Source organism: Durio zibethinus, chromosome 2, assembly GCF_047325235.1.
Source record: "Durio zibethinus cultivar Kanyao isolate XHJ-2024 chromosome 2, ASM4732523v1, whole genome shotgun sequence".
NCBI classification, from domain to species: domain Eukaryota; kingdom Viridiplantae; phylum Streptophyta; class Magnoliopsida; order Malvales; family Malvaceae; genus Durio; species Durio zibethinus.
The window spans coordinates 12,126,751-12,198,839 of record NC_143163.1 but is presented as its reverse complement, the minus strand read 5'-3'; the positions used below and the strand labels follow the sequence as shown (position 1 = coordinate 12,198,839).

The 72,089-nt window shown below is 30.4% G+C and overlaps 3 protein-coding genes and 1 pseudogene across 12 annotated transcripts; 1 reads left to right on the top strand and 3 right to left on the bottom strand.

Annotated features, from left to right (window-relative positions):
* Positions 1–227: 227 nt before the first annotated feature.
* On the bottom strand, positions 228–1,275 carry LOC111308453 (uncharacterized). Its single transcript, XM_022906774.2, has one exon. The coding sequence runs from the start codon at positions 1,071–1,073 to the stop codon at positions 387–389; it is 687 nt and encodes a 228-aa protein (XP_022762509.2). The 5' UTR covers positions 1,074–1,275; the 3' UTR covers positions 228–386.
* A 24,738-nt stretch (positions 1,276–26,013) lies between these two features.
* LOC111309289 (putative ubiquitin-conjugating enzyme E2 38) lies at positions 26,014–30,384 on the top strand. 8 transcript variants are annotated; one of them, XM_089750350.1, is made up of 8 exons: positions 26,014–26,155; positions 26,784–26,894; positions 27,500–27,637; positions 27,737–28,321; positions 28,402–28,465; positions 28,839–28,978; positions 29,089–29,400; positions 29,941–30,384. In XM_089750350.1, the coding sequence occupies exons 2-8, from the start codon at positions 26,817–26,819 to the stop codon at positions 29,986–29,988; spliced, it is 1,365 nt and encodes a 454-aa protein (XP_089606476.1). In that variant the 5' UTR covers positions 26,014–26,155; positions 26,784–26,816; the 3' UTR covers positions 29,989–30,384. The 8 variants fall into 8 exon arrangements, with proteins under 8 accessions (XP_089606476.1, XP_089606459.1, XP_089606467.1 ...); XM_089750333.1 differs by having other exon boundaries at positions 29,898–30,384; XM_089750341.1 differs by having other exon boundaries at positions 26,784–26,979; positions 29,898–30,384.
* Positions 30,385–32,793: 2,409 nt separating this feature from the next.
* On the bottom strand, positions 32,794–33,975 carry LOC111308451 (MLP-like protein 423; annotated as a pseudogene). Its single transcript, XR_016327115.1, has 2 exons — positions 33,763–33,975; positions 32,794–33,197 (listed from the first exon to the last, which is right to left on the bottom strand). The product of XR_016327115.1 is annotated as an MLP-like protein 423 (transcript).
* Positions 33,976–45,748: 11,773 nt separating this feature from the next.
* On the bottom strand, positions 45,749–70,106 carry TPC1 (two-pore channel 1). 2 transcript variants are annotated; one of them, XM_089750332.1, is made up of 24 exons: positions 69,787–70,106; positions 68,983–69,126; positions 68,720–68,827; positions 68,123–68,218; positions 67,255–67,385; positions 65,966–66,026; positions 65,637–65,803; positions 64,441–64,546; positions 58,252–58,329; positions 57,078–57,139; positions 56,457–56,529; positions 55,057–55,122; positions 54,828–54,968; positions 53,086–53,143; positions 52,783–52,890; positions 51,432–51,495; positions 51,059–51,227; positions 50,790–50,854; positions 50,473–50,563; positions 49,341–49,427; positions 48,433–48,510; positions 47,776–47,813; positions 47,544–47,662; positions 45,749–46,170 (listed from the first exon to the last, which is right to left on the bottom strand). In XM_089750332.1, the coding sequence occupies exons 1-23, from the start codon at positions 69,910–69,912 to the stop codon at positions 47,566–47,568; spliced, it is 2,214 nt and encodes a 737-aa protein (XP_089606458.1). In that variant the 5' UTR covers positions 69,913–70,106; the 3' UTR covers positions 45,749–46,170; positions 47,544–47,565. The 2 variants fall into 2 exon arrangements, with proteins under 2 accessions (XP_089606458.1, XP_022764062.1); XM_022908327.2 differs by lacking the exon at positions 45,749–46,170 and adding an exon at positions 47,061–47,469.
* Positions 70,107–72,089: the final 1,983 nt, after the last annotated feature.

The window sequence follows — 72,089 nt, the reverse complement described above, 5'->3', positions numbered from 1 at the left end:
TTTCAGGGGTTGAATGAATCCGGTAAATCTTTTTGACTGCCTTTGACCAAATTCAACCAAATGCTTAGCCTGTTGGTTGCTTCGTTTTGTCAAGTAGATGAAATTATTAACAATGCATCATTGAGCCCCAACTCCGAAGCTTATAAATTAACGACTAATCACATGAATGTTGATTCAATTCAAGTTGTAAATATGAAGGTTAGGATTTCAATCTTCATGGTCATTGATGAACTAATAAAGCAAGTAATGTCAACTTGATTACTTCACCAATTCTTAGGTATTCATGGAAAACAAAGCTGCATTCACTGTAAATTAGATGAACCTTACTCATAACAGAGAACACCAAACAATACAACCATAAAAGAATCTCAGATCTATCTATCTATCTATCTAGAAGTAAAACCACGCTTTGCCAATCTTGGAGAAGTCCTTGCCCCATTGTGCACCTCACCCTTACCCTTCTTCATGCCCTTTCCAACCCTCTTCTTCTGATCTCTTTTAATTTCCGACTCAGCATTAACCTCTTGTACTATCTTCATCACATCACCGCCTATCCCAACGTTAAAACTCCCATCCCTTTTGCTCACCACGCCGATATCCTTCGCCACTCTCTCAAAATCATCCCCCAATTTCCTCACCGCACGTTTCCTCAGCACCCTCCCCTCTTCTCTCTTCAGCAACATTTCCTCGCCTTCATTTTCACTCTCCACCTCCTCGTCATCATCGTCGTCATTGAGATCCAAGAATCTCCTTTTTAACGCCACGGCAGCAAGAGGGGGTGATACGGAAGCATCCCTCTTGTTTTTAGGATCCTTATCTGGGCTATCCTTGAGGAGCTTCTTGCGCTGGGCTGCGAGTCTTTTGACGTTGCCTTCGATGCGACCTTGGAGACGGAGGCGCTTGAAACTGAGACCACCCATTGTCCAATGGGCTTCATTGGCCCATGCGAGCAGCGGATCAAGGACTGAAACCGGAGGGTCTACGCGTTCGAGGTTGAACTTGGTGTCTGTGTAAATACGGGGCCGTGGAAGAATGCTACCATAGAACTTGCCCGGGGCGAGAGGAACCACCATGCTTTGGCGTGTAGTAGTCGCCGTTGTTCGGAATTTTGACGAACAATTTAGTTTTGAGAAAACCTTGAGAGGAAACTGGATGATTTGAGATTCTTTTTGGGGCGTTTTAATTGTTGTTTTAGGTAGGAGAGTTACTATATAAAAATGAAAAAAAGGTAAGCGTGGCGGTGAATTTCGCGGAAGGTATGATTTGGCGCCCTAAGTTAGCGCCATCGCGAGGTAGCAAGTTTTCGGTGAATTTAAGATTAATTTGAAAATTTAAAGTACGATGAATAAATAAAATATAAAAATAATATGATTTAAAATTATAATAACAATTATATATAAATTTAATAAAATAAAAAAAATTATATTTTATATTTTTATATTAACATAAAATATATTTTATAATTTTCATAAAATATAATACAAATAAATTAATTTTAATATACAAATATATGAATCGATAAATTTAATTCAAGATTTTGGCTTTTTGAGCCTTTTGGCAGGGATGTTCAATGTTGATTTGCGATGAGCGGGAGGATTAGTGGGTTGGGCCAACATTAAGCCTAATATCATCAAACATGCATTGGGAGAGGGCTTTAGGGCTCATAGACGGATGAGATGCGTACTTCCTTCAAACATGATAAACGTAAGCAATCCAAGTCGAAAGCTGTAAGATAGAAAGGAATAATTTCCCTCTAAAAGTCGTAGTGGCCCGATCCAATTTAGCATTGTGTAAATACTTAATTTGGTCATAATATAATTTTATTGTTAATTTATGATTATCTATCTACAAATAATTTTATATTTCATTAGCCTAATTTTAGTAATCTTATAATAGCCGTTGACTTAAGTGAGATAATCAATAATATATATTAAAACACATTTAATTACTATAATGCTCTTTTGTTTATTTGATATAATATTGACACGTTTTTAAATTTACTACAAATAATCAAAGTTTGGTATTATTAAAGATTAAGATGAATCTTGAGTATACAATAAGTTAGTGAAAGTATAATCATTTTGATAAAGATTTATGTGAATGATATATAGTTCATTAGAAACCAAGTGCCTATGCAACAATACGTAGTAAATTTAACTATCTAATAGGGATTTCTATAATGGATATAAGAGGGACAATGCACATAATGGGAAAAATATCTATAAAGATAAATCCAAAGAGTTGCATAACTTTTATAATCCATAAATATAGCCAAGTTGCTAAAAGAGTTTAGCATAATGGAATATAAAAGTAGATCATTGCCTATGTTACATAGCATACACATGATAAGATGCTAAAAGAGTTTAGCAAAAGGAATACTTCATAGTTAACTAGCCTCTCAAAGAAAATAGATGCCTTACAAACCCCCTCCCAAATTGCCCCTATCCATGCTATACAAAACCCATTTGTTTCTTCTGAAATTTGTGATAAACCACCTAGTATTAAAATATGTCAATTTAGAATAGAAACGGTCTAGTTTGCATAACAATCCATGCCTAACTACAACACTTACAACCCAGGTTGGAGAAGCCACCAAACCACCACTTAAAATACAAACTTTCGCCCATCACCATACAACCAACCCCAAGAAAAAAATTAAGTTTTGAAGAGATGTTAACCCAATTGATGCAATCCAATAACGCAACCATTTAAAGCCAAGCCATATCAATTGAAATCCTTAAAAACCAAATAGGTCAACTAGCTTAAGTCATAATCAACCAACCCTTAAGAACCTTACCTAGTAATACCAAGTCCAAACCTTAGAAATAAAGCAAGGAAGTTGTAATGTCATATATTCCTACAAATGTTTTTATGTAGTTGAGATGTGGCACATTAAAACCTCCGACATTTAGCATCAAAATTATTGATAGATATACTAAGAACCATGAGGAATGTTAGAGAATATTTTGGTGAAAGTTAATGAATATACCTTTATTATGGATTTAATTTTTTTAGATATGAAAGATAATGAAACCTTTTTACTTTTAGGTAGACTTGTCCTTATGATATCTAAAACTTTAATTGATGTATACAACAATGACCTAACTTTAAAATTTAAGGGCAAAATGATAAAATTTATAACTAAAGGATATGGTGTCCTTAGAGATGATGCGAACATGCAAGCTGTGTCCAAGGTTAATGAGAAACCTAATGTTAGGAGTCAAATTTAATCTTTCAACTGCATTCAACTAGCCCAATATGTCATATCCCTTGCAAGCCTAAAACCAATCCTATTAGCCATATGCTCAACATCCCCATAGTGAATCGAAATCCAACATATGTTATCCTTGCAAAGACAGTTAGTACACCTCTTAGAACTAATTCAATTTATATGATACCTCAAAAGCAAATGCAATAAGGAAAACTCCCTTTTGAGAGTATGAGGTAACTTTAGATTTTAAGTATAGTCAAGCTTAACCAAAACTAATGCTGCTTTGGAGGCAACCTAAGTTTTACATTTTCAAGTTTTACATTTCCTTGGTTTTTGTTTTTAGGATAGGTATGCTTTGATTTTTTATTTTTGAAGTGTTTTTGTATGGATGAAGATATGCAAAGAGATGTTCCATGAAGAATTCAAGTTTCAACCTAAAAAAAAAGCAAAGATAAAAGAGTGTTTCTTTTACCCTAGCTTTTTAAAGTTTGTTTTAAAATATTGTCCAATTTAAGTGAGGGGGAAGGGAAATTCTTTTTAGGCTAAAAGTATGTTTTTCAAAATTTTTCGTAAGTGCTTTGTTTTCAAACTGAATTGAGTTACTATAATCATGATAAAGCTAGCTTGGTTAATGTTTCATGAATTGTTCAAGATTGACTTGAGTATGGTATAAAGAGAATGATAAATGTAGTGAAACATGAGATGATTTCTTTAGTATATTTTTTTGTAAAGTATGATTTTTATGTTTGTGTTTTTAGTCTTGATCTTGGATATGCATCAATTTTTATGAGAAACATGTAAGACATAAAGTTGCATAAAAATTTTAAGGTATGAATATGACTTCAAAATTTACTTACTCAACCCTTAAGGCAAAATTCTAAATTGTATTTGATTCAAGAACTTATTTAAGCATTCTTTAGACAAGTTAAGCATTTTTAAGCCTAGCTTTATTAATTTAGACACCAGTTTTGTCCGGGTCTACTGTTTTCATTTTCAGTATAATAACAATAATAATTTTAATAATGATAATAATAAAATATATTTAAAAAATATTATTAATAATATAATAATAAAAAAAAAACAAAAAATAGAGGGCCAATACGATGTCGTTACCGCCCCTATCAACCCCCGACCAGCCCCTTATCCAGCCACCTTGCCATTCTTACAACCACCATTCGTCCCTTTCTTTGAAGCTCTTTAAAAGCCCCAGCTCATTTTTTTCAAGAAAAAAAAAAAAAGAAGAAAAAACCCTCTAAGACAGAAGCTAAAAACACAAACACCCAGAAACCTGATCTTTTTCACTCTCACCAAATCCCTCACCAAAAAACCGCAAACAACCCCCAACACCTAAATAGAAAAACCAAAAAAACAACACAGTCTTCCCCATAGGAAGGAACCTCAACGCCAAGTTTTTTCGCAACAAAGAAAAGAGACTATCAGTGCGGGTTTTCAAAAAAAAAAAAAAAAGGAAACAGAAAACTCAAAAACTTTGAGCCTCGATCTACGACAATCGAAGCTGTTTCTGATGAAAAGAAACCAGATCTGAAAAGAGAACGTTGAAAAGAGCTTTCAGAAGAATTGTGACGTTTTTCAGCGATCGAAAACTACTGGCAGCGATGGTCGGCGATGACCTAGGCGATGGTCCGACGACCGAACGACGAAAGCTCTGGAGCTCTCCCCTATAGCTCTAACATTTTTTTTTTTCTGAAACAGAAAAGAATGAACAAAAAAATTTTTTAGTTATATATAGAGGCCTAAAGGCCAAAACGACGCTGTTTTAGTAAATGAAAATCTGCGCATTGACCCGGACTCGACCTGGGATCCACGCAACATACCCTACAACCTGGCTCCTCAGTAGCTCTGAATCGGTTTGACTAGACCAGACTGAACCATTCCTTAGCTGGCTCAACTGAGCCGTACGTCGAACCGAACTCTTTTCGATCCAATCGAATCGCCATTGACTAGTCCGATTCAGGTAAAAAAATTTTTTTTTGATTTTTTTTATATATATTATTATTTTTGTTATTTTGAGTATTTTTTTTATATTTATGCATGATGAATTTTTAAGTTTGTTAGGATAAATATTTAATTATTTTAATAATAATAAAAATGAAAATAAGTAAGAAAATAATTAAAAATGCTTTAAAAAATAATAATATATAATAATAATAATAATAAAATAAAATTTTATTATTTTTCCTACCTAGATGTTGGAGGGAATAAAACATATTCCTAAAAATAATTTCGCCTAGATGTTGAGAAATTATTATTAATAAATTTTCATAAAAAAAATATATATAAGAAATTTTTAATTAATTTTCAAAAATCACTAAAATCGAACTTGCTCCGAAAATCAGCCTAGATGTTGGGGATTTTTAGAGATGTTTGCTTTTTCTTAACAAAATGAAACTTTAAACGCTAATTCTTAAATTTCAAAATCCTAAAACTTCCTAACCTTTAAATCCAAACCCCAAAACCCAAAATTCCCAAAATCCAAACCCTTAAATCAAAAGCCCAAACCTCAAATTTTAAAACCAAAATCTTAAAATCTCCAAACTCTAAAATCAAAATCCTAAACCTTCCATACCCTAAAATCCAAGCCTTAAGACCCTCTAAACCTTAAAACCAAACCCTAAAACCCTCAAAACTTAACCCAAAATCCTAAAATCCGAATCTTCAAAATCTTGAAACCTTAACCTTTAAAACCTCTACTCAAGCCTTACTCAAAACATTCTGAAAATCTTAAGAACACGTGTGAAAATCTCATTTGAAGTAATTTATTCTCAAATGCCGCCTAAATGATAGGGTGTTTAGAAAACTTTACTTCGTTAAGTTTTTTCACACGAGTTCTTAATTCACATTAATAATAAGATTAATAAATAAAAAGTATAATAATAAATTGGGATCTTAAATATAAACAGTCGCACCTAAGCTTTGCTTAGATGTTAGAGAGTCGATGTGGTCTCATTATACCTAAGAACCCAACTTTAAAATTGCATCTCATCCTACATAACATTCACTGGCATACATACATTAGTGTCTTATCATTGGTAATTGTTTGCATTATTCTGTCTTTAATTTTTATTTACTACTTGGAATAATACATTTTTCAAAAAAAAATTTATGATACTATAAAATAAAATAAAAATAATATTCTGAAGGAAATGATTCTTGGTGTTCTGCCTAGATGTTGGAGAGTCGCTAACAATTATTTTCTATAAAGATTGTTATTTTATTTTAAGAATTATCATATTAAATGTTAAGCAAAAAGAGTTATTTTAAATTCTGCCTAGATATTGAAGAATTTTAAAATAATTTTCTAACTTTAAGATTATCTCAATATTCCTAAATAAAGAGCTTTAGCAAAATTTTATTTTTCCAAATGAAGGAAATTAGTGTTAAATTTCAAATTGAAACTATTTTTATCCAACACCAAAAATAGCGCGTAGTTAAATGGTACCAATTTATGGGCGTTGTAGGGGTACTAATCATTCTCTATACGTAACCGACTTCCGGACCCAACTTGGTTTTTCGTAGATCAAAATTTATCTTTTTCATAAACTTTAAATTCGCTTTTATAGTTTTATTAAAAAAATAAATTTTTGGGTGGCCAATCACACCCTAATAAAGATTGGTGGTAACTTTCTCATTTTTTTGATTTAAAAATCTTTTACGTCTGACGGTTCCAAAATCGTTACAATAACTTGGCGACTCCACTGGGGGCATTTGAGAGTCAGGCCAAAACTTTAATTATGCGCTATTAACAATGATTGGATTTAATTGGTTTTATTCGATATTTAATTTAATTTCTTTTATTTTAATTTTTCATAAAATATATATATACAAGTTAATAAATAAAATAAATTGCATGATGGTCATTACTTTATTTTTATGATTTATTTATGTTATTTTGATTAATACATTACTTTGCATATTCACTCACATGCATGAGCTCTATACTTGGGCTCTATCCCTTTTAAGAGAAAATGAAGTAGCTACGCTCTCGTGAGGCGATAATCTTCGCATTTCCTAGCGAAACACTTCCACTTAAATTGAACCATTTTCGTTCGTAGCCTATAATGGGTGAGAATCGAGGTGCCTTACTAGTCCAGTATGGATGCCATTGAGGAACAATTTGGAAACCTTTAGATGAACAAATCCTCACTCAACATATAGTGAACCTTAGGGGACTAGCCTTCGATAGAGCATTACCCTTTTCTAGAAATAAGAGAATAACATTTTTCTTTTGAAGATTTTTTTTTCTTTCGACATGTATTTCATTCTTTTGGTGGTTATTCAAAATTTACATTTTCATAAAATATTTTAGAATATAATGAATAATTTTTAGCGTTATCCAACAAGTAAAAAATAAATTAAAAAAACATTTTCAAAGATTAAAGGATTTTCTCAAAAAAAATTTTATTTATTGGCCAAATAAAATTTAATTTTCAAGTCCTAGTTATTTTTGTAAAAAAATAATTTTTTTTTTGTATTTTTGTTTCATTTTTCACATTTCATGCATCATGATGAAATAATACATGTATCCCATCCCATGCGCATCATGATAAAATGATATAAGCATTTCATCCCATCCATATCAATGGATAGTACATACATCTCATGTTATGCACATATTGATAAATGATACATGCCTACCATACACGTCTTAATAAGTAGTGAGCACATTCCATCTCATTACATGTTTAAAGGTAGTGTTAGTTTCACTAGGTTGGCATAACACAAGCATTACATTCAATGTAAAAATCTAACATGCATTTGATAGGTTCATGCATTCTATACAAGTATGCTGCATTAGTCATAAGAATACATTTCATCATTCATGTAAATATGCCATTGCATTTCATGCATATAGATTCATGAATAATAGGGTCGTATGAAACATACATTGCATTTCATATCCCACTATCCCTGTAATATAACACTATATTCCTTGCATACACATTCATGGTTGACAAAAATTTTTATTTGGGTCCTTGTACATATAAAAATCCATTGTCATAAGCATATATACATTTCATGACATTCTTTAGCCATCATATTCATGTGTTCATAAACATACTTTGTGTGTCATTGTTTTTGTGACATTCATTCAATAAGGGTAGTAATCTAGAATTTTTTGTCTAAGTCCCAGAATAAAATGTCTGTCTTGGTAGAAATTAGAATAGCAAAAATAGAGGATTAATCGAAAGTAAGGATTAGTGCTTTGGAGTTGAATCAAGAGAAATTATGGCTCGAGCTTCAAAAGATAAAACAACAGATGGCTCAATTGATAGAAATGGTTAAAGGTAATGATGGAGTTGAGTTTGTTCCTCCTCAAGGATCATTGTCATTTTCGATTCCATCAAGTCAAGATCAATCGGCTCCTATTAGTCTTAGCATTTTTTCAAAACAAACTAAGGCATTAGGTGATTTGAACAGTGATCGAAGTTTGGGTGAACTAGCCACGCAAATGACTGAGCTCAAAAGTTTGATTTCCAAGAAGGAGTCACTTAGCTTCAACCAACCATCACCAACTATTTCGAATCCTAACGCATGCCTAAATCTTCCTTATGACTACTTCTAACCTTCTTTTCAAGCACCTAGAATTAAGCCCCCAAGTGTCATCAACCTTCAAAAATTTCACACCTGAATCCGCATCCCCCACCTTACACTTCACAATCACTTGTTAGCATGCTGTCCAATCACCATTTTATCAGCCCAATTTTAACCCAGAGTTTCTCAATTCACTTCAAAACCAACTATACCACCATCTTTTTAACAAAGTAAACCAACCATAGGATAGAAAAACTCTAGCAACGCCAAAGGAAAAGCTTCTATTGATCCAATACCTATGTCTTACACAGAGTTATACTCGTTGCTCGTAAAAAACTATCTCATTGCCCCTATCCCTGTTGAACCTCGTAAACCATTTTTTCTCAAATGGTACGATCCTAATGCTCGATGTGAATACCATTTGACATTATAGGCTATTCTCTTAAAGACTGCAGAGCTTTGAAACATAGGGTACATGGACTAATAAAGGTCGAATATCTAGGTTTTGACACCAAAATGAAGCCATTTATTCATAAGAACCCTTCATTGATCTATGTCGCTATAGTAGACAATGTTATAGGTAACAGTAAGGTTGGCCATGATGATGAATAAAAGGGTTATCCTCCACAGCAATCATAGTTAACTATTTTTGGGTTTCTTAGGTGAGATAAAAGGGAGTGAAGTAGGTCTAGCACTTTTTGGCCATAGCCCTATAATGGTTCATCATGTGTAAACTTAATACTTTTAGGAATGAATGAAAACTTCTTTTGACCTGAATTTTTATGAATTGATGCCTCTGTCCACTTTTAATAATTGCTTGTCTAAAGGACCCTGTGAAAAAAAAAGGATGGTTGTGTTATGGTTTCACCAAACTTTTGAGGAGAAAGAAATGTCTTTAGATAACCTAGCCAAAATATAAAATGAAACTCAAGTTTTTTTCCTCTTTAATAATAAAAAATTTGACTTGCACATCATGCATCATCTGTTTGAATTCATTATTCTTCATGCTAGTTAAGCACAGAAGATGATGATTGTGAATATGCTTTTGTTAAACTTTCAAAGTCAAAAGATATTTTATAATAAAATTCATGTCATGCATTTTTTACTTTTCATAATTAATAAAAGGTTCAAGGATAGCTATCCTAGGAACGAGACTAGTTAAGACTACACACTTATAGCATTCGAGTTAGTACCAGAATCATGAAAAATAAAGATACAAGTCGAACGAACAAAGTAGAAAAAGCCCAAGGAGAGATCAGTGAAACAGTTACGGGAATGCAAAAGAATGTGAACAGATAGTTAGCAGAATTAAAACAGATATTAGTAAAGTTGACAAAAGGAAAAAGAGTTGTTGAAACACATAGGACAAATGAAGAAATAGTTGTTAAGACACCATTGTATCCATCTAGGTTCACATATGTTCAAGACCCCTATATGCCACAAGCACCTTCAACTACTCATCAACCTTTTACTAACATTTCTGTTGAATTACCCTCAGTTCAGACAAATGTCAACCCCAGGCATACCCTTTATGACTCCACTACTGTGCCTAATATAGATGATTTTAAAGAATAAAAAAAATAAAAAAAGTACCAATCCATCAAGAGATACAGTGATGAAAGATAAATTTGATCTATTAGAAGATAGATTGAAAGTAATTAAAAGTCATGATGTGTACAAGAATGTTGATGCCAATAAGCTTAGTCTAGTGCTGATCTTGTTATTTCATCAAAATTTAAAACCCTAAATTTTGAGAAGTATGATGAAACAAAATGCCTTTTAACACACATCACCATGTACTATCAGAAAATGATAGGTTACACTCATGATGATAAGTTGTTGATCCATTACTTTCAACATAGTCTCACTGGGCTTGTAGCAAGATAGTATGCTCAACTAGACCAAAATAAGATTTGCTCTTAGAATGACTTGGCTAGGGCCTTCCTAGTACAATACAAGTATGTTAAAAATATGGTGCCAGATAGGTTGTCCTTGTAGAACATGAAGAAAAGATCAACTGAAACTTTCAAAGAATATGCATATAGATGGAGAGACATAACAGCCCAAGTATAACCACCCTTGTCTGAGAAAAAAATTACTGTTCTGTTTGACAATTCCTTGAACACTCCCTATTATGAAATAATGATTGGGAATGTCTCCAAAAACTTTTTAAACATGGTGATTTCTGGTGAAATTATAAAAAATACAATCAATAGTGGCAGGATTAAGCTAAAAGAGGTGACAAATGTTAAAGAGAAAAGTACATCAAAAAAGAATAAAAGAGAGGTGCAAGTTGTCACAATGGAGGGGCATCTACCTAATAGTTTTATCTCGTACAATCCTTATCCTGTTTATCAACCTCATTACCTTGTCATAAGCTATATCTCTCAAAACCTATATCTTTGCCAACCAAGCCAGCATTTGAGCTTTTCAATAAATTCCTATCCTCAAATGGCCATTCATGATCTTGTTCCTATATTTGAACCCACCACCTGACCCACAAAGAATCAAAAGAGACTAAGGAATGATAAAAAAAAATTACCCATCTCTATTTTTTACCTTTACCTTTACTAATAGAAGGTCGATATCTCACTCTTGTTCCTCTAAAAATAATACCAAATCCATTAGCAAGGAGTTATGATCCCAATGGCAAGTGTGATTACCATATAAGGGTAATTGGCCACTAAACTGAAAAATACAGACAGTTGAAAAAAAAGGTTGAAGATCTTATCAAGAATGGTATTCTGACTCTGGAGGTAATAGAACAATGAAAGTTGTTGACTCCATGCAATTGTCAAATGTGAGAAGTTGAGATGAAGAGGGAGGTGTCAAGTTTTGAAAATCAAGATAGGATGATTTCTTTTTTATTTTTATTTTTACTATGATGTATGACATGTGCATTGTGTCTCTAGGAGTTATCTAAATTATTTTGAAAGAATTGAATGTTTTGGGTCTTTTTTTATGAAATTTCTCTTTATGCATTTGTTTGAATAAAAAGTCCCACATAAGTAACTTTCAAGATTTCAAAAAAATAATAATAAAATCAAAAAAAAAGTTTTCTTTTGCAATAAAGATGGAAGGATTCTTAAGGAAAATAGTGATTACTATTAGGAAAAAGCTAATCAAATATCTCCACACCTTTTTAAATACTTTCATGCCCTTAATCACTCAAATGATTAGACTTATAACCATAACCTTTCAGGGAATGTGAGTTTGAGTTCATACCTTAAAAGACCGATAATCTCTTCTTAAGAAAAAAATAAAAGAGATTAATTTTGAAAGTTTGTTTTGAATTTCAAAAATCAGATACTCTTTCAAATTTTCAATTGGTAATTTAATGTGTGTCAAAATTTTGCCATGATCATAGACAAAAAAATACCTAAATTTTTTTTCTCTCTTAAATAACCTTTGTTTCATGTCTTAAGGCATATTGAGGAAAGGAAAAATAATCCATTTTTGCCTAAGACAATTTGTTTCATACCTTTATACATTTTCTCTTTCTTTTACAAAAAAAAAAAAAATGCCATAAAGATTTTGAAGCCCATAGAGCCTTTTTGAACTATGCGATCGATCCTATTCAACTTGATCGTCATTAGAACCTTGAGTAAAAAAAAGAAGATAGGGCATCGTAAAAAAAAAAAAAACAAAAAGATAAAAAAGATAAAAACAAATAAAAATAAAATAAAAAAGACATCTTCGATGATTTGCTTTTCTAATCAAGTGATCATATTTGTAATGATGAATGGCCATCTTTCTCTATCATTCTCATATATAAAATTATTTATTTATTACCCATTTGAGCCTATTAAAATTTTCGTTCCAAAATGAACCTTGGCTAAGGATCATTTTTTATTGGGAGTAAAATGAGTATGCCTTTAAGAGATTAACTTCAATACAAGTGTTGAAAGCATTTAACATACCCTTCGAAGATAAAAGTTCAGGGTAAAAAGTGAATAAAGCTTCAATTGGAATCCTAAGAATTCAATGGAGTGAATAGCTAAAGATGAAGTTAGGCATTTCCAAGGAAGAGTAAAGAAACCTTGGAGATAAGAATTTAAAGCTTCAATTAGAATTCAAAAAAAAAAAAAGAGAAAATATGTACCTTGAAATGAGAATTAAAAAAAATGAATAAAGTTGCTAAAATTAAAGTTAAATGTTTCAAAAAAAAAGTAAAAGAAGAAAGTCAGAGAATGCTTTTCAGGATCATTGGCCTAATTTTTGAATAATATATTTTGAGCCTATTTATCCATTCTTTCAGAAGCCCTAATCTCAGCCTACATTACACATCTTGAAAAGTCCATTTTGATCAAATGTGGACACTTGAATTAAAGAGCAATGTCCTTGAATTTGTATATACTTGTTGAATCCTTCATTGACAAAAAATATAACTCCAAGGTGAAAACCTCAAGAGATTAATTTAAAGCTAAAGTCATTTTTGAGGCCCCAAAATGAATTTTAAAGTTCCAAGTTTTTATCCAAAATAAAAAATCTCGATGCAAAGCCTTTTGAAATATCAGTACCCATTAAAGACCTTTTTAAAAAAAATATATAGCCTTGTCCTCTTTCCAAATCTTGTTTAGAAAGTAATGACTAGTTTTGACTCACATTGAAGTATCACATTTTCAATAAAAGAAATGTGTTTTAAAAAAAATTATCTCTTTTGTAAGCCCAAGAGAAATCTTTCAACCTTCGTCGAGCCTTTTCATGTGATATGCCCACCAGTAAAATGAGTTAAATTATCAATTACCTACCCATCCATAACCTTTCCAAATAGTAGTCATTGACTTCCAAGAGATTCGAAAGTCTTGAGTTCTAAATTTTTCATTAATTGAGAATATACTTTATGTAGGGTAATTTTTTATCACTTTTAAAAATTTTCAAGATTATTTGAGCATTTTGTACATAATACTGAGATCATTTTTTGGGTGAAAATGAGACAATGACAATTTAAACAAAAATTTTTCAAAAAAAAAAAAGGCAAGAAGAGTCTTTGCATTTGCATCGCATACATCTGCATCACAAGAAAAAAATTCGTATTTGCATCATTTGCATTGACACTTGTATAAGACATTTGCATTCACACCATAAGAAGAATTTGCATTTGCATCTTGGCATCTGCATCCTAAGAAAAGGTAGTTGTAGGGGCATTTACATGAAAATAACATTATCAATTGCATTGTGAAAAAGTCAAATGTATTTGCACCAAACATTCGTATTATTGCGTTGTCATTTGGATCGACATTTCCATTAGCATCATTTGATGAGAATGGACATTTGTATCATGATTGCACATTAATAGCAAAATATATATATATATAAAAGAAAAAAGAGAGAGAAAAGAAAACAGGATTTTAAAATTTCAACACCTCTATTTAAGGGGAACCTTTTTCAAAAAAAATTTTGAAGCCTCTATTTAGGAGGAGCCTTCTTCAAACAAGACCTTTAAAGTCTCAAAAATCTCTGATCATGCGAAAGTCATTTTTAAAGTGTCATTGCCTTTGATTAAGAGGAATGTTCAAAGATTTTGAGATTTGCAAAACCTCCAGGCATAATCTCTAATACTTTCAGGCATAACTTTCGAGACCCCTGGGCAAAAGATTATCAAATTTTTAAAAAGTTTCATTGCCTCTAATTAGGAGAAGTATTCAAAGATTTTGAGATTTGTAAGACCTCCGGACATAATCTCTAAAGCCTTTGGGCACAACTTTCAAGATTTCTAGGCAAAAGATTTTTAAATTTTCAAAGTTCACAGACCTCTTATTAGAGGAGCATCCAAAGATGTTGATTTCTAAGACTTCCGGGCATAAATTCGATTCACGGTATAATCCTGATCAATTCATTATTTTTTAACTTGCGGTGTTGTCCCGTCGATTCTGTAAGACCTCCAGACATGATTTTTAAGACCTTCTAGCATAAATTTAATTTACGGTGTTATCTCGATCAATTCATTATTTTTTGACTTACGGTATTGTCCCATTGATTCTGTAAGACCTTCAGGCATGATTCCTAAGACTTTCAAGCATAAATTCAATTCATGGTGTTATTCCGATCGATTCTTAATTTTTTGACTTGTGGTGTTGTCCAAGTCAATTTTGTAAGACCTCCAGACATGATTCCTAAGACCTTCGGGCATAAATTTGATTCACGATGTTCTCGATTGATTCTTGATTTTTTGACTTACGATTTAATCCCAATCGTTTTTATTTTTTTTACTCGCGATTTAATCCCAGTCTCTTTATTCTCTAATTCGTGATTCAATCCCGATCTTTTTAATTCAAAATCATAGTTTTAATCTCGATTGTTGTTATCCCCTGACTTATGATTTAATCTCGGTCTTTTTATTTTTTGACTTGTGATTCAATCCAAGTTAACATTATTTTTTTGACTCACAGTTTAATTTTAGTCTCTTTATTCTTTGATTTGTGGTTGAATCCCGATCTCTTTAATTCAAAATCGCAGTTTAATCTCAGTTGTTATTATCCCCTGACTCATGGTTTAATCATGGTTTTCTTATTTTCTGACTTGTGATTCAATCCAAGTTAACATTATTTTCTAACTCACAATTTAATCTCGGTCTCTTTATTCTCTAATTCACGGTTCAATCTCGATCTCTTTAATTCAAAATCGTAGTTTAATCTCGATTGTTGTTATCTCTTGACTCGTGGTTTAATCCTGATCTTTTTATTTTTTTACTTGTGATTCAATCCAAGTTAACATCATTTTTTGACTCGCGATTTAATCCTGGTCTCTTTATTCTTCAATTCGTGATTCAATCCCGATCTCTTTAATTCAAAATCACAGTTTAATCTCGATTGTTATTATCCCCTGACTCGTGGTTTAATCTCAATTTTTTTATTTTTTGACTTGTGATTCAATCTAAGTTAACATCATTTTCTGACTCTCGGTTTAATCCTGGTTTCTTTATTCTTCGATTCATGATTCAATCCCGATCTCTTTAATTTAAAATCATAGTTTAATCTCAGTTGTTGTTATCCCCTGACTCATGGTTTAATCCCGGTCTTCTTATTTTTTGACTTGTGATTCAATCCAAGTTAACGTCATTTTCTAACTCACAATTTAATCCCTGTCTCTTTATTCTTTTATTTACGATTCAATCCCGATCTCTTTAATTCAAAATCATAGTTTAATCTCAGTTGTTGTTATCCTCTGACTCGTGGTTTATTCTCGATCTCCTTATTTTCTGACTTGTGATTCAATCCAAGTTTAATCCTAATCTTGTTATTCCTTGACTCGCAGTGTCGTCCCGATCATTTTCTTTACTATTCGACTTTTGGTCTTCCCTTAATCGATTTTTTTTTCAGCTCACGATGTCGTCTCGATCATTTTTTTTATCACCTGGCCTGTGGTTAAAAAAAATCCATGATTTGCTTTCAAACAAAATCATTATTTTTTTCTTTGCCTTATTCTTGATTCTTAATAATGTGCAAAGAGGGGCAGTTGTAGACATCGATTTTATCCGAGTCTACTGTTTTTATTTTCAATATAATAACAATAATAATTTTAATAATAATAATAATAAAATATATTTAAAAATATTATTAATAATATAATAATAATAAAAGAGATAAAAAAACAGAAGGCCGGTACGATGTCGTTGCCACCCCTGTCCAAACACCAGACCAGACAGCCACCCTGCCCCTGCCACTCCTACAACCACTATCCGTCCCTCCTTTAAAGCTCTTTAAAAACACCAGCTCATTTTTTTCAAGAAAAAAAAAAGAAAAAATCCTTTCAAACAGAAGCTAAAAACATAAACACCCAAAAACCCAAGATCTTTTTCACTTTCACCAAACTCCCCCATCAGAAAACTACAAACACCCCCCAACACCCAAACAGAAAAACCAAAAAAATAACACAATCCTCCTCGTATGGAGGAACCTTAGCGTCAAGTGTTCTTGCAACAAAGAAAAGAGACTGTCAATGTGAGTTTTCAAAAAAAAAAAGAGGAAAACAAAAAACTCAAAAAACTTTGAGCTCCAATCTACGATGATAAGGGCTATTTCTGACAAAAAGAAAGCCATATCTAAAAAAAAGATGTTGAAAAGAGCTTCTAGAAGAATTGTGACGTTTTTCGATGATCGAAAACCACCGACAGCGATCGCTTGCGGTGACCCAAGCGACGGCCAGCGCGACGGTCCAGCTACCGGACAACAAAAGCTCTGGAGCTCTCTCCTAGAGCTCTAACCTTTTTTTTTCTAAAACAGAAAAGAATGAACAAAAAAAAATTTAGTTATATACAGAGGACTAAAGGTCAAAACAATGCCGTTTTAGTAAATCAAGATCCGCGCGTGGACCCGAACCTGACCCGAGATCCATGCAACCGACCTGATAATCTGGCTCCTCAGCAGCTCTGAATCGATTTTATCAGACCAGATCGAACCGTTTCCTAGATCGATCCGAACCGCTCCTCAACCTGCTCAACCGAACCGCACATCGAATCGAACCCTTTTTGATCCAACCGAATCGCTGTTGACCGATCCAGTTCAGGTAAAAAAAATTTTTTTATTTTTTTATATATATATATTTTTTGTTATTTTGAGTATTTTTCTTATATTTATGCATGATGAATTTTTAAGTTTGTTAGGATAAATATTTAATTGTTTTAATAATAATAAAAATGAAAACAAATAAGAAAATAATTAAAAATGCTTTAAATAATAATAATAATCTATAATAATAATAATAATAATAATAATAAATAAATAAATAAATTTTTATTATTTTTCCTGCCTAGATGTTGGAGGGAATAAAACATAATCCTAAAAATAATTTCGCCTAGATGTTGGAAAATTATTATTAATAAATTTTCATAAAAAAAAATATATAAGAAATTTTTAATTAATTTTAAAAAATCACTAAAATTGAACTTGCTCCGAAAATCCGCCTAGATATTGGGGATTTTTAGAGATGTTCACTTTTTCTTAACAAAATGAAACTTTAAACGCTAATTCTTAAATTTCAAAACCCTAAAACCTCATAATCTTTAAATCCAAACCCCAAAACACAAAATTCCTAAAATCCAAACCCTTAAATCAAAACCCCAAACATCAAATTTTAAAACCAAAATCCTAAAATCTCTAAACTCTAAAATCAAAATCCTAAACCTTCCATACCTTAAATCCAAGCCTTAAGACCCTCTAAACCTTAAAACCAAACCCTAAAACCCTCAAAACTCAACCCAAAATCCTAAAATCCGAATCTTCAAAATCTTGAAACCCTAACCTTTAAAACCTCTACTCAAGCCCTTACTCAAAATATTCTAAAAATCCTAAGGACACATATGAAAATCTCATTTGAAGTAATTTATTCCCGAATGCCGCATAGATGATGAGGTGTTTAGGAAACTTTACTTCGTTAAGTTTTTTCACATGAGTTCTTAATTCGTATTAATAATAAGATTAATAAATAAAAAGTATAATAGTAAATTAAGATCTTAAATATAAACAGTCACACCTAAGCTCTGCCTAAATGTTGGAGAGTCGGGGTGGTCTCATTATACCTAAAACTCAACTTTAAAATTGCATCTCATCCTACATAACATTCACTGGCATACATATGTTAGCGTCTTATCATTGGTAATTGTTTGCATTATTCTGTCTTTAATTTTTATTTACTACTTGGAATAATACATTTTTCAAAAAAAAATTTATGATACTATAAAATAAAATAAAAATAACATTTCGAAAGAAATGATTCTTAGTAATCTGTCTAGATGTAGGAGAGTTACTAACAATTATCTTTTATAAAGATTGTTATTTCATTTTAAGGATTATCGTATTAAATTTTAAGTGAAAAGAGTTATTTTAAATTCTGCCTAGATGTTGGAGAATTTTAAAATAATTTTTTAACTTTAAGATTATCTCAATATTTCTAAATAAAGAGCTTTGGCAAAATTTTATTTTTCTAAATGAAGGAAATTAGTGTTAAATTTCAAATTGAAACCATTTTTATCCAACACCGAAAATAGCGCGTAGTTAAATGGTACCAATTTATGGACGTTGTGGGGGTGCTATCCTTCCCTACACGTAACCGACTCTCGGACCCAACCTGATTTTTCGTATATCGAAATTTATCTTTTTGATAAACTTTAAATTCACTTTTATAGTTTTATTAAAAAGATAAACTTTTGGGTGACCAATCCCACCCTAACAAAGATTGGTGGTGACTCTTTCATTTTTTTGATTTAAAAATCTTTTACATCTGACAGTCCTAAAATCATTACGACATTAATGCATCCCTAGTACCTTTATTTTGAGCCTTTAAATATTATCTTTTTTTTTGTTATTATTTAGCAACAGTAATAAACCTATGCATTTTCTTTGAATTTATCTTTCTTTTTATTGTTACCCAACCTGATATTACTTATGCATATTTGGACAATTCAAGGAAATAAATTTAGAAAGAAGAGAGGCATAATAAAGTAAAAAAAAAAAAAGAAAAGCTCGACAAAAAAAAAAGAACAATAAAACCCAAAATGGCAGTATGAAAAAAAAATTGTCGAAATAAAGATACCTTGAAGTCTTGAAAAGTTTTCAAGTTCTCAAAGTTAAATCAAAAGTCCAAAAAAGTAAGGAAAAAAGGGTTATGAGCCAACGTTACATTACAAACATAAAAGATCTTTTGATTTTGGGTCAAGTATGTAAGTCTAACATTAGTGGAGATGGAATAAGGAAAGTAAACATATAAAGTGTGTTATATCTTTAAATTGATATGTGATGGCATGTTTTGTAGTCTTTTTTGCTTAAATTGACTGCATAGATTAGAGATGAATTAACTTTACATGCATAAAGAGTTGTATGATATTGAAAGCTTACTTTTGAATGAGTTTGTTGTTAACTATGTTTGTAACTATCTTTATATTATGCTAGAGTACATCATGTATGATTTATGAGAAATTGACATTGTGTACATTTATTTTATTATTAATATAGTTAATTTGAGAGTTTACTTAAGGACAAGCAAAAAGCTAAGTGTGAGGGTGTGATAGCACTAAAATATATAGTGATTTACAAGTTCTTTTTTGTTGAAATTTTTTTAAAATTTGATTGAATTTGGTGCTTTTAATATGTTTTTTTTTTTTTTTATCTTTAGGTTTTTATGTTTGGAACTAATTTTCATGCAAGATTAGGACAAGCCTAATCATTGTAATATTTGGCCACATAATAACCAATATAACCGAATCCCATTTGATGTTGGTTTACTAAATTCAATTGTATTAAGGAATTTTAGTGGCATTCAAACTCAAACATGTATTTGGTTTTTCCATTTCTAAGCGGACTTCTACATCAATAGTAATTAAAGAAATATATTTGAAGATGGACTCATTAATGCATTCGGTTAAAAAGAATTATGCTTAAATAATGACTCTTTGATCTTTGTTCTTAAGAGTTTGAATTAGACACAACCACAAGGTCTTGATAAACCATTTTTAGCCAAACCTATCTTGAAGAATTCAAAATCAATCATACAAATCAAATGAATGGACAAGAACACTCCAACGAAGATCTAATTGACCAAGACTATCTAAGATTGAAGACACCAAATTCAGTCATACACTAAAAGATTAAGATAACCATATCATTTAGAGTTTAGATAGGAAAAAAACTCTTGTAATCGAATCCCTCCCCATAGCTGAACCTTCTATTATAAATAGAAAGGCTCTCTCTTATATTCAAGACCTCTTTTACATCTTTTCTCTTTTTTTTACGTTTTTTTTTTTAGTTTTCTTTTAATTTTCTTTATAATTTGGCTAAGATGATAAATTACCCATAAATAAAATTGTTTTTTTTATTAAATCTTTCTTCAATACAAGTATTCTTTCTTTAAAGCTTCATTTTTTTTACTTTCAGTTTACAAGTTCTTTTATTGTGCTTAAGCTTTGGCCATAGTTCTTTTACCATTACAAGCTTTCAGTTTCCATACACTTTTGTTTCTATTCTTTCTTTTATGTTCTTTAATGTTTTTGGCCTTCACAAATCTTTCTTATTTCAAAGTTTTCAATCCTTGTTTCTTTAGATATAGTATTCAACCACATCTAAGATTCCAAATGACAATTGAATATTGAGATCTAAGCCTACATAAGTGTTCTTTATATGTTCTTGACTTTTTTATAATCAACCCAATCATTTCATTAGTTTAGATATAAGATAATAGCTTATCATCATGGTACTTCATTTTCACATAACAATTTCAATTCTATAATCTTCAAGGGAAAAATATTCTACTCATTCATTCTATTACTTGATTACAATGCATGCACTTGAAGATATTATAAAAAGTAGCAATCAGATACCAAGGTGATTGGTATTAGTGCAAATGGGAGATTATAGGTAATATGCCTTAAGACCAATCGGATTGGCTATAGGATAATGTCATATTATGCATTTCTATTATTATCCAAGAAATTCTTTATCAATGAAATTGTATAACATGATTAACACTGCTTACTTCTTATAGATAAAATCCTTGAAATAAATATGCTTTGTAAGAGAATTACAATAAGATTATAATTGTGAGATCAAAATTGCATTAAAGCATTATTCTTAAATTTTTCATAGTAAATACTTTGTCAAAAAAGGGTATTGATAAAAGCTATTGAAACTGACACATGGTTATACTCTTACTTATGAAGCAAGCAACCAATCTTATATGTTGAAGTTTAGGTAAACTTGAGCTAACATGTAAGTGCTTGTTACAAAAATAAGTTCACTGAATATAATCCGAGATGAGAATACTATATGATAGTTCACATACTGTTTATAGTTACATTCTCATATGATAGTTGTATAAATGATCTTTTGACTTTAGATTACTTACGATTTTATATGATGAATATTATATTTTGATTTTACTTATGATTCTAACCAAGAATGCTACAGTCAAGTATTGTTGGGTATAACTTGATGCATATGAAGATGCATGAAGTAATTAAGGTAAGATTCATCACCTTGTGTGATTAAAAGAATATCTCAACTAGTCTTGATTAAATTAACTTAAGAAAATCTTTGGCCAAAGTGAAATAAAAGTTTAAAAATTTTTTAAAACTTATTTATGAGTTAATGTCAAGGACAAAACTTAACATAGTTAAATATGATTGAGTAAACACTAAACTATACATAATGTTCAAACCGAGATACTATATGATGAAAGAAAATTAATTATATACTAAGATCATTCACGGATAAGTTGTTAAGCTATATTACTCTTCTTTAACAATTGGGGATCATGGCAATATAGCTAACACTAATCACGATCTATAAACATAAGATTGACTAATTAGAGAATTAGTGATGAAGTTAAAAAGTTTGATTCATCTAAGTTCAAATATAAGGACTACAATGCTTATTTTTATTGTTAACGTGCTAAAGAACCTAATAGCTCACACATAGTAGGATATGTTGTGAAAGATTAAAATCAAGATAAAATAAGTCAGACCTAATTTATTGGGTTAAAATCGAATATAGAAAAACATACAAAAGTTTAATACTAAATAGGACACGGCATGACCGGCCGAGTAAGTAATCCTACTGAGAATAAGACTTGATTAGGGGTTATTCTATTAAAAATAGAATTAAGCATAACAAAACTTTAACACCCTAGGGTTTTGACTTACTCATTGTTTCTATATAAAGAACTTAAGCCGGCCTTTCTCTTATAACATTATAAGAGAATAGATATCTCATATGTTGAGAACAATTGAAAGAAAAAAATATAAAGAGGGCAAATGACAAATCTTACTAGCTAAAGATTTCGTTTTTGAGTTCTTCCTATCCCTTGGAAAAGGTCATTTCACCTTGTTCATATAAATCACTATTAGAGGCTGAACACTTAACAGTTTTTTAGCTTGAAAAAAATATTTGGAAGGTTACCAACTTAAACAAAAAAAGTTTCAGCATTCAAGGTAGCAATCATAGTCGAAACCCATATAGTTTGTATATATTGTGTGTTTGTATGATCTTATTGATTGATCTTGCTTTAGGGAATTAAAAAATTAAAAAAATTTTGTTGTTTTAACTTTGATTATTGATGTTTAATTCCTTTTATTGGCCTTCTTCCTCATAAAAAATCATGCCTTAAAACTCACTTATTAAGGTTTGTGATTTTTTTTTTTAAGTACTATTATTGTTCCCTTTAGGGATCTAGTTTTTTTTTTTTATTGTGTATTTTTTTTATTTTTTGGTGACTTTCGATTGCTAGACAAAAGAAAAAGAAAAAAAAATCGATGTTTGATTTTTTCTGGTAAGGCTAATTGTAGTGGGGACCAATTAGGCTTTTGGTTGAAATAGGTAATTTTGTTGGTTTCATAAAGTGAAAGTAAAAGTGAAATAAATTTTGCATTCGGCCATAAATATAAGAAAACATAACAAAGATAAGGGTTTTTTATTTTGAGTTATCTTATCTCTTCTTGACATTGTTGGTAATCTTAAAAACCTTTAAGAAATCATATTATGTAAACCAAACTTGTGAATCACATTACAAAAAATTATATTTCTTAGGGGATTCTTAGAGTCCGTTAATCAAACATCTTCTAATAGTAAAATTTTTAGACTTCATGATTTTAATAAAATAATATATACCCTAAAATAAATTTAAAAATAAAATATTAATTAAAAATATAGTATATATTAATTTTTTAATACTAATAATATATCAAATAATTTTTCATAAATAAATCCAACCATTATGCTTTTGGTTAACTAAAAAAAAAGCAACCAGAATTTGACAAAACCTAAAGCCAACCATTAAAATATATGGGGATTATTTATTCAACTACATGAGATAGTATAAGTCATTGTCGCATCCAAACTAGGGATAGTAATTTTATCCGTATTTGACAAATTATTTATTTTTTGTCTCGAATAAGTATATAAATATGAAAAAAATTTTATATCTAATTAGAGTAATCAGATTGGATATATTAGATTTGAGAATGGGATGAAAGAGGTGATACTTATTTTACAGCTCACCATATACTTGATAAATATAAATATGCCTATCTTATTTTTTTTAACTTTTTATAATTAAAATAATACATAGTTTACAAAAAAATGTTTTACAAACCAGTTTATCAAATGATATTTTACATACCATTGATCAGAATTTGATATGACAACTAGTAGATTGACACGTTCAAAATTAAGATGGTTACGGCCGCATAGTGGCATGTCTCATGCCTGCCTTTATTCATGCATGCGATGGAAGTGTAACCCAGTAGGGCGCTCAATTAGCTGCTCTTATTCCCTCCCTCAATATCAATATAAATAAAAATAAAAAACAAAACATGATCCTGCCAGCTTCCAAACCCTTTTTTTTTTGTCCTCTCTATAAAAAGGCCATTAATTGGAAAAGAGGAAACTAAAGAAATCTGAGGTTTCAAATTTTCGATTTAATCCAAAAAACTATTTTTATTATTTTTATTTTTGAATTAATTTGTGATCCTTACGGTGCATAAATTTTTTAATTTTGTATAAATTTATTTTAATTAATTAAATTTAATGTGATAATATTATATTTCTTTTAACTAAATTTATATATTGTTATTGTATTTATTTTAATTTAAAATTAAAATATCAAAAAATTTTCCATACAAAATTTCATTTAAAATTTGAAAGTATATTTTATTTTTATTTTTATTTTTTTTGAACAACCTATATTTTAGGTTTGATAACTTAGAATTAAAAGAAGAGATTTGGATTTTAGTATAAAATGTGTGTAAAGCACATAAAAAATGTATCATTAATTCATGATTGGACAATCATTCATTTTAAAATAAATTATTTTAATTTTTATGAATTTATCAATCAAACAAAAACATTAAGAGAATTTATAAGTTAAAAAATATATGTTAAAAAAATTTAATAATTTGATTGCAGTCAATCCATTGGTATTTATCTTTGTTAATTAACCATTAAATAATAAAATTAAAAACTTTTATTAGCGAGCACATTTATTCTATACTTATACATACCACTTTTTCCCCTTGATATGTATATATATTTTAACATATATATTAAGATTATATTTGAGATTAGATTATAAATATAAAATATCAGATCATATAAAAATTCAAATCAAGAATATGTAGTACTAATTTAATGTAGGATAAAATTTATCTAAATAAGGTAATGAAAATTAAAAATTTGTTATAAAAAGTATATAGTTATTAACTTAATGACAATATAGTTTTCAAATTTTGTAAGTTTTTGTTCAAATGTCAAATAGTTGATAGATAATAGTTTTTTAAAATATGTTTTTTATATGAATTAATTAATTGGAAGTAACACAAATTCTTTTATTATGAGATAGAATAGAAATCTTTCATTTAATATAGTATTTTAATATTCAAAAGACAATATATAAAATTAAAATTTGGTATTCAAATAATAGCTTAAATTTAAACTTTTTTCAGTATTAATTATTAAATGATAATACATCAAAGCAAACTCTTATTCTTATGTAGTGTCAATATTGAATTTTAAAAGTTAAGAATGGAATTTAATTTTAAGCAATTTAAGGTAAACAATAATGAAAAATTAAATTTTAAACTTAAATTGTAACTTATTTATAAAAGGCAAAAACATTGGTTATTTATAAAGAAATGATTATAATATTATATTTACTATATAAATAATTAAGATAAATCAATTCTTAACTCTTAATCTTTTGAAAGGTTTAAATCAAGTTTCTAGATAGTATTAGTTAAAAATGTATTAGTTAAATAATGTTAAAAATGTATACTATCCACATTAGATAATTTTTTTTTTTTATTAGAGGTTTTAACTTTTATATAGTTATATAAGATGAAAATAAGATATTTTAAACTAAATTTATTTTACCATTAAATTTTAAATTTTAAATTTTAAATACAGAATTAATTTTGAACACATATTAATTTTATAAATTGTCTACATATAAAAAATGTAGATTATCTACATCATATTTTTTTTGTTAGAAATTTTGATTTATATATATCTATATAAAATTACATGCTATATAATAATAATAGGAATTTTCATTAAGTAAGGTTTTAGTTTTGAGTCTTATGAATAAAAAAAAATATGTTTAAGAGAGTTTTTTTTTTATAAAATCTAATCCAATTCAATTCCAAATTAATTAAAATCAAAATGCCTATAAGATCAAATAATAATAATAATAATAATAATAATTATTATTATTATTATTATTATTTAAAAATATATATTATCCTCCGCCTAATCCTATGCAGAATCACGTACAGCATCTGGCTCTAACTTTTTACTAGGATTTTCTCTCTCTAGAAAATTGGTGCCCTCTTTTATGAGTTGGATCTGTCTTTTTATGGATCTTCGTGTAGACAACAATTCGATCCCCAAGCGACTCAAAATAACCCAGGTTTTTCTTTTTCCATTTTTTATTAAACAAAATTATGATTTTTTTTATCGCGCTTGCTTTTATCGATTGATTAAGAGTGCTTCAGTGGATGGAATTTGGTTTAGTTGTCTTTTGCTGGATGATCTTTTGACTGATTTTCGGTTTCGATCGGAATTCTGTTTTTTACTATTATTTTTTTGTTTTCTCTGTCTCTTTTACTAAATTAGCTTCACATGCAATGTCTCTGATTATTATTATATCTTATTTTTTAAAGTCTCTGTTTTGTTGTTTGGAAAATTCCCTCGACGGGAAAAAGTCGAGGTATTAGGCTTTGTTTGGAAGGAAGGAAGGATGGAAAGGGCTAAGAATAAAAAATTCGAAGAAATGTTCTCGGTGCAGAAGGCAAATCAGTTTCACCGTTGAAAAAAAGATTTCTGCTTTTTTTCTTTCGCTTTCCTTTCCAGTTTCTCTATGGGCAAGTAGAAACCTTAGGTTAATTTTGAATTGTCAAGTTGTTTTTAATTTTATATTATTATTTGTTTTGCGCGTTTTCTTTCGTGTAAAGTCTCATTGCATCCATGCATATATTTGACATGCCTGTACTATGTATATGTTTTTAGTGATGGGGGTTTTAATTTTTTGTGAGAAGCGAATAAAAGGAGCGGGGGCTTGGCCAAAATAAATGAAAGGAGGGGAGGGGACCCTTGGTTCGAAGCCAGGGCTTGATGCTGTACTGTGCCGGTTACAACCAGGCTGTGGGGTAGTTGTCGCTGGTTATTTTGGACACAACAGAATCAGTGCTTCCACTTTGAAGAATAAGAAATCAACCCATAATACTTTTAATTGTATTTCTTTGAAGCATAAGCAGTTTAGTGTATCCTAATTTAGTTTCTTTGAGTTCATAGTGTTTTCTTTCCATTTTAGTATTAAAAAAGGACTAAAGTAAGGAGTTTGGTATTTGTGCTATATGTCTAGCATTTTATAAACAGGTTTATAGATCACTTTTCAAATAAGCAGGCTTACTTTGTTTCTGTTTTACCTTTGTCCTCTAGAGCAGTTGAATATTTTGGGTGAATATTTAGTTTCATTTTGCTTTTGAAGGAATATCGTTAATTGAATTTTAATTTTATTCTGAAGTAGTAATCCATTCGGCAGTTAGCCTTAATATTCATTTCACAGCTACATATATGAACAATTAGAGCATCTCCAAAATTTCAATGCATGCATGAACAGCATAATCTCATGTCGCTGTTATGTTTCCCATTTTTATATCATTGTATTTGGAACCTTCTGATATGCAACTCTTAAGCTTTTACTTAAATTTTTGCTTTGACCATATGCTGAGGAAACAATCTTGTTGTTTAGATTTTTCTTTGTGATGCAATGGATATTGAGCAAGTTGAAGATCCAACAACAGTTTTGATTGGTTCTGAGAAAACTGGCATGGACAGCAAGGGAAAGGCTAAAATATGCTATGAAAAGAAGCAGGAACACCATGTGAAGGTATGTGGTTGCAATTTTAACAGGCAATTGCATAGCACAGTTTTTTATTTATCCATCATCAACGGACCTTTAATTGAATTTTCTTCCCCTTTTTTCCAGGATGCTTTAGCCAGTGATCAGGGAAATTCTGTTAGTGTAGCAGGGTCTGAGGATAGTAACAATCCTCTCAAGACTTCTTCCTCAGGATCAATCATTTCAAATAATCTCAATAGTTCTAACTCTGACTTGTCATATCATGATAATGATGAGGATTGTGATAAGGACTGTGATGACTATGCTGATGATGTTTCTGATTATGGTGACAATGATGATTTCTTGTACAAAGATGATTATTCTATTATGCAATCCCATTTTGATAGCGTGGATCTTCCTCCTGGGGTAGAGGCTTCAATTCCTTGGTTGAAAGACCCTTCTCCAATTGGAAATTTGTCTCCGACTCTGAGTGCCTCAACTTCTCCTTGTCTGGCTGAAAGCAAGAAGGCAACAAAATCAAATTCGGCTGATAGCAAAGTGAAGTCAGCTTCTACCAGTAGTTCAATGGTCCCAAGAGAGTCAGGGTCTGATTGGAATGAAGGAAATGAAGAACATGGAGTTATGCAAACATTTTCGAGTTTCAAACATTTTGATGTTGTGGATGATTTTTCAGACCATCATTACAGCAATTTGACCTTATCAGGGGAGAAGGTGAGGATGCATCTTGTTTCTTTATCATGCTAAATTTGTGTGTATTCATATAATATGATTTTTGCACTTTCTATTGATAGCAACCGAAGGAGTGGGTGAAGCGAATTCAAGATGAGTGGAAAATTCTGGAGAATGACTTACCAGGTTAGTTCTGATTTATGAATATGTTTTCTGAGATAAGGTGCCATTGGGATACTAACTGATGAGGAATTAAGTATGTTAGGGTCTTTTTATTTGGGTCATGAAATTACCTTTATCAAGTTTTAACTCCTGTCATGACTGAAACTATGTTCACACTGCACATTGCTCAGCTGAATAACATTTTTAACATTATGCATATCAAACTGTGTATGACAGGAGCTATGGTTTCCAACTTTGTACCTCCTTACTTTTCCCTTCCCTTCTAGAAAAGCATTCTACAATTGCAAAAAATATGAAAATTACCACTTTTTGCTTCTTATCTCCTGGCATTATTTTGTTTAAATGACTCATGTTCCCCCTCTCTGTTCCTCCACAGAAACAATATACGTGAGGGTTTATGAAGCAAGGATGGATCTTTTAAGGGCTGTCATTATAGGCCCTTCTGGTACTCCATATCATGATGGCCTTTTTGTCTTTGATTGTTTCTTCCCTCCGAAATATCCCAACGAGCCACCGGTATGTTCAGTGTGCGTGTGTCTGTGTGTTTCCCAGAAATGCCCATATTAGAGTATTATAAAGTATAAACTTATTACCGTGTTTAATGGATATTTGGAATTTCGTATCAGATGGTTTATTATTATTCTGGTGGCCTCCGGTTAAATCCAAACTTGTACAACTGTGGTAAGGTATGCCTAAGCCTTTTGGGCACCTGGTATGGTCAACAGACTGAGATGTGGGTTCCAGGGCAATCAACCATGCTACAAGTTTTGGTTTCCATACAAGCTCTGATTCTGAATGCTAGACCCTTCTTTAATGAGCCTGGGTATGAAACTTCGTATGTTGGGGCTAACGGCGACAGGAGGTCCAGGAAGTACAATGAGGAAGTATTTGTTCTATCCTTAAAGACAATGATTTACACACTAAGAAGACCGCCCAAGGTATTTTTGGTTATTTAGTTTATTAATTATTCACTTTTGTCTTTTTTTCATGAAGTTTTTTTTTTTCTTTTTCTAGGTAAGCTGCCCAAAAAATATGATTGCCACAAGAATATATTATTGTGTTTGTCTGGGATTCTCCTTTTATTTCTTTTCATGGAGTTTGTATACTGATGATTGACCTCTTTGTTTTGTACTTGCATTGACACAATTTGACTACCCCCGCGTTTTCTTCTATCTGTATTGCCATTTGCCAATGAGCACAAGTGACAAAAAATAATTGGCTTGTTGTCTATGGTCTCAGCATTCTGTCAGGCATGTTTGTCAAATATGATAGCTTTCCTATTCTTTTTGTGCTCATTGCACTTCAAGATTTTCTTTCTAACAGTTATAATAACAGATTCACATATCTATGTAGATGTGGGAATTGATAGGGGCACAATGTTATGTAAATTTTACATTTTTACATCCTGATTTAATCAGCCATGTTTTCTCTACAGCATTTTGAGGACTTTGTTGCTGGTCATTTTCGCAACCGTGCAGGTGACATTGTCGTGGCATGCCAAGCATATAAAGAGGGTGCTACAGTAGGGTCTGTTGTGTTTAAAGACGGTGTTCTGGATGCTAATAAAATTGAAAAGGGTAGCTCTGAGGAATTTAAAGGAGAAATGCCAAAGATGATTAATGCAGTGGTTAAAGAGTTTGTAAAGAATGGGTCAACAGACTGTGAGCAGTTTCAGACTAGTAGAAGCTGATACCATTTTGGAATTGGTTAGATGTAAAACATAGGACGGGGTTGTTGAGCCATTGTGGAAGCTAATGTAGAGCGGTTTAGTTTAGTTTAGTTTGTCTTCCAAATGCTTTGGTGAACACAATTCTGATGAACTTGATTACATTATTACAGTATATAATTCTGGGATTCTATTTAGATATAACTATATTTACGTAATGGAATGGCTCGGAATGATTAAAAGAGTTTATACATCACATGCTTCTTTTTTGGTCTTACCGTAGCGATTTTGCCTTTGCAGTACCAACCGAATGCTATCTTTGAATGCTATTTTTATTATTATTTTTTGTTTAAAGAACAAGAGCAATCCAACTTCACTTTGGTCTATCATCTATGTATACGATGGAAACAAAATTGTCTGTGTCAATACGATGAATGATAGTATCTGTATCCTCGTTATCCCTTTTCCGGACTGTATAGAGTTTGAAGTTACGTTGAAAATTGGAATCCCAACCAGGGAACTAAATCGTTATCGTTATGCACTTTTTATAGCGGACTGTTTAATTTTTTATTCATTTTATTTTTTTGTTTTTGGTTTGGACGTTTTTCACCTACATTTTATTTAAAGATAAAAACTCTATTTACTCTTCTTGTGATTTGAACGTTTCTCACGGATTTTTTATTTTCTTTTTCATACTCCCATATAATGAAGTTTGGTGTCCGCAGCCGTTAATTTTATCTGATAAAATTATTAAAATATCCTCAATTCAATAAATAAATAAATAAAAAGCAAAGGTGCCTTGTGGAAAGCTCCAAACCTTTTAATCTACGTACTCCTTGCATTTTTTTTTTCTCCCTTCCTTCGATCCTGTTCTTGGCCGTGGCTGTTGGATGGTAGGGTGTGAAGTTCAGGTTCAATAAATTATGCAATCCATTCATTAGGATATATACCTATACATACATACATATATACATATATATATAGTCACAAAGACTAAAAGTCAGCATTAACAGAAAGTGTAGGTCTAATTTGAAGGTTGTTAAACTTTGGGTTTTGGTTGGTAGAAATGATGAGAATTTTTTAATTCAAGGATTAAATACAAAGTTAAAAAAGTGATTATGAAATTTAATTATATTAGATTAAATGTTTTTTTTTCTACCATATATTAAGGCCTCGTTTGAATTTAAAAACACCTGCATTGAAACGTGTTTTGAGGATTTAATTGCATCGTTAAGATGTTTGGATAACAAATTTGCATCAAAGTGAGATATTTTTATCGCCCTTCATCTTCGGTCTGGGACTGGACCCTCATGGGTTCAGTGAACAATTGCAAATTTGCAACGTATTTTTTTTCTGTGTTTTATTTTTTTCAACACTTATCAGTTTTTTTTTTTTTATTCTTGTTTTACTTTTACATTTTTTTACTTGAAAATTTTCAAATGACATATTTTTTTACAAGATCAAATTATTAATTTTTAATTATTTATAAACAAAATTATTATTTGATATAAAAATAATTTAACAATTTATTAATTATTTATTAATTTCATAAATATTAAATAATTTAATTTTTTTATTATATATGATTTTTAATCTATTATTCTTAATAGTAATTTTTTTCTTATTATAATTTATTTGGCTGTCACCTTTATATTTATATTCAAAAATATATTTTATTATTTATTTTAATTTTATTATTACAACAATTAATCTTACAATCATCGTTATTTTCAATCTTATACTTCCCCAAATGAACTCTCAGCAAAATCTAAAACTTGGCTTTACAAGATAATAAAGATTCGTTCATTCCGTGAAGACGAAGCTTTAATAGGGTTCCTTTTCTTTTTCCCTATTTCTTTACTTTAAAGGAGGTAGGAGGAATATTATTAAGCACAAACCCTGATAAAAGAGGCACTCACAGTCACTCATCAAAATACCTTTTTAATATATATATAGTTATATTTAGTTAATCAAAACAAGATGCAAAAGTATAAGTAGTATGTTGGTTTTCATGATTGATTCAGTCTCCTCCGTCCATTTATTCCTCAAGTGTTTGTATAAGCGCTCGTTAAACCCCGTCAGGCATTCATCATCTACGTGATGTGTAAAAGAAAATTAAAATAAAATGGAATAAAGAGAGAGAATTAAACGCACAGATTAGGTTGTATATGACAAGTAACTGGAATAATAAAGAGAACCTATCAAAAGAGAATAATAATTATGAAAAAAAAAAGGAATTTATAAGAGATTCTTTAAGAAATAATGACTTGGAGTCAAGAGTCAAGAGATTTATAATCATAGAATATATATCGAAATGATTATATGTTAGAACATGCAGAGGTAAAAGGAAAACTGAAGATTTAAATTGTTCAACCTTTAATTATTATTTACATATGTTTCAATCTCGATTTTTTCTATTAGTACTAGCCTAATTAAAGGTAATTAAAATTAATTCGAAGTTTAATTTATTTGATTCATATAATCAATATGATAATTAATAAATCTGAGTTCAAATTTCAATATTTATAATCTATTCTTTTAACTTGAAGTTACAATCTCTATAAAACAAATAACTGAAACAACTATAAATTATTAACACTATAATTATACAATTTCAATAATAGACAACAATTAATAGATACTAATCACACATGATTATCCCATATATAATTATAATAGTACGAATTCATGTCCAATGATAGGTATCAAAACTTAAGTGATAATATTAATTTCACACACACGTATAGCTAGGATGACACTAAAATTAACAAGTACAGTGATAGAGCTAGTATCTCAGCTGAAAGTTGTCAAAGGACTTGAGAAATCCAAGGGCAGCATCGCTAGCCCTTTCAGGTGGAGGGGTTGCGGGTGCCAGTGGCTCAAACTCTGCCTTCCATGCAGCTATGCACTTATCGTTTTCTTCTCCTTCCATAGGAATGAATGAGAAAGTAACCCTGTAAGGATCATACATCTCCTTCAAATCCCCTCAAATCACCTGATAACTCACCGACCGTCCCATTTCCACCTTTTCTATCTTCTCCATTGATTCTTTCACATAATTGCATACAGCTGCATATATAATTAGAATTAGATGCAATTAGTAATAATTTGGCTATCATTTTCCAGGCTATGATTGTTCAAGTTTGCAAAAACAAAATTGTGAAAATCTTACCTTCAGTGAGATAAAATTGTGGAAAGGGTAACCTGACAAATATATTTGTTTGATCATTTTTATGAGAATCACTGTTTTCTTTCAACTATATATCTACAAAAACTTGTTATTTCGAAGATCAGTTTTGAACTTTTGATCCTTCTGACCATTACATGTGCTATATATATTTGTGCCAGCCTTAGCCAGGATGTTTCATTGCTTGATTTAAGTTAGAAAGAATTGTATGCATTTTCGGTACTACGAGCCCACTTTATTCTATATGTCATGACTAAAATATGAAAAGATGATGTGTTTTCGTAAGCTATAAAACTTTCCCAAGCTAACAATACGAGTTAATATCATAAACTACAGTTTTAATGAAACTTCATAGAAAAGAGAGATTCAATATCAATCCAACAGATTCACCGGAGGTGAAGGTGGGGGGGGGGGGGGATTGAGACATGTACGTGTGTGTATACGTACCAGGACCAAGTTTGAAAAGCCTCAAGCTGCCAGGGCCACCATCTCCTTGTATGTACTCAGCCCCAGACAGCATTTCAGGGTTGATTTTGCTAATGATATCGTTGTTTCTGTACATTTCCCATGCTTTCTTGGCTGTGATGTTAAGCACCACTTCTCCTTTCATGATCTTCATCTTCCCCTCTCTCTCTCTCTCTCTCTCTCTCTCTCTCTCTCTCTCTCTCTCTCTGGTTTGTTTTGTTAGTATGGGTGAATTAAAAAAAGGACAAACACTTTTATAGACATTCTATCCAGGTGGAGATTGGTTTAATGATAGGACAATGCAATAAAGCCCACGTAATGCTCTCTTTCTCTCTTTGCAAGTAGTATTATTTTACAGGGGAAAGATGAGAATGTGCCTTGCCTCCGTAGCAAATTATCTCCTACACTAGATATGTAATGCCCATGAATTCTTTTTTATTGTCCTTTACTTATAAAATAATAATAATAAAATGAAAATCATTAAAAAAAACCCCCAAAGGAAGAATTCAACTGAGTTAATCAGCATCCATATACCATGTATACATTTAATATTTCTTCAAAAAGATAGATGCAACATCTCTTTATAGCTGCCCATGTTTGAGATAGAATGACCATTGACGTTGCAAGTCTTGTGATACACCAGTAGTAACAAGAGATAGGAATTCATGTTCATCAACCAGAATTAGTAATGAATAAATTTTAAAAAAGAATAGTTTTTTTTTTAAATCCAAGAATGTAATAAAATTAATTACTATAGTAGCGAAAGTAAATATTATAATGATAATATTAAAACCAATAAAAGAATATGCAATTGTAACAATATAATGATAAAATCGAATACTATAATGATGAGATTAAAATCAATAAAAAAAGTAATATGTGTTTAGATATAATGAGGTAATCTAGTGAGAAGAAATAATAATCATTAAAGATATTATATTAAAATTTGTATATAATAAAATTTACAATACATATTTAAAAAATATTTAATAAATAATTAAAAATTACCAAAATTATTTTTATATGTTAAATAATATTTTTGTAAATAAATATTTAAAAAATATTTGTATATATATATATATATATTTAACATTTAAAATCTTAAACATTTTACTCAATAAATATTAGCATATTATTTTATATTAAAATAACATATTTTTTACTTCTAAATGAAGACAATTGAATGCCATGATTGGATAATAAATTTTCTACCAAATTCAAACTTTTTGGACCATTAAAAAAAAAAAAACAATCGGATGCATGATAGAAAATATTTATGCCTTAAGACTTATTTAAACTTTTCACGCTACTTTTAAAAAAAGAGTTAAATATAAAAATGGCTCATGAATTTTATACTTTTTTTTACATTGGTACCTAAATAATTAAAACTATCACATTGGTACTTGAACTTTAATTCAAAAACTCACTTTATCCCAAAGTTTAACTTTGTTAAAAAAAAAATTGATGTGGCTTAAATGACTAGTTAAAAAACACAGGCTGTCATTAAAATTTCATGTCATGTAATTGAATTTTCACATAAGATATTAATTTCAAACAAAAAAATAATTTTTTATTTGTTTTACCTAACATAAAACATCACTTTCGACAAGAATGATACATCAAAAAAGAAAAAAAATGTTGTTTTAAGAACAAAAAAATTACTCAAAAGATATAAAGAGGGATTAGGTTTTGGAATTAAGTCTTTGTAATCGTTTCAAACTGTAGGATTAGAGTGTGATATTTTGGGTTTGAAATTGGAGGTTTAGGGAAATCGATTTAGAGAGTATGACTAGAATCAGTGTGGGTTTAAGGTTTTAAAGTGAGACATTAGAATTGATTTATAAAATGAGATATTGATGCAGAAAGTGAGACATTTGGCTTTAGATTTCATATAAGGTAGATTTTAGGTTTGTTTATATAACGTAAAATGTATTTGACTTTGGTTTGATTAGATTTTTTCTTATGCTTTTTTGATCAATTGAATGTTGTATTTTAATACTATTTGTATTGTGTTGGGTTTTGTGATATTGTCTTATAGATTAAAAAATAAATGTTCAATGTTTAAAGTTTTTTTTTTGTTGTATTATGAAATTATGACATAGGCATTATCTTACTTTTGTTTTATCTATTTGGGTTTAGTGTTGCTTTTATTCTTATTTGTTTTGGGATCCCATTTATAGTATATTTGTATGCTCTAATGCAACAATAATATTAATGAAGATAATAAAATATGCTCATTTTTTAATTTCTTGTTTGAATAAAATAATTAATGGTTTAGTTACAGTATGCATTATTTATACATTTGGGTTGAAATTTTGTAAGAAATCTTAATTTAGCCTATGTGGGTAAGGATGTACTTAAATGGTCTATTGATCCTGATTATTTATTTTATAGAATTTTGGCCGACATAGTTGAAAAAGTTGGGTATTCTATTGGGAAATATTTTTTTTTTAGCCTAGACATGAGTTAGAAGCTGATCTTAGGGTAGTTTGTGATAGTACATCATTTATCACTATATGATAAACCATATCACCAATATAAGACAATTATACACTTATGTGGAGTATGAGATTTTTATATCTAAAATTAAAGAATGAGGTTTTTATACCTAAAATTAAAGAATTTCTTTTTAATGTACCAAATGTGTCAGATTTCCCAAATGTGGCAAATAAGATAGGTGGTAATAGTAACTTTGAAATGAGTGAGAAATATGGTATATCAAATATAAATGGGCCACCCAATAATGTTGTAAATGATGCACCAATAGGTTATAGTCTAATAACTAGTGCTAGAAATGACAACAATGTGCTTGGGAGGATAAATTAGAAAATGATAGGGTTAAGAAAGGTGATAAAAAAAATGATAAGGCCAGAGACTGTGTGTCTTAAAAAATGATACGTTCAGTAGAGATAAGTTAGATAATGATGATGTTGAAGAGCTTGTGGAGGATAAATAGGTGTTTGGTAATGATGATGATGAAATAAGGGAAATAAGACAAAAATGTAATGAGTTTAGGCGAAAAAAAAGAAGAAAAAAAGTTTTAGGCTAATGATGTCCCAGTTGAGATCATTTTTGGAGATACATTGAATGAAGTTGAGAAAAAGAAAAGGGTTGTAAAAGAAAAAAAACTAGAGCTACAGAAAAGAATAGAGCAAGTGACTATAGTAGAAATGAGATTTGATTATTTGGAATCATCCGAAATTGGTAGTTATAACAATGATGAGGTAGACAATGTAGTATGCAACAAAAGTAAGAATGTTTTCTTTAATCTTTCATATCCAGTGCCTAGATTTGAACTTGGTATGATATTTAGTGGTAGTAAGTAGTTTAAAAAAGTTTTGGACAAGTATGCAGTAGTAAAAAGATTTAATTTTAAGTTGTTTAAAAATGAGAAAGGTAGGATCAAAGTTATGTGTAAGGTAGAGGGTTATCCATTTATGATTTATGTTATAAGGGATAATAGTGATGGTCTATTCAAGGTTAAAACATTGGTAAATGACCACAGATGTTCCATTACTTTTTCAAACTTAAGAATTAAATATAAGTTTGTAGGGTAGCATTTTCTTAATAAGTTGAGAATCATTTTAAAGTTAAAGTTACTTGAGATGTAAAAACTCTGCTAAAGGGGAGTTGAAAGTTGATATCAATATAATTGTTTATAGTAGAGCTAGAATTTAGGTTTTAGAAAAGATTAATGGTAGAGTAAAATACAAGTTCAATAGATTGAATAATTATGCACATACTTTGAGGATGACAGATTGTAGAAGTTCATGAACTGGAACTAGTAATAAATAACTTTTCAAGATAAAGTATATTTTTTAAGATCCAATAGGAATTCATGTTCATCAATTGGAATTAGTAATAAATAAATTTCCAAAATCAATAGTATTTTTATAAGATCCAAGAATGTGATTAATTTTGATAAAATTAGTTACTATAGCGGTAAAATTAGATATTATAACAATAATATTAAAATCAATAAAAGAATATGTAAATATAATGATGTAATGGTAAAATTAAGAATTGTAATAATGAAATTGGAATTAATGAAAAATATATGCTTGAATGAAAGTGCAATGATGAAAATAAAGTAATATAATAAAAAAATTAATTATTAAAAACATTAGATTAAAATTTGTATAAAATAAAATTTATAATATATTTTAAAAGTTAATAATAATTAAAAATTACTAAAATTATTTTTATATATAAAATAATATTTTGTAAATAAATATTTAAAAAATATTTATATATATATATTTTAATCTTATTTAATGTTTAAAATCTTAAAAATTTTATTCAATAGATATTAACATATTATTTTATATTAAAAATAACATATTTTTTACTTTTAGGTGAAGATAGTTGAATGCCATGATTGGATAATACAATTTTTTACCAAATTTGAACTTTGTGCATCATTTTTCAAAAAAACAATCGGATTCATTATAGAAATATTTAAATGCTTAAGACTTATTCAAACTTTTCATGTTACTTTTTTAAAAAATGATTAAATATAAAAATGATCCTTGAACTTTATACTTTTTGTCAAATTGGTACCAAAAAAATTAAAGCTATCACATTGGTATCTAAAATTTAATTCTATAATTCACTTCATCCTAAAGCTTAACTCTGTTAGAAAAAAAGTTGATGTATCTTAAATGACTAATTAAAGAACACCGACTATCATTAAAATTTCATGTCTTGTAAATGAATTTTCACATCAGATATTAATTTTAAACCAAAAAAAGTTTTTTTCATTTTATTTGTTTACCCGACATAAAGTAATAATTTTGAGAAGCATGATATGTCGAAAAAGGAAAAAAAATGATTGGTTTAAGAACAAAAAAATTACTCAAGAGAAACAAAGAGGGATTAGGTTTTAAAATTAAGTATTTATAATCATTCCGAGCAATGAGATTAGAGTGTGGTATTTAGGGTTTGAAATTAGGAGTTTAAGGCAATCAATTTAGAAAGTGTGATTACATTGTGGTTTTTTTGTTTGAAAATTGGGATTAGGGATCAATTCAAAAAGTGTGATTAGAGTCAATATGGGTTTAAGGTTTGAAAGTGAGACATTAGAATCGGTTCATAAAATGAGATATTGATTTAGAAATTGGTATATTTGGCTTCAAATTTCAAACGAGGTAAATTTCATGTTTGTCCATATAACCCAAAATGTATTTGGGTTTGGTTTGATATTGGTTTTTATGGTTTTAGTCGGTTGAATGTTTTATTTTAATACTGTTTGTATTTGTGTTGATTTTGTGATGCTGTACTATGGATTAAAAAATAGATGTTCAATGCTTAGTTTTTTTTTTTTTTTTTGTATTATGAAATTGTAACAGAGGCATTATCTTACTTTTTTTTTGTCTTTTTACGTTTAGTGTTACTTTTATTGTTGTTTGCTTTTGAGAGCCATTTGCAATATCCTTGCTTGCACTAATATAATAATAATATCAATGAAGATAATAAAATTACTCATTTTATTAATTTTTTGTTCGAATAGGACAATAGCTTGGATACAATACGCATTATTTATACATTTAGGTGAGAATTTTGTAAGAAACCCTAATTTAGCCTATATGGGTGGGGAAGTGCTTGAATGGTTTGTTGATCTTAATTATTTATCTTATGAATTATTGATTGACATGGTTAAAGAAGCTGGGTATGCTACTGTGAAATGATTTTCTTTTTTTGAACCTAAACATGAGTTAAAGATTGGTTTTAGGGTATTTTGTGATAATATATCATTTATCATTGTGATAAATGATATTATTAGTGTAAGGCAATTACTCATTTATATGGAGTGTGAGGTTTCTATATAGGAATTAAAGAATTTCTCCCTAATGTGGCGAATAGGATGGGTGGGAAAGGTTGTAACAGTAATGTTAAAATGAATGACAAAGTTGGTGTATTAAATGTAGGTAAACTATTTAGTAGTGTTGTAAATGATGCACCAATAGGTTGTGGTCTAACAACTAGTGCTAGAAATGATGACAATGTTCTTAAAGAGGATGAGTTAGAAAATAATAAGGCTAGAGAAAGTGACGTAAAAAATGATGGAGTTAAGAAGAGTATCATATAAAGTGATATGTCTAGAGAGGATGAGCAGATGATGATGATGATGAGCTTGTGAGGATAAATGGGTGTCTGGAAATGATGATGATGAGATAAGGGAAATAAGGAAAAATATAATGATTTTAGGTAGAAAAAAAAAGAAAAGTTTTAGAACTGATGATCTGTTAGTTAAAATAGATTTTAAAGGTCTATTAAATGAAGTTAAGAAAAAAAAAGTTGTAAGAAAAAAAGCTAGAGCGGCAAAAAAGAACAGAGGCGGTGATTGTGGTGGAAATGAGATTGATTATTTAGAATTGTCCAACATTGTTAGTTATAACAATGATAAGGAAAGCAATGTAGTATATAACAAAAGCAAAAATATTTTCCTTAATCCTTAAGATCTAGTGCCTAGATTGAAACTTGATATCATATTTAGTGGTAGTAAGTAGTTTAAAGAAGTTTTGAAAAAATATACAGTAATAAAAACATTTGATTTTAAATTGCTTACAAATGAGTAATATAGGGTCAGAGCTACACATAAAGCACATGATTATCCATTTGTGATATAAGTTGTAAAAGATAATAGTTATTGCCTGTTAAGGTTAGAATATTGGTAAGTGACCATGAATGTTTAATTTTTTTTTTAAACTCAAGAGCTAATTATAAGTTTATAGAGCAATATTTTCTTTGTAAGTTGAGAATTATTCCAAAATTAAAGTTGCTTGAGGTGTAAAAGCTTGCTAAAAAGAAGCTATAAATTGAGCTTTCAAAAATATCAATGGCAAAGAAAGTATATGTTCAATAGGTTAAATGATTGTGCACATGCTTTAAGAGTGACAAATTGTAGAACTCATGTGGATCTTATAAGGGAAAGGCCTATTCCAACTGAAATCCTAAAATTTAAAAATTTTTATGTCTGTTTTAGTGCCATTAATTATGGGTTTGAAAAGTTTTGTAGATCTATTGTCCATTTGAATGGTTGTTTTTTGAAAATATCTTTCAATTGTGAGTTTTTAATAACAATTAGTTGATATGCAAATGATTAAATATATCTCACTGCATGACTGTGGTTAAAGTGGAGAACAAGTACACATAAAGATGGTTTCTTGAAAAGCTTTAAGTTGATTTTGAGTTTCTAGATGTAGATGGATTCATTATCATGAATGACATGCAAAAGATATATAAACTAAACTTACTGAGTTTTGTTAAGTCAACTTCCATAATTTTGAATTTTTATTTTTATTTTTTATTTTATGTTTCTTTTCATGTAGGTTTGAAGGATATGATAAGTGTGTTGTTGTCAAAGATTGAGCACAAGTTTTCTGCCAAACATTACTTTGTAAATTGGAAGAAAGAAAATTGAGGCAATGACTTTCATTTGTTATTTTGAGCATGTTGTAAGTTAATAATTAAGGTAGATTTCAAGAACAATGCAACAGAATTTGGTGCTTTGAAAAGATCAATTCTAGTAAACATGATGAACAAAAATCCTAAACACTAGTTTGAGGTTTTTTTTTTCCTACTAGATGTTATTTTGATATGGTAGGTAATAATTTTGCTAAGACCTTTAATACTCTTATTATAAGGGCTAAGCATATATCCATCATTTTCATGTTTGAGGAAATTAGGTATTATATTATGAATAGATTAGTCAATAACGAAAAATATATATGTTTCATGAAATACTTTGTTTAATCCAAAGATTTATATAAAGATTCAAGAAAATAAAGAATTGAATGCCTACTACCATGTTAGATGGAATAGTGAAGAAAAATATGAGGTTTTATGTAATGGGGATATATTTGTTATTGATATCAATGGATGGAAATGAACATGTAGGTCTTGCGATCTTATGGGTATTCCATCCTACATACAATATGTGTGATATTGTTTAGAAGGCGAAGATTAAGGACTATATCACAGATGCTTAAAAGAAAAAAAGCATGAAAAATTATATAATTGTGTATTGTCACTAGTACCAGGTGATAAATTTTGGGTTGAAATAAAAATGGATACTATATAACTTTCACTTTCTAGAAAAATGCCTGGTAAACCTAAAAAAATATAGTTAGGGATAAGAGTAAGACTAGTGGATACAAGCTATTAAGAAAAGAGAGAAAGATTAAGTGTCAAAAATATTTTCATCTGGGACACAAATCCAAAAAAAGTCTAAACAAAAACAACTAAATTGCACGTAACATACAATGCATTAATTGTTTTTTTTTCTTAACTTGATATTGATGAAGATACATCATCACTTTTTTTTTTTAGATGAATTCTAATCAAGTTTCTCATTTTCGCGGATCTATTCAACAACCACCTCCTAAAGCTTCATCCCCTATAAATATTGGATCTGCACAAGGTTTTCAAGAAAAAGTTGCTGCTGATTTTGAATTTAGATTTCAGGTAAAAAGTGTATCTAACTTATATTTCTAAATTAAACAAGTATTTTTTTACCTTGATATTGAGGAAGATAACATTATTATCTTTTTTTTTTCATATGAGTTCTAACCAAGATTGTACAAGTACATCAAAAGGATTAACGGGTAGAGGTTTAAAGAATTCAAATGGTAGAAAACTACCAATATCAATATCTTAAACCCTAACCCCTATGTAAACCCCAATTGAAACAACTCCTGTAAAAGCCGCAGCTCTTGTACAAGCACTAGCACCTATAGAAATAATAGCTACTATAGACTCTACAACTTCATCAAGAAGATCTAGAAATAGAGATTTAAAGGATTTAAAAGGTAGAAAACTAACACTTATAGAAATAATAGTCTATGTAAAAGCACCAGCAATTGTAAAAACACCAACCCTTATAAAATAGCATTCTCTAAAGAAGCACAACGTTCTAAACAACCAACAACAACAATAAAACAAAAAGCACAAGATCTTAAAGAAAATTTATTGCTAATGTTGGTACATTGGAACAATGGGGAAGACAAAAATATATGGATTGAAAATTTATACTAATGAGAAGTTCGATTGCAAATATTAAATGTAAGTGATTTACATGTTATCAATTTATTTTTAATTTTATCAATATTTATAAAATCTTGAATTGATTACATAATGAATTTACAACCTAGTTTAAGGTCAAATGTTGATTAGCATTACTAAGATTGACTATAAACCAATAAAGCAATCAGCCTCGTCACTATTAGTCATGAACAAAAGATTGCAAACTTAATCATGAAAAAAGATGACTATGAACGTATTAGGTTTTATAAGGTATGTAATTGTTTGTGGACATCATACTATTTTACTTACCTTAAATCTACTATATAAACATTTAAATGTATAATAAACTTTGCATTAATAGAATCTGAAAGTTGATTTATTGGGAAGAAAAATGAAAAGATTGGATATTGATGCATATTGGTCACTCAAGAAAGTAGTTGTAGAAGCAAAAAATAATCTAAAACTAACATAAAGAACAAGTCAAATAACCTAAGATTTTGAGGCCTCGAATCCCTAACACAATGCAGTTGGAAAATTGATAACTTTTTGTCATAACTAAATTCATTTTATTGTTATAATGTGACTGTGATCAACTTTATGATTGTTACATTTTGATACATAATCTAATTAACTTTTGTTTCTTTTTAACATTGGATATAATCAAGATGATGATAGCTTTTCATTGACATTTTGGATATAATCAAGAATATGATAGTTTTTCTAGCCATTTTTGATGTAATCAACAATTAAATAGTATATATGCCTTTTATTAATATGATAACTTTTGTTGTTACCATTTTGACATTATATATGGATTTATCAATATGATAACTCATGTTCAATGCTTACAATATATATATATATATATTTAGTACTTTTTAATTCATCATCTATCCAATCATTACAATATATATATATATATACCTTTTATCAATAAGCCTAGTTAGGTATAAAAGATTAATTTTTATCAATAAGCCTTTTATCAATTCATTGCAGGCACTCTTCATCTAAACTAAGATAAACATAAGTTTTTCTTTGCAAAATTAATTAAGAGATTCCATAACTATTTAACAAATTTTTATATCTTAATAAGCATATATACCTTCAATAAGAGCTTGTATAAGTTTTCATATCCTATAATTTAACAAAGAATTTTTATGCTTATTTCAAATTGCTTTAACATACAATTTAACATTACATAAGCAACCATTTAAGTAATTGATCTAAAATCAATATGTAATACAAAGGCATTATATTACTTCTTTGCTTAGAAATTAACATTGTTTTAATTAAGCTTAAAAATAACTTAACCTACATAATAATATCTTTAAATCAATGTTGTCAAATAATCAAATAATACATAAACATCTACTTATTGCCTAAAATATATACTAAAAACATGATTCATGAAACCAACATGACTATCTTGTATAAACATGCATCATTTTTATTATTTACCAACATTCCTTTGCATGTTTTCATCTTTTTTTTTATTATTATTTTTAACTTTATTTAATATGCTATTCAATTCATCAATGTTAAAGGATTTCTTTAATTGTATATACTCAATTTTAACTTTCTATTTTTTGTCAATAAAAGATTATGTTAATTAATTAATTCTTCATTCACATTTCTCAAGTGAACCTCAAGAAGATGCTCATCATTATTCTTTTCAATCTAATGAAAAAATCCACATCCATCGATTTACATTAGAGAGATAAGTATGAAAAAACAATAGCCAAAATTAAGTCCCTAATTATGGTCAAGCATAAAACAAAAAATTACTTAGCATAATTCAATATAACCCTATATTATTAACGAAATCAATACCTATTGTTTCAACAAATGCAATATTATAGCTCATGGATTAATAACTAACATTAATAAATTGAAATCAAACAATAATACAATACCAAACTTTCTAATTTAACCTTGAATCAATTTTCAATTTTGTTATTCAACCTAAACTCAAAAGCTAAAGTTTCATATAAATTAGTACCCATTTGTTCAACAAATATTGATTGAGTTAATAATTAAGACTAAAAAATTGAAATAAAAATAAAATTTAGTAGTCAATTTTCTAAGTTTATCCTAAATTAAAATTCAATTAAATTCCCAATTTTATTATTCAACCTAAACTTAAAACCCAATTCAGTATTCAATATTGTTACATACCTCTTTATATTTTGGATAACCATAAAATTTCTTCCCTTTATACTATGGAGTGGTGGAGGTACAAATATGAGCCCTTAATCCACAATGACAAAAAGGTTTTCTTGAATGATTTGTTGATTTTGAATTTGAGGTGGATCTACTATCTACTAATTAAAAAGGATGCAAAGAAAGAATAAGAAAGATTGAAGCAATGACTTAGAAGAAGTCCAATGATTTCAAACCTTAAATGGTGCACTATAATCTCACTTTTTGGATTGATTAAAAAGACATACACTATAATCCCTTTTTGTTTTTGTTGACTATTTCTTTTTCTTCTTAGAGCAACATATCAAGCTTCTCAAAAGTGTTGTCTTTTGTTGATAAAAAAATAAAACAAAAAAAGTTTTGTTTTTTTGGTTTGAAATTAATATTTGATGTGAAAATTTCATTATATAATGTGAAATTTTAGTGACAATTGACCTTTAATTGACCATTTACAATATATCAACTTTTTTTAACGTAGTTAAGCTTTCGAGTAAAATAAATTTTGAAATTAAAATTTATTTATCAATGTGATAATTTTAAAGTTTTACATATCAATGTGACAAAAAATTTAAAATTTAAAATTACTTTTGTATTTAACCCTTAAAAAAGCGAAAGATAGTCGAATACCTTTAAGATTTATTTTTAATCATAATGCATTTTTAGCATTAAAAAAATGGATTAAAAAATAAAAATCCAATGCTATATTGGACCTTTCCTTCTCTAATGAAAAAATTAGGATGTGACATGATGAGAATGGCTCCGCTGTATCACACAGCTACATTCCAAATGGATTACTTAAGTGTAAAGTAGCCAATCACACCGAAATAGAAGTGGTTACAATCAAAATTCAGCCTTAGTGAACCCAACTGTAAGTGGCCATTCCCACTTCAGTTCTTTTATTTCCTTAATACAAGTGAAGAAGGACAGAAACCAAACCGTGTAGAATACGTTCATGCCAGTGACAGTCCCCATCTCCATCAATTTAAAACTAAATAATTATTCCATTGGCGTTCAGTAATAATAGTGGACTCCGGAAAGAAGTAAAAAATAGATGGAATAGGCACTGCAATTTTGTAACACCATAAAATGGAGAAGGAATAAGCACTGCTCCTTCAATTCCTTCATTGTGTATTTTTTGCCTTTCATTCTTCAGGATTTTCTTATTTCCTATCAACAAATGAAAAATGGAAGTTAGGGGTGAAAAAAAATGTATCGAGAAAATTGATAATCAATTCCTAATTGTAATTTTTGATTCAATTCAAATTGATTTTTTTTTTTTAATTCGGATTAAATTCAAACATTAAATATATGTTAAATTTTGGATCAAAATGTGAAAAAAAAAATCGAACTAAATTAAATTATAAATTTTTCTTAATTTTTATATATATTTTAAATTTTTATAAAATAAAAATAATATTTTTATATCAAAATTTATTTAAATATATTAAAGTTTTATCTTAAAATAATATCAAAAATTTAAAAAAATTAAAAATTAAAAACTAATAAATCAAATTGAATTGATTTAATAAAATTTGATTTGATTCAATTCAAATTAAATGAAAGTTCGACTTAAATTTGGATCAAATTTTAAAATTTTATAATATTATATAATATTCAAAAAAATCAAATCAAATTCGATCTAAATTATTATTACCTCTAATGGAAGCAAGCAGCCCTTATTGTTACAACCAAATTCTTATACATGCCTAATTGTAGTACATTTTCAGCTATAATAATAATAATAATAATAATAATAATAATAATATATTTTGTTGACGAATTAACATTTGCTAGTTAAATCAATTAAAAAAGTTAGTAATAAATCTAATAATTTTAAATATAATATAATGATATAACACAAAAATAATATCAAAGCAATACAATTTAAAATTTAACAAAAATTATATATAAATATGACAGACTAAAAACTGTGTTTTATATTTAATATGTGGACATAAATTTTACATGATAATTTTTAATATTTTACATGTGTTTAACATAACATATAAATACGATACAAATAAACAAATTATCAATTCTAGTTAGCAAGTAGCATTGCAGCAATATTTTTTTTTTTTCAAATGGTTTCAAATATGGGGATGATAATCGAAAGCAACAGAAGGAACGAATTTCAATTCAAATGTTACAGTAGGGTCTTCTAAATTGAAACAAAGGCATTGAACCTTTTACATTGTCAACCATATGACCACTATGACTCTATGAGCAACTCAGGTTAAGACACAACCCCGCTATCAATCTATCATCATCATTCTCTTTTTTGCTCACTAAGCCAGTACAATTGTATGAATCCTATATGGGACAAATATATAACAAGGACTCCAAACCACATACAAGACGAATCGGAAATCTAAATATGGGAACATTTTAGAAGAGAAAATGGTTTTCGACGTGGCCGTACATTGACACATTACACACCAAGTTGAACACTTCAAACATGTCGTGCACCTATAAATTTAACAAGGCCGAAATGAATACGGGGTATTTAACAAAGGGTTTATTGTTTAAAAGAAATCGCTTACCAGAAGAAGAAATGAAATGAAGCTAGGGACCAGCAGAGGCTGAGGATTGGCTTTTATCCAGCTCCGCACTCAACATGTGATGTAGAAGAACATCAACTCTTTGACTACGAGTCTTTGTGCTGTATCAGACCAGGATAAAAGTAAATAAAAAATGCAACATATGGTTAACACCAAACAACTGGAATGTCTGTAACCGATAATGTGTAGAAATATTGAGACAGCAAATACAAACCCAACAAGCCTCCTTCGATATTTTCCTGATCCAGCATCCTGGGAATGTAAACAATAATAATCATATTTCTGTTATTTAGATGGATACATTAACTAGTGAGAGATCTAATATGTTGGATAACTGCCATGGTAATGAAGGACAACAATGGGCTATGGGGGCGATGGGCATATATTGTTATTTAAAAGTGAGATTTAACTCTTCAGAATAGATCAATTTGTCCCAAAAAGCCTCTGTTAAGTAGACACTCATGTTAACCTCAAACCTTGTGATGCTGAAGAAGACTAGTGTAATACAAAATGAAATTGTTTCCTACAGAGGTAATCATGCAGTAGTGGCAGCTCATGCAAAACTTCAAAGCTTATTTTGAAATTGGCAAAGCCAATTTAAAAAACAGAGTAACAATCGAAGTTATAAACAACTGAGCAGAAGGATACTGCCCCGAATTATTTTTTTACATGAGTATCAAAATCACCATTCTAAAGATCTTGCTCCATCAGATATAATAGTGGAGAAATAAGTCAAGTACTCTTATCAATAAGAGAGCTTTTATAAAAGCCAGTCACTGGGAGTGGACAATCCCAACCTGAAAAGTAACTCCAACTTTTGCAATAAAAGTGGAATTATTGATTTAGTAATGAGTTTATAAAATGTACAAACCTTGTCATCTTCTTCACAATTCCCTGACTCCTCAAGATCCATTTCAGCAAAGAATGCCTCCAAGACAAAAGCTACAACCTGAATTCCCATTGTAAATAACTATAAGGTTCTTTCTTTTATGAATGTCTTGAAAATACCAAGAAATATGAATTGCAGAAGCATAATTAAGAGAACAGGGAAGCAAGCATAGCAGCAAATCTCAACTAAATCTCAAGTAAAAGATCCTTGCCAACATCCATGTGGTCTATTAGTAGAGTGTTAGACTCTTAATTCTAGTGACCAAGGTACGATCCCTGGCAACCTCAAGTACTAAAAAAGATCCTTGAAATACAAAATGAAATTTGTGTATGATGAATGATCATCAAGCAACCAGACATATTTCCAGGTTTTCATACAAAAACTTGGTATAATATCCATTATTAAGAGAAATATAAGTAGACTATGATGATTAATGAACAAACTCTTATATTTAAAATTATTTCTTACTTATATTCCCCTTGTTAGGTATACTTAAATAAATTAATTAAATAGAAACTAGATTTAAGGGTGTTTTATTTAACTTGTGGAACTAAAAGACATTGGGTCAATCAACTTGCTCCCTCTCCCCTCTTCCTTCTTTGTCCTTCCTACTACCCTTTGATGTGGAAGCACTTTTAAAACTGTCAAATCAGAAAATGCAAGAACCAAAAATTAAACTGCAAATACAGACAAACCCTATATGAGTGAGAAGCACCCAATTACTTTTGTATATATCAATACACACAAATATACACAATATAAACATACATGTGAAGAAACATGCTGAAAGACAGCTTAGTGATAGATGTAGAAGGCATTCACTTATATGAAAGTAAATGTGTCTGCAATGTATGAAAGGTAGCATGAAGATTAAATATTCTGAGACTTACCAAATTCAAAAGTAACAAAACAGTAACTAGGTAGAAGCTGATAAAATATACAAGGGTCCAAGAAGTTCCAGTCAATTCTTTGTAGCTCTGTAACAGCAATTTAGAGAAAGAAAATCAACACCTCCAAGAATGGGTATATCATTAGAGTAAAGCAAGAGGAAAGAAAAGAAAAGAGCACACAGGAGCAAGCAAAATTCTAAGAATAGAACTTGTACAAAAGAATGCTATACATGACTAAGGTAAAATCTGTTTTTACTTTTGACCAAGAAATACTTCCATCCTTAATGTTACTGTTGGATGCAAATATTTGAAATATACTACATAGAATTTAAAGAATACTTGCTGAGCAAGGAGTATTGATGTCAGATGCAACAATATCCACAAGTCTAGACATTTATCGCTCATAAGGCATACCCCTCCCTGGCACAAAAAAATAAAAAATAAAAAAATAATGCTGAATCACAATTTTGCTCAGGTATACTTACTAAATATGAGTGGAGCATTTATTATATGGTTTTCTATACAATTGTTTCTATTTATTAGAATTAGACTTTCTTTTGTAAGTGCAAAACTGCATATAAAACATTTTTGGTGTAAGAATGGGTGCAAAATACTTTTGTTGCGTGGACAATAAAAGAACATTGGCATGGACCACACATATTCAATCTGCTCCTCATTTTGAGTGAACAAACATAGCTTATTAATCAAACAGTTTCCTAAATTATAGCTGATATTTTGAATTATAAAAGAAGGTGCACCTGTTTCAAATACATGTTAGATACTTAAAGAGTTCCATAGAGATGACGTGGGTTAACTATTGAGACACAAAAACTGTAAATTTTGCACCAAGATCAGGTTCTAAAATTGCTATTATTTCAATAGGATAAGTTCCAATAAGTTTTAAACCAGCCCTAATTTAGAAAATATGTTCTTCTGCTGCAAGCTAGTTAGAATAGAGGCCACAATCAGCGGTAAGAAATATATCTAAAAAAGAGAGTGCTTCTATCCTAATCCAACATTGAAACATATGTCGAGGTGAATAAATAACTAGGTTGTACCTCTACAAGTCCTACACAGTAGAAGTGTGTAAGGAAACAACAAAATGAAGAAAGTCCAGACACAAAGGCAATACCTGCATCCACACTTGCCAATTTCCCATAACTAGCAAGTTAAAAAGTGTCACCATTCCATTTGGATAATCATTAAAGTTGAAAAGCAAATAGCTGATTTTGTCAAGGAAAGTCAATGAATGTTAATACATTGTTTGAAACTTGCAATTGCATTTAATAACTTAACACACCTCTAAAACCAAAATGCAAAAAGTTAAAATCCTGTAAATAGTCATGATTTTTCTTTGAGACATGTAGCCATTGAAAGACCAATTACAAATTTGAATGAAATTACTAAAAGCATATAAGAAGAGTTCACACAAATGACAAAAAAGGATACTCATCATCAGTGAGATCTGTCCCTTCTAGATTAGAATTCCCAGCATTGACAATCCCACCAAAGATCTAGTAACATAAACAGAACAATGATTAGTCTGTAATAATCCACTATCAAATCTTGAGTTCTAGGCAATTGAAACCATTTTCTTAAGGATAAAAAGTCATGGCAACTCCAGATTGCTTGATAAATGGAGGCAACTTTAACAGAATGTTGCATGTGAAAAATCCCAGTGGGCAGGCAGATTAAGACAATTTACATATCCAAAGTACCTGTACACCAAGTGAGCAATAGATGCATAGGACACAAAATATGGTCCCAAGATATGGCATTAAACTTGGTATGAGGGTTAAGAATGTGGCAACAAAGGCTCGGTAACTTCGGACATGCATCAGGAGCCTTATCAATCTTAGCATTCTGGCAAGAAGGAGGTAGCGAATCCTGTTGAAAAGAATGGGAAGCAAATGGGGATATGTATAAGCGAATAGTAAAGGAGGAAAAGGACATCCAAATATAAAAAACATTCACTTGAATCCATTTATAAAATAAGTTGAGAGAATATATTTAAAGTTAAATGAGCAGCCCTGTGAGCAGAACTTAAAAATGATCCATATTATAAAATTGGAAATATTAAGTTGTCATTACCATTCTCCATTTGAAAAAAAATCAAGTCCATCAGGAGATGCAAAAGTTATAGTTTCCCCTATAACTGCAAACACAAATTTGTTTTTCAGCAATAAAATTAAATTCAGCAGCCTATTAACAAATGAAGCATTTTCTTTGGTACGTAAAACTCAGGATAAAGATACAGATGATATTAACCCAGTGCAGAAATAAAAGATTTTTTTTTCAAGTTGAATGAACAAATATTGCGAATGTAAACTTACAGAAGAGCCACATGCCATATCTCTATATCTCTAAGTAGGGTGGGCAACCCAACCCGCCCTCGGTGAGTTCCAAACCGACCCGACCCTATAGGGTCTTTTTTTTTTTTTTTTGAAAATCGGGTTTCAGGTCGGGTCGGATAATGCTAAGAAAAGGTTGGGTCGGGTTTGGGTTTTAGACAAACTCGACCCGACCGGATATTATATAAAAATAATTTTTAAATTAATTTTTTATTTATATATTTATATAATTATATATTTAAATATTTATATTTTAAAAATAATATTTTATATTTAAAAAAAATAATATTTTATATTTAAAAAAAATAATATTTTATTAATTTCGGGTCAGGTTGGATGCGGGTACGGTTTATACAATATCGGGTCGGGTTCGGGCATTAAAAAATCGGGTCGGATTCGGGACGAGCAAAAACCCGCCCCACCCCGACCTGTTGCCATCCCTATCTCTAAGTGCAAAATAAATTAGAAAGAACAACATATTATTTACAGCAACATTGAAAGAAAATTTTTAATACAAAATCCTGAAAAACCTAAAAGTTGTGCAGTGCCTCATTGCACTTTTGACATTATAGTTATTCCCCAACTTGAAATCTACTTATTTGCAATTTTATACAGGAGTTCAAGTCAGTGGAGAAACACATAATGCAGAATCATATTCTTTCATGTTTTAAATAATGAAAATCATTTCAAACTTCCAATTTTGGACAGGTTACCAAAATGATTTTTAGAGCATTCAATATTTACAAAATTGGAATAACATCAATAAAAGTTGCTTACTAAATCATGCCCTCTTCCAGAAATATATTGTCAGTCACTTAGGAAAAGCATTTGTTTGATTGACTCTGTTTATAATTTCTAAAAGTATTAGCAGTAGAAAAGTTTCCACTTTTGGTTTAATCAGTAATTACATTAAGGTGATTTTCCAATATTTGAACATGATTCACACAAATAATTCCTGAAATCGTCTTTCTAAAAGCACTTTCAGAGAGCTGGTTGATTATTGTTAAAATTTCAAATATGAAAGTAAAATTGGTTGCTTTAACTTTAGAAGATTTAAGGTAAAATACCAAGGATTTAACTTGAGTAATTACCTATTATCCATGTGATTAGAAAATCAAAGCGATTCTGCCCATCCCTCCAATAATTTTCAAATCCAAATGAATAAACTTTCAGTGCCATTTCCAGTACATATATCCACCCTGTCAGATGATAAACAACTCATGAACCACCATGAGAAACTTAGCATAACATGTTATACCATGTTGCATACATAAAAAAAATAACAAGCATTAAATGAATAATCCAAATTTATGAAGTTAAAATTTTGAGTAAGTTAAAATAGGGAGTTAATTACCAAGTTTAAAAAAAAGGTGCATGCATTAGCAAGTACTTACCAAAAACAAACTCAACCTCCTGCCACACCTTCTGAGCAGAGTTGTTTTCAATATCAAGCTGCAGGCCAATTTATATCACATAAATTAGTCCAAGACCACAAGTCATTATTTAAAATTTGGAAATATGTATCCTACAAATCAAATAATCTGAAAGAAAAATCAAGAAAAATTTCACTCCACTTAGCAATCCATCCAAAGCAAGAAAAAGAAATCATAAAAGCAGATCAGGAAGGTCTTGTGTTGATCTATAAGCCAATAATGGGATGGTACTCTAGGGACCTAGCCTTTATATAACCACACTACTGCCTGAACAACCACTGTTAAGATAGAAAAAGAAAAAGGATTAGCCAAAACAATGCACGTAGTAGTAAACTTGAATGCAGAAGCGTTTTTCTCTCTCTTGTTTCTCAGAGCATCAGCAGTGCCGCTTTCTTGCCCCTCCATAGGTATCAGACTATGGCATAAGCTTCAAAAGCCTCTAATTCGATTTCAAGCTACCTTATTTGTTTATTGCGTTGAATACAAAATGGCAATGTACTATACATTTTCTGTCAGTTTAGTACCTAAAGAAATAAAATTCTCACTTTAGTACCCAAACTTTCATTCCATCAAGCACTTCGGTACTCTATTCTAACCCCGTTAGTCAACTCACTTACGTGGCATTAATACTCAATAAAATCATGAAACGTGGCATAAATATCAAGTCATCGTCATATCATCTATTTTCCATGTCAGCATTTAAATTCAAAAATTCAAAAATTTTTAAAAATATATTTTTTAATTCAAAATTAAAAAAAAAAAGAAGAAAATAAATAAATTTTTTGATGACGTGGTAATAGCTAACATGGCGATGACTAGACATTTATGACACGTGACATGATTTTATTGATTATTCATGTCACGTCAACCAGTTAACTGATGGTAACAGTGTGAAGCACTAGAGTGTTTGATGGAATGAAAGTTCGAGTACCAAAGTAAAAATTTTATTTCTTTTAAGTACCAAAGTGTCAGAAGATATATAGTATATGGGCATTTTATATATTAGCCCTTATTTATTTTTAGTTCCATATTAGATGTAGGTGGGAAGTGGGAACCATGAGTCCATGTCAGAGTTCGGAATCACATGGCAGGGTTCTAGATGGTAGTAATAAAGCAATGGATGTAGGGCTTTTGTGATCATTCTTATTTCATTTCATTAGGGAGCCAGTGAATTTGATGCATTAACATCATTCAAGAAATTGAATCAACATCTTTTTCCTCAGTCTACAAACTAGAAAATACATATCAGGGAAATTACATGTAATTTAAATGCATATCTAGTAAACCAAGTAGTTTCCTATTGCTTTAAGTGCACGACATGCCTCCTTGAGAAATGGAATAATCAATGGAATGCCTTTTTCAGTTTACCCTTTCTCATTACATGCTTCAAAACAAATTCATGGGTGCTCCGTAATTGTGAGCATGAGAAAAGGCTAGAAGCCACCACTCACTACAAACCAGAAGCAAAGTCCTAACAAGTTTCCAAACTCTTAAGTTTGAAACAAATTAATTTTACTCCAAAGTGTAAGTGCTTTGAAGGAATGTAGTCTACAACTGACAATATCAGCAGACAAATGCAAGCATAGTTGTTTTTGTTAAATCATAAAACAGTAGCACAAACAAGGAAATTAGTAAAGAACCTTGGTGTTTAAAGCAAATTAACTCTTATATGTTCATCTAAATGAATTTGTTAAAAGGCATACCGTCGTCTCAATAATAACTGCAAATAGATTCAGTATGAGAACAAAGGATACTATGTATCCAAATTTGGGGCTCCGAATGAAGGCTTTCAAATTTTCAGAGAAAGGTGACTTGTAGAATTGAAACCTATCAAATAAAGATGACTGCACAACACATATAGATCAGTCATAAATACTTAGTCAGTTATAATGGAACCCATTTTGAGAAGGTTAAATAGCAAATTGGACTTACAGTATCCTCCTTTTGGAATCTTAGAGCAATGGCATTGCAAAGATCAGTAAATTCATCCAAGTTGATCTACCGGTGGAAAAAGATCAAATCCAATAATAATTCCATTAAATGCTGAATAAAGAATAATGATATTGTACAAACAGGCAATATGATAACCAGAAGAGATATTTATGGAAGAGCATGCATATAAGAAGATATTGAAAACAAGAAATAAATAATTTCAACCATTAAAATAGCATTATAGATTCAAATTGCTCGATAATCAGAAGAAATATATTGTAAGCACCAAAGATTCCCATACAATTTCCTATCAAATGACTACAAAGGGAGAAAGATGTTGGATGATCATTGTCCAAATCTTCAAAATGAACAGTTCCATCCATCTACCAAGGAAGCAGAGCCACTTTGTAAACAACAATAATTCAAGATTACAGCCATGGTCCTTCAAGCTCCTTCAGTGCCCCAAATAACTTGCATTTTCCTTGGCTTCAAGAAGCTGCTTTAGTTTACGAATCCTATCTAGAACTAAATTCTTATGAAGATTTGAAAAAGCATGGCCTCTGGAAGGTGGCAGATGTTAATGAGTGCACTTATCTAGAACCTATCTTTATTGGCCATCAACCATATCGCATGCTTTTTCCATTCCCAATGAACCATCTTCACTAAACATAAGTGGTTGTACCCATGTTCGCATCCTAAGATATTATTCTCTCTGCCTATACAAAAGGTTTCACAGGCATTTTTTAATGAACCCACGTGAGTAAAAGAATTGTATTTTCACCCTCCCCCCCAACATCTGTACAGATTCTGTCCCACAAACTAGAGACATAATTGCAGAAGATCCCAGCTTGTCACCATCAAGCCTCTCAGCTCATAGACTTAGACAACTGGATGTACATCCTGATAGCATTCCTGCTCTGAGTTAACAACTGAAGTTGGCTTCTGGCCAACAAAAAAGCATGGCACCAAATCTAGAGGGGATCTTACTCGGGCATCTGCTTCCCTCGCATTCTTACTACCTGTTTTATATGACTTAGGCAAGACTCTTTTTATTTTTTTTTAAGGAAAAACTATTCATTTCTTCTTAATAAATAAAATTTTATGAATGGTTACAGATACAAACTTCCTGGCTTCTCTACAAGGTTATCCTGCAAAAAATGGAACATACAAGCTCTGCTCTTTCAATGACAGAAAAACTATAACCAGCCATTCCATTTTCTCAAATTAAAAAACCTCACATATCAGTCAGCAGCAAATTTTGATTATGTTAGTAGATGATCTCAGTAAGTACAATCTCTTCTTGTGTGAAGTTGAAGTTAACTGCATATACTGACCCATACACCAAAAGGAAAAAAAGGTCACCGGAACTTAAATCAACCCAAAATGGTGAATAAGCATACCTTGAAGTCATGACTATCATCCAGCTCATCAAATATTAACTCAAATTCTTCCCTTGATATTTTTGGCAAAGTCCTAAATAAGATAAATTGAAGCATACTTTAGCACGCATAAATCAACAAAACAACCAAAATAGAAGTGGTTGAAAAGTCAATAAAATACAGGAACCTTGATACAGTAAGCTACTTCTGACCAACTCAAGACATAAGAACTACATCCCTGTGAATTAACTGCATCTTATGATTTTTTCTTTCACTAATTGCTCCAAATACTTAAAATTATAAGATAAAAGACCCAAAGAGAAAACTAGGTAATAGTTGACCATCAAATAGGAGATTTAATTCCATCTTACTCAGAATGCTTTGATCCTACCTGTCATTTAGCAATGTCAACTATTTGAAAAGTTATAATTTCCTGCATCTTTTCTTCATTCTTTTGGAACATAATTCATTTTCTTTTCAACCCCAAGAAGTCAAAACCAGAAATGACTTGAACCCAACCAAACCTACATGATTTCCACCTCTAAATATCCTACTGGAACGGAGCAAATATATGTATTAATGCAATAGATAAGAAGGCATTTTCTTCTTGAAACACATTGAAGATGGTGACATAACTACTACCTGTACTTATTCAGTTCTTCAAAAAGATGAATGCATTGCTCCTTGTTGAGGAACCCAACATTCTGCATATAGAAAAGGAACCTTTACATAACATTCAGAAAAACTTAAAACCAAGCAATCACCACATGCTAAGCCTTTTCCTGCGATGAGGGTTGGCTACATCAATCCAGTTAAACCATTACAACATGGCAATACCATTTTATATGAAGAAGCAACTATATAGTAGCAATGAAATTTTACAAAATCATTATGATAGTCAAACATGCAAAATTAAAGGTGACTAGAACTGCATAATAATAATAATAATAATAATAATAATAATAATTAAACCATGACAAATACCTTAAAAAGAAGAATGACATTGTCTTGTGAAGGACTAATGCTACTTGTCAAACACTTTTACCCCAACTTTTTATACACCTAATGTGACAAAAGTTATTGGATAAATCCAAGGATGCGATCTTCCAATTTATGGGTAGGTCAACATATTCATAAATAAAATATTTAAGGTTGAACCAATAGATTATTTCTATATCAAGTCTGACATATATTTGGGACAAAAGTGTTTTCCACTGTAAATTCTCTACCCGGATATAAACATGAAACAAAATAATCCAACCACCAAAGAACATAAAAGCTCTCTCTATCAACTTTTCATAAATAATTAAAAAATCTGAAACCATGATAGAATCAACTAGAAGAGAAATGATGTCTTGATGGTAGGAATCTATTTTGTATCTTTGATATGCTCTGTCATTAGGAGTGTCCCCATCCTATCCCTTCTTGTCTTACTTTATCCATCTATTCTCTTTCTGCAGAGATGTTTAGATAATATCATGCAAATCTGCCTTACTTTTTTACTCATGTTACTCTTTCAGCTACTCCTTTCCTCTTTACTACTTACCACCTAGGCATCTACATATAACCATATATTATTAAAGGACTTTTAATAAAGATCAAACTTAAGGAATGCTACATACTTCACTTTTCAAAACTCTCCACATCCGGGTCACAATGTGAGCAATGACTAACACAGACATGAAGTTTGGCATGATTTTACACATACAAAGATTTCTAGCAACCATATCTTGTTTACAAAGATAGCAGCATTCAAACACAGAGCAGTTTAGCATGTCAAAAAGATACTTGACCAACAAGTGAATAATGAACTTACATAATCATCAATGAGATCAAAGGCTTTACACAATATATTTCTCCTCATTCGATCCATCTCAAAGACTTGTTTTGCAAGCTACAAGAAAAAGGAGATTTAAGCATTTATGTTTAATCTTTTTTTTTTTTCTTTTTGAACTAGCAGCCATTGCAAGAAAGATTCCAATAATAACTAATTATGCATTAGCAACAAAAAAACAAAAAAAAGAAATGCCACAAATTAAGTTGCGTCTTTCTCTAGCCTTCATAGTTATCACAGAAAAACCAGGGATTTAAATTACAACCGCAATTGCATTTTTTATTGTGTTGCGTTTATCACAATTGCGAATATAACGGAGACTATCATGGTCATTGTAGTAATCACGATCGTGAATTTTTTTATTTTGCATAATTTGCAATAAAATATAATAATTATAATTATAATCATAAAACTCTTATTTTATGACTTTTAAAATAGTTTTATGACATCTCATGTATTTTATTTATTTGAGAAAAAATTATTCATAATTTTTTTAAGATTACAATATGGTATTCATATTGGTTTAGCAATAAATCCATACTTTAGTCTTTTAATTATAATGAATGACATCTTCAATTGTTATTTAATTACACAAAAATAATAATAACTTAATAAGAATTAATGTGATTGCAGGAAAACACTTATTTACAACTGGTTGTAATCTTATAATCTGTATATTTATATTTGTATCTCTAGAATTAAGTATTTGCATCCCTAGAATTAATGACAGAAAATTAAGATAAACAATCCCTTAATTATAGGATCAGTTTTAAAAATATTTAGTTTCCTAGTTTACACACTAGATAGTTGTATATAAACCTAAAGTGCTTGTATAATTCTTAATGAGCAATTTTTCTATATACATTCAGTTTTACTTTTAGTTTTTCACACAGTTTATTTTTTAGTTTTTTCACATGGTATTAGAGTTTTAGTCTTTTATTGGAAAGAAAATTCTTTCAACCTTCATTGCTAAATTCTACTTCAGGCCTTCATGGCCAAATCTTGTTAAATCTTTCAGTCTTATTTTTTCCTTCTTTGGCCTTCATTGCTTAGAATCGTCTCTGGTTAAACATTTCCTATCAAAACTCGTTTCAATCCTGAGAAAGATAACCACACCAAAGATAGCAGAATCTGTCACAGCACTACTATTCGATTTAAGGTAGTGACAATTGGTAAAACTATCGGAGTAATACAGAAGTCTCAAGAACAGAGAGAGTTAGACAAAGAAGAGATTGAAAAACCAAGAAACCTACTGAAAACCCTTTAAAAGCCTATTGGGGTATGATCTTTTGGTAAGGGCTCTAGTTCAGGTAAAGCTTCTGGTTCTCATGGATTAAATGTCTTAGTTAAGCCTATTACGAGTTCTTGGGTCATTGACTTAGAAGCCACAAACCCTATGACACATTTCTCACAGAAGTTTAGTACATAAACCCTATGTCCTAGTAATAAGAAATTTGTTGTTGTAGATGGTTCACTTACTATAGTAGCAGGATTAGAAGATGTTCAAATTAATCCCTTGTTTGTTCTTTAAAATGTTTTTCATGTTCTTGGATTGTGTACTAATCTGATATCTATACAAAAACTTACTAGAGACATGGACTGCAAAGTGACTTTTTATCCCTCTTATTGTGAATTTTAGGACCAAAGTTCGGGAAAAAGAATTGGATTCGCTAAGGAGAAAGATGGACTATACTATCTTGAGACATCAAACAACACAAATAATATCAAGATTGGTTTACCTTTGCCATTTCTTTTTGAAAAATCTCCTAATAAAGACAAACTTTGGCATTATCATTTTCCTCTTGGGCATCCTTCTTTTGGAACTTTGAAAAACATGTTTCCTTCTTTGTTCAAAGGATTAAATGCCAAAAATTTTCATTGTGATGTTTGTGAACTTGCAAAGCATAGACATGTGTTTTTTCCAGTTAGCAATAAAAAAAGTTCTACTCTTTTTTGCTTGATTCATAGTGAGGTCCCTTTACAATTCCTAATATTTTTGGTGCAAGGTGTTTTTTTTCTTTCATAGATGATTGTACCAAGGTCTTTTGGATATTTTTACTTAAATCCAAATCAGATGTAAATAGTGTGTTTTTAAGCTTCCAAAACATGATTCAAAATCAATTTGGAGTGAAAATCAAGAGATTTAGGTCTGATAACGCAAGAGATTATTTCAACCAAAGTCTATCAACCTATTTCCAAAAGGAAGGGATTATCCATTAGTCATTTTGTATTAATACTCCATAGCGGAATGGAGTGGCAAAGAGGAAAAATAGCCATTTGCTAGCCACAACCTAAGCTTTACTTTTTCAAGCAAACATACCAAATCCTACTAAGGGGAAGCTATTCTCACTACCACACATTATAAATTGGTTACATTTAACAGTTTTGGGATTTAAAACTCCTATGGAACTATTCTCACAATTCTATCCTAACTTTAATATCACAAACAACCTCACACCTAAGATATTTGGTTTTACATCATTTCTTCATGTTCACAGTCATAATAGGGGGAAGTTGGATCCTAGAACAATTAAGTGCATTTTTGGGGGGTATTCATCAACTCAAAAAGGGTATAAGTTCTATCATCTCCCTCTAAAAAATTTTGTGTCTGTAGATTTCAATTTTGAAGAAAGTAAACCATTTTTTACTCAACCCGATCTTCAATGAGAGATTTAATTCATGGAAGATAAGGATAAAGACTTCTTTTTGCTTGACTTATCCTTCTCTTTAACATTTTCACCCATTAATTCTTCTAAGTCTACCCCTGTTTCTTCTGAGTTGAAATCAAACATTGAATTTGAGTCTGAACACATTCCAAACACAGAAGATGTGGCAAAAGATGATATTGTTCTTGATTCTGTGAAGGAATTATGGGTGTAATCAAGAAGGAAAGTTCTAGACCCAGAATCGGTGCAAGTCTAAGAACCTGATCTTAACTTCGGAAATGAGGTAACTATAGTTTCTGACTCTATTTCTCAAAACGAGCATGAATCTCCAAAAACTATAACTAGTGATTATGATCTGCCTATTGCCATTAGGAAAGGAATCAAAGAATGTACTAAGCATCTACTATGCTCAATCTCTAATTTTCTATCATTTAAAAAATTCTCACTATCCCACAAAAATTTCCTTGTGAGCCTAAACACTATTTCTATTCCAACTGCATTATCCGAGGCATTATCTAGTGAGAAATGAAGGTAAGCTATGAAAATAGAAATGGAGCTTTAGAGAAAAATAAGACATAGGAACTAATAGAGTTGCCTAAAGGAAAAAATCTAGTTAGGTGTAATGGGTTTTCATTGTAAAATACAAGGCGGATGGTACTGTTGAAAGGTATAAGGCCAAGTTGGTGGCTAAGGCCTACACTCAAACTTATGGAGTGGATTATTAGGAAACTTTTGCTCCAGTTGCCAGGATGAATATAGTTAGCATTTTGTTATCCTTGGCTGCAAATTATAATTGGCAGCTTTAATAATTTGATGTAAAGAATATTTTTCTACATGGTGATTTGGAAGAAGAAATATATATGAAGGTTCCACCAAAATATGGAGGTCATTTAGAAGCAAACAAAGTATGCAAGCTGAAAAAGGCTTCATATGGCCTTAATCAATCTCCTAGGGCTTAATTCGAGAGATTTAAACAATCTCCTAGGGCTTAATTCGAGAGATTTGCAAAAATAATGCTAGCAATGGGATATAAGCAAAGTCAAGGAGATCACATATTACTTATCAAGCACTCAGATTCAAGGAGAGTCACAATTCTATTAGAGTATATTGATGACATAAGAGTAACCAGAGATGATGAAAAAGAAAAAAAAATCTCTAAAACAGTGTTTGGCTAGAAAATTTGAGATAAAAGAGCTAGGGAGATTGAAATACTTCCTAGGAATTGAAGTAGCTCACTCACGATATGGTATTTTCATCTAACAACAAAAATATATGATGGATCTTTTGAAGGAAACTGGGAAGCTCAATGTAAACTTGCAAATACCCCTATAGATCCTAATCATAAACTTAGAAAAACTAATGAAGATGATGCTGTACATAGAAAGATGTACCAAAGATTAGTTCGAACACTCATTTATCTCTCCATTACTAGACCTGATATAGCATATGTTGTGAGTGTGATAAGTCAATTAATACATAGTCTTAAAGAAGTGCACCTATACGCTGGCTACTATGTATTACACTATTTGAAGGTCAATCCTGGGAGAGGTATCTTGTTCAAAAGAAATTTGGGGTTGTTTCTAGAGGCATATACAGATGTGGATTATGTAGGTTCAATAACTAATAGAAGATCCACCTCAGGTTACTGCACTTTCTTAGGTCGTAATCTTGTGACTTGAAGGAGTAAAAAACAGAAAGTGATGACAAGATCAAATGCTAAAGCAGAGTTCAAAGCAATATAGCTCAAGGAATTTATGAACTACTATGGTTAAAGATTATCCTAGAAGACTTGAAGATCAAGTGGGATGGACCAATGAGACTCTACTGATATAACAAGTCTGCAATATGCATTGCACACAATCTTGTGTAACATGATAGAACAAAACACACTAAAGTAGATTGGCACTTCATAAAAGGAGAAACTAGACAGTGGGTTGATTTGTACACCATATGTATCAACCAAGGGTCAACTTGCAGATGTGTTGACTAAAGGTCTTAGAAGTGCAACATTTCAGGAAATTATTTCCAAGATGGGAATGGAAAACACCTATTCACCAGCTTAAGGGGGAGTGTGGGAAAACACTTATTTACAGTTGGTTGTAATCTTATAATCTACATATTTATATTTGTATCTCTAGAATTAAGGATAGAAAATTAGGATAGACAATCCCTCAATTATAGAATCAATTTTAGGAAGATTTAGTTTCCTAGTTTACCTACTAGTTAGTTGTATATAAATCTAAGGTGCTTATATAATTCTTAATGAGCAATTTTTCAATATACATTCAGTTTTATTCTTAGTTTTCCACACAATTTTATTTTTTAGTTTTTCCACAATTATAGCAAAAAACTTGATAACAATACAAATACCAAAACAATAAAAAAACCATTACTAAATTTCAAATACGATTTATAAATTAATAAATAATAAAATCAATATATCGTTCAATTTTAATTATTTTTTAACCTAACTTATACAATAAATTTGCTAATTTTTTTTATCTAAAATCTCTTTATTATATCATATTAATTCCTAAATTTTTTTCAATTTTAGACTTCTGTCAATCCTGCTCATTTGATTTCCCTCTAAAAAAAATTCTCAAGAACTATAATTTCTCAAATTTCCCTTGTTAGTAAAATTAAACACTAAATTGAAAAAAAAAATGCAAAACAGACAACAAGTTATTTACAACAATTTAATAAAAAATTCCCACACCCCTCAACTCTTCCCATCTCCCTACCTTGTCTTACTTTGAATTAAACACAGTCTTCCCTCTTCACTGTTCTTCACTCTTCCCTTTCCAACTTCCACTCTTTCTCATCTCACTCTCCTTCTCACTTCTCTACTGGTCATCTCTCTCTCTCTCAACCTTACTTAACTGCCAGTCTCCAACTTCCACAATCCCTATTCCCTATTTCCCAAAAACCCAAATCCAAATAACCCTACATCAGTAAATCTCGACAGTCGACACACCACACACAAGACTCTGCCTCCTGGCTCCTCCACCGATTCCTTCAATCAAGGCTTTTTGTCTCTCTCACTCAACTCCAAAACTCCCATACTCAATCTTGAGTCTCATATAGTCACAATTTCCCAAAGACCCAAACTCAAACAGAGAATTTTTTTTAACCCCACTCAACACAAATTTGCAGCAACTTTCAACAAAAAAGGTAATATTAACTTACTTTAAAATTAATCATTTGGCTGTTTGCATTTGATTGTCTATTTGCATGCATCTTTTATTCAATTGATTTTTTTTAAATATCAAAATTTTGGATGGATAACAGGGAATAACAGCAATAACGGACCGTTATTTCTGCTATTCCCCATTACACTTTACTAGCGGCCGCTATGCACGGTTTTGGACATGTTTGAAATTCACACCCACTTTTCCCTAGATAGCGCTTGCAGACGGTGGCGCTATCGCGAAATAGCGGCCACTACACTACTATTCAATCGTTATTTAAAACCTTGAGCAAAACTAAAGATGAATTCACAACATACCTCACTTTTGAAGCTGTCATATACAACAGCAAGGATCAAATTTGTGACAAAGTAAACCCCAATTAGGACATAGAGAACAAAAAAAAGGCAATACCAACGTGAAGCCCTGTAGTCAAAAGATTGAAAGATATAAAAAACCAAAGGAATTATCATTCAAAAAATGGATAAATAAGCTAAGAAATTAGACCAATTGAGTCTACCATAAGCACCACCAAAAGAAAAATGATATGACATGGCATAAAAGGATCATTACAAAAAAAAAAAAAACACGTAAGTGAGTGTAAAAGGTTCTTTTATAAGGGTAGGTAGGTGAGGTAGTGTAACATTGCAATAATGAGATGAGTTAAAGAATAAAGGAAAAGAGAGGAAGAATGGGCAGTCCAATAGAGCCTTGGTACTAGTGGCAGGTGATAGAAAGATTAATAGGTTAGGGCAAGGTTTGGGTAGAGGTTGATAGGGCAAAGCTTACTTGGTGTGTGAGGAAAGGGTACACAAGAGCTGCATACTTGAAAGAAAGGTGTAAAGCAAGGCTAGAGAAAGGAAATCCAGAAAGAGAAGCTATAAGATGAACAATTGCTCCCAGATCACCAAAACTCCAAAAACCAAAAGTCCTCTCTTAGTGCGAATGGTTAGCTATTTATAATGGTATAGCAATCCTATGATTTAATAAGGATGTGACAGTGCCAACGATGTCACATGGAAAGTACCGGCTCTCTAGGAATGGTTAAGAATATCCTCTTTTCTTAACTAGCCAAACTTTTAGCCCACCAAATCAACATCTCAAGTTATTGGGTTTAACTTTAGAATCCTTGCCACACATCCTAGAGTTAAGCCCACATCAATTATATGAATAATATATATTACTAAAGTTAGGCTAACAAAAATATAAAATTATTTCTCAATACATAAAGTAACGATAAAATTATATTTTGACCAAAGTAAATATCTACAGCAAGCAAACTAACATTTCATACACAATAAAACAAAAGAGTGGAACAAGCTGGCACTTAAAAAAGAGATAAAGAGAAAATTTTATGAAATGTTCAAACATGTAATCTTTGTTTCTATGGCGTAAAAAAACCACCATCCAACCAATTTTTCTCTTTACATTAAAGAAAAAACCTCCAATCAAGTTTAGCTTAATGGTACAGTAAATTTACAACCATTGAACCAAATCACCACAACTCCACACTTACTTGTAGGCAGGAATCCATACATCTGGGTTGTTGGATGTGGTGAATAAAACAAACATCTGATACAACGTGGTACCATATGATGTAAATACCAATTTACCCTCTTGTGTATCTTCAAACATAACATATGCTACCCAACTAGCTAACAGAAGAAATAACAGCCACAGAGCCTGCAATAGAAGTATATGAGACAGCAATTAAGTCTGTGCTAGGAAAAACATAAGAAATATATACTTATGAACAATAACTTGAACCAGATCAGAAGGCAAATACTTTAAAACTACACTACAGCAGGCATGTAAACTGTTTTGGTGCTAAGAGAGTATACAAACCAAGACATTCAAGTAAGTTCCAATCATTCCAGCCAAAATGAGGATGCTAGCTCGTAATTCCCTAAGACAAAACAAAGTAAAAAATAACATTAACTGAATAAAAGCTGAAATTATTGAGAGCAAAAAACACAGCTTCCTTCAAACATGGATATTCAACAATGGTCGTAATATTTGTAAACTTTACAACAAAAAGGTGATTTTCAATCAAGATTTATAGACAAAAGTTTGATCGGTCACTCCATATGTCCAAAAGATAAGAAACTCTGAAAAAACTGATGAATTAAGTTCAATTACGGGCATAACAATCAACAAATGACCAATTTATGCCACCCCAAGCTGATTATATTCACTTAAAATCAACCTAGACAAATTTGTTAAACCTTGTTTTTCTGGTTTGCTTTCTTGAGGAGAAAATGGGGCAGAGATGCATATAAGAGGGAAAAAGAACGTATTTTTCTCCCTGCCACTTTATTTTCACCTTATGCACCAAAATAGTGGAAATTAAAAGGACTTCAAAAAATTCCCGTCTTTCGAATGTGTCCTGTTGACCCAATAACGCAAAATTATACTAGAGAGAAACATCTACGTACATGATGCATAGAACCAAAATAATTTTCAAGTAAAGAGTGCCATCAGCCAAAAAGGAGACATTTTCTTCTTTGTCCTCTGTTCCTGGAAAAGGATTAATAAGGAAACAAGGCCCATCCATGACCTCCTCACAAACCAATGAAGTTAGCTTAAAAGAAGTAGGTGATTTCAGTCCCTTTCAAGTTTCTAAAATGAAAGTAAATCTGATTCTACGTAAGTACAAGCCAAACTCTCTCATGGCAGCACTGAGCAGTAGGGGATGTGTAAAAACATTCTTACTCCAGATTAAATATTGATATTAAGATCAATAACTCATCTAAAACTAGCATGCCATTTTTCTTTGTGCGAACCGGAGCAGCACAAAGGCACCATAGATTCCCAGAATTCACCATTTAAAATTATAATCAAACTTTCTATGATATTCTTTTAGATCCATATGATACTCTGATCAGATGAAGTGATGGAGATAATTATGGAAAAAATGTTTGGAAAGAGAAATTTGTTGTTCCAAGTTATGTTTTCTGATGCATAGATTCACAGCATACATCTGCAAAGACACATGAATACATTCAGCAGACTTAAGGTCAATTATGGACATGCACATGAACAAATAGATGCCTGTAAGGCATATACAATACATCCATATACATTTACAAAAGGATTTTGTAGAAACAGAAAGTATGAATTTTGTCACTCGGTACCTAATGTTTAGGATCAAAATAATAATTCTGACATAAGGAGCAACCCTCAAGGGAAGAGAATTCAAGGCCACTGGAGACAAATAGAGAGAATAAACCAGTAAATCTGCAACCAAAATTAAGAGGCAAAAGACCTGGAAGTTGAACCAAAACATGCATTGTTAGGCTAATAATAAGAAAAGCAGTAGAGCAAACTAATATTAAATCCTGAAGAGAACTAGGAGACTCGTATTAAAGGGAAATCAACATAGTAAATTCTATTCACAAAATTCCAAAAACAAAAGATACAGCTTTAGTCCCTTTGAAAGACGATAATAAAAAAGTCAAAACAAACCAGGCATAAGCCAATATTAAATCATCAAGCAATGATCAGTGACTAACAACATCCATAGGAAGCAGTTACTTGCAAATTTTTTACATTATAGTGATAAAGAATAGAAGAGCACAATTTTTTATTGAAACAATTAGATTTAACTGCATTATTTAGTTGAAGCAATAAATTATATTCAAAGTCCATATAGCTTGAAAGGCCACTAACATATAAACTCCGATTGCAAATGGTAATAGGTGACCAAGTTCAACAGAGCATAAACAATATTATCAATTTAGGCTATGTTGTCAGACTACCCATGTCTAACACTATTTGGAATATTATAACTAAATACCCAAGTCAGAGGTGTCCAAAACAGGTCTAACTGGATACATAATGTAAATTGAAGAGTCATAGTCATATAGTTTAATCTTACATTCAAGAAATTTGTCCATAAAAGAATTTTCGTTTTTATCCAAATGAAGTACCTTCATTATACGAGAGAGAGAGAGAGAGAGAGAGACTTATGCAATTATCCGAAAAGGAAAATCATGTAAGTACCTTTAACTGATTAACAGGACGTTTCCAATAGATACAGGACCCTTCATAGGAAATTGGGAAAAAAGCATGTATCATGAGGACAATGAGAGTTACAACCTACATAAGAAGGCAGAAATCAAAGGGTAATAAGATTAGTTTGTGAAGTTTAATATCAAAGAGCAGACTTGATAAGTCCCAAAAGTCACTACTTTTTTTTTCACCAAATAGTATATAGCTATGCGGTGACTTAAATATTCCCCCAAGAAGGCACATGCTCTTACAATACCCCTCAGTTTCTGCCCTCTAGTAATGCTAAAAGAAACTCAAGTCTACTTATGTTGCACATAACCAAAGCCAGCAAAGAAAATGCATTTATATAAATATATACCCAAGAAAAACAAATTAACATGTACTTAGTTAAAACCATACAGTCAAAACTCAGTAATTTCATTACTGCTTTCTCTATTTTTTCTGTTTGGTACATGATATCTGTGTTAGGCAATATAATAATGCTGAGTGATACAGTGGATATGGTAGCACAAGCATAGCAGCCACTTTGTTTTCCTTCTAATAAACTGGAGAATTTTATAAACGATATATCTACCTATATTACCATACCTCATAAATAAGAGACTCTGTAGCAGTCAAGTAAGGCAACTGCCCAAGAAAAAAGTACTCCCTATCACTGCAAGAGTGTGAACTACTCCTTAAACACCACAAAGGCTTCTGCAATGAGTCAACCAAATTCAGAATTAGAAAATCATCTTCATAGAATATCTACAACTTTTCTTTTGCCTTTCATGTTTATTTTTCCATCCTGATTTGTTGAAAGGCAGTATTGAAATTTAAATAATAGCAACAAAACAGAAGGTTATGCTAACCTCAAAAAAATTTAGGACAATCAGTGCAAAGTAATTAAGGGTCCAAATGGGATCAAATTTAATAAAGATGAAGTAGGCCTTTGCCGCACTTCCAAAGCTAGCTTTATCAAGAATTTGCTCAGGTAGACCAACACCATCCTCGGCCTACAAAATCACTCCAACCAAATAAGTACTCTCTTTCTTTTTTTTTTTTTTCATTCTTTTTTATGAAAGGATAAATAAAGAATTTTGTTACCAATTGTAATGTTAAGAGTAGGTACGTTATTTATTGAAAGTTGAAATAATGCAATGAGAGAAATGCACAGGTAATAGCACAAACTATTAAAATCCTATCATATTATAACAAAAAAAACTCATTTTCAATGACTTTAAATACTAAATTAAAATGCCAATTTTCAATAAGTGATGATACCTCTTGTATTGTAGCATTTGATCACAAACTAAAAAGGAAATCTTAAAATATCAAATTACATCTGAAACTATTATTAATAATGTTCAGATATGATCGGAACATCTGTATGCTAGAAATTATAGATAGTAATTCAAAGAAATTATCCTGAAAATTACATCCTTACCGCATAAAACATAAAAATAAATAAAATAAATAAAAAATTACCTTTGAACAAAGGATAATTCAAATATTAAATGGATTTTAACATCATTTTAAAACAAAATTATTGACAAAAAAAAAAAAAAAAGAAGACTTGTAGAAACGAAATAATGTCATAAATAAACGGAATTTTCCAAACAGCATATAACAAAGGTAATAATATAAACCAGGAGAAAAGATAAAATGAAGGTGACCAGATCGACGAGGGCAGCTGCTCTCTGGTAAGGAGAGCCGTAGGTAATAGCTTCAGAGCGACGATAAAACCGATCTCTGCTTCCACCGGCGCAACTGCTTTCTCCGAACAGCAGAGGCTTATGCATTTTTTTTTTTTATTTTAGTCTTCAGTCCCACTACACTTCCTCACCAATTCTTTTCTGGTGTTTTTGTTTTTTGGTCCTTAAAGAACCGGAAGAAGCTGCTTTTTTATTTAGAAGAAGATTTGGATGGGTGCTTCAACAGAGAAATTAATGCGAGAGCGTTTGAGATGGGGACCGCGGTTGGAAAACGTGGCGTCAGTGAAGGTTCATGTCGACTCTGATTATAAGCTGGTGCATTCACACTGTTTTTTTTTTTAAAAAACCGAATAATGGATCGAATCGCACTGTATGGTTGGATCAGGACGGATTACCCCAGGTCCCAGTTCAACTTTTTTCTCACCAAAATGGAAGTTTTTTTAACCGAATAACGGATCGAATCCCGCTGAATCGTTGGATCAGGATGGATTCCCCCAGGTCCTAATACAATTTTTTTCTCACCAAAATGGAAAACTTTGGTGTTGTTACGACGGATTCTAAACACAAACTTTACTTTTTTTTTCCGTAACATTTTACTTATAATGTTTTTATTATAAATATTATAATTGTTTAATCATAATAAAAAATAATATAAAAATTTATTATTTATAAATATGAATTTCATACAAAATTTTAATAATTTTCACATAATTCTAAATTATAAATGATTAATTATGTTACAACCATTTTAAGTGAGATGTTCCTTTTATCTTTACATCACATTTTTTTTTCAAAATTTCTTTTAGATAAAATTATTTAATTATCTTTTTATTTTAATTTTAAAACTTATGAATATGGATTTTCAATAAATTATATAACTTATCAAATTTTTATATCTAATAAATTAAAAAAATTACATTTAAATTATATCAATTAAGAAAATATATTATATAAAATCTTTAAACTTCTGAATATGCAATTCTAAACTTTTAAAATATGTAAATCAAGAAACTTTTAACTATATTCAAATTTATAAATTTCAAAATTTTGTTAAACTTTCGAAATTTAAAAGTAGAACATGTTAAAAAATAATTAAATAATATTATTTTAAAATAATTTTGAAAAATAAAATGATAGATTCACCCTTTTGTTATCCAGGCAATGATAGGAGGAAGTTTTTTTTTTATTTTTTAATTATTCACTTATAATAACCTTAATTTATGAGGAACTCAGAAAAGCAAAGAAAGGGAGAGAACCTGGCTCAAGTATAAGTCAGACTAACCAAATTCGGATGGGACGCATCTTTGCGGAAGGGAGAAATAAAGATTCATCAAGAACACACTAACAAAGTTAATTGTAGCACCACAAAGTGCTTAAGAAGAATAACATAGGATGAGTGAACAAATAGCTGCATTTCTGACATAACAAATTTTTGCCCATCTCTCAAAAACCATCAACACTGCATAATAAGTTTTTACCTCTGCAAATGTGGGGAGTTAAAATCATGTAAAATTGAAGCTCCCCCAAAACTAAAAATTAGCGGAAGTATGAAAAGTTTAATTACAATAGTAAACAAAGCTGATGTTGGCAACTAAGATTCAATAAATTCATTCTCCCTCTTCATTAAGTTCAAAATCAAACTAATGGCAGCCACCTCTTCTGACTTACAAGAATCTCCATAGAGCAAAACAGAAATCTAGCCAATCAACTTGTACAGATAGTCTCATGCTGAATTTATACCTGCAAAACGCAATCCAATACTCTTAATAACTAGTTCACCCATCCATAACATCGATTAATGTTGAACATTTACTGAAAATGTTCAAACAAAACAAAAACATTAACAAACAATTCAAATAAATGGCCTAGTTTTCCACAGGCTTATGTGTCTATAAAGGACATCGCCTGGAAACCAGCTTCAGCAAGCACCTAGGTTATATGGCAATCCTACTTCTAAGTAGAGGTGGCAATTTGTGCTAGGTTCAGTTTTCAGCTAATCAGGTCATTTTTTAGATTTTATAAAAGATGTTATCGTTTGAGCATATTTTTCGAGTTCGGGTTCGAATTTTTTTAGCTTCGAATCATTTTGAATTTGTGCTCTTTTGGGTTGGGGCTTTTGACTTTTTTGTTAAATCAGGTTCGAACGAGTTCAGGTTCAGGCTTTGCATGGAGATTTTTGGGTTCGATTTCATTTTACCACCTCTACTTGTAAGCCAGGACAATCGATACTATTAAAGTTACTAAATTTGACTTTCTCTTGACCA

Bases quoted from the DNA above. Each gene is read 5' to 3' on its own strand.
- LOC111308453 (XM_022906774.2), bottom strand. From the start codon at position 1,073: ATGGTGGTTCCTCTCGCCCCGGGCAAGTTCTATGGTAGCATTCTTCCA.
- LOC111309289 (XM_089750333.1), top strand. From the start codon at position 26,817: ATGAAAGGAGGGGAGGGGACCCTTGGTTCGAAGCCAGGGCTTGATGCT. The intron at 27,638-27,736 runs GTATGTGGTTGC...CCTTTTTTCCAG, and splicing joins AGCAGGAACACCATGTGAAG to GATGCTTTAGCCAGTGATCA. The intron at 28,979-29,088 runs GTATGTTCAGTG...ATTTCGTATCAG, and splicing joins AATATCCCAACGAGCCACCG to ATGGTTTATTATTATTCTGG.
- TPC1 (XM_089750332.1), bottom strand. From the start codon at position 69,912: ATGCATAAGCCTCTGCTGTTCGGAGAAAGCAGTTGCGCCGGTGGAAGC. The intron at 55,123-56,456 runs GTATGCTTATTC...TTCCACCGGTAG, and splicing joins ATGATAGTCATGACTTCAAG to ATCAACTTGGATGAATTTAC. The intron at 53,144-54,827 runs GTATGCCTTTTA...ATTGGCCTGCAG, and splicing joins CAGTTATTATTGAGACGACG to CTTGATATTGAAAACAACTC.